The sequence below is a fragment of the Salvia splendens genome, chromosome 16 (assembly GCF_004379255.2).
Source record: "Salvia splendens isolate huo1 chromosome 16, SspV2, whole genome shotgun sequence".
NCBI classification, from domain to species: Eukaryota; Viridiplantae; Streptophyta; class Magnoliopsida; order Lamiales; family Lamiaceae; genus Salvia; species Salvia splendens.
The window spans coordinates 1,543,921-1,600,542 of record NC_056047.1 but is presented as its reverse complement, the minus strand read 5'-3'; the positions used below and the strand labels follow the sequence as shown (position 1 = coordinate 1,600,542).

At 38.5% G+C, this 56,622-nt stretch overlaps 6 protein-coding genes, 2 long non-coding RNA genes and 2 pseudogenes across 16 annotated transcripts in view; 3 read left to right on the top strand and 7 right to left on the bottom strand.

Annotated features, from left to right (window-relative positions):
• Positions 1 to 4,155: 4,155 nt before the first annotated feature.
• Positions 4,156 to 7,555, bottom strand: LOC121770524 (protein indeterminate-domain 11-like). The gene is made up of 3 exons (XM_042167238.1): positions 6,697 to 7,555; positions 6,192 to 6,591; positions 4,156 to 5,202 (listed from the first exon to the last, which is right to left on the bottom strand). The coding sequence occupies exons 1-3, from the start codon at positions 6,866 to 6,868 to the stop codon at positions 4,341 to 4,343; spliced, it is 1,434 nt and encodes a 477-aa protein (XP_042023172.1). The 5' UTR covers positions 6,869 to 7,555; the 3' UTR covers positions 4,156 to 4,340.
• Positions 7,556 to 9,110: 1,555 nt separating this feature from the next.
• LOC121772507 lies at positions 9,111 to 12,010 on the bottom strand. 6 transcript variants are annotated; one of them, XR_006044355.1, is made up of 7 exons: positions 11,772 to 12,010; positions 11,139 to 11,226; positions 10,678 to 10,977; positions 10,087 to 10,177; positions 9,908 to 10,001; positions 9,744 to 9,792; positions 9,111 to 9,602 (listed from the first exon to the last, which is right to left on the bottom strand). It is a non-coding gene; the product is annotated as an uncharacterized LOC121772507 (long non-coding RNA). The 6 variants fall into 6 exon arrangements; XR_006044351.1 differs by having other exon boundaries at positions 11,094 to 11,226; positions 11,752 to 12,009; XR_006044352.1 differs by having other exon boundaries at positions 11,752 to 12,009.
• Positions 12,011 to 13,550: 1,540 nt separating this feature from the next.
• LOC121770927 lies at positions 13,551 to 16,149 on the top strand (annotated as a pseudogene).
• Positions 16,150 to 17,914: 1,765 nt separating this feature from the next.
• On the top strand, positions 17,915 to 20,801 carry LOC121769827 (heterogeneous nuclear ribonucleoprotein 1-like). Of its 2 annotated transcripts, XM_042166589.1 has the most exons (7): positions 17,915 to 18,102; positions 18,238 to 18,409; positions 18,607 to 18,647; positions 19,172 to 19,335; positions 19,446 to 19,554; positions 19,648 to 19,817; positions 19,895 to 20,801. In XM_042166589.1, exons 2-7 carry the CDS (start codon positions 18,255 to 18,257, stop codon positions 20,510 to 20,512), a joined length of 1,257 nt encoding a protein of 418 aa, XP_042022523.1. In that variant the 5' UTR covers positions 17,915 to 18,102; positions 18,238 to 18,254; the 3' UTR covers positions 20,513 to 20,801. The 2 variants fall into 2 exon arrangements, with proteins under 2 accessions (XP_042022523.1, XP_042022524.1); XM_042166590.1 differs by having other exon boundaries at positions 17,915 to 18,409.
• A 1,175-nt stretch (positions 20,802 to 21,976) lies between these two features.
• Positions 21,977 to 26,348, top strand: LOC121772248 (5'-nucleotidase SurE-like). 2 transcript variants are annotated; one of them, XR_006044303.1, is made up of 11 exons: positions 21,977 to 22,449; positions 22,846 to 22,940; positions 23,039 to 23,106; positions 23,188 to 23,231; positions 23,313 to 23,390; positions 23,471 to 23,624; positions 25,131 to 25,283; positions 25,368 to 25,478; positions 25,682 to 25,747; positions 25,860 to 26,031; positions 26,106 to 26,348. XR_006044303.1 is itself a non-coding variant. In XM_042169271.1 (10 exons), exons 1-10 carry the CDS (start codon positions 22,214 to 22,216, stop codon positions 25,950 to 25,952), a joined length of 1,098 nt encoding a protein of 365 aa, XP_042025205.1. In that variant the 5' UTR covers positions 21,977 to 22,213; the 3' UTR covers positions 25,953 to 26,104. The 2 variants fall into 2 exon arrangements, 1 of the variants encoding a protein (XP_042025205.1); XM_042169271.1 differs by lacking the exon at positions 26,106 to 26,348 and having other exon boundaries at positions 25,860 to 26,104.
• Positions 26,349 to 26,742: 394 nt separating this feature from the next.
• On the bottom strand, positions 26,743 to 29,595 carry LOC121770877 (putative late blight resistance protein homolog R1B-16). The gene has a single exon (XM_042167663.1). The coding sequence runs from the start codon at positions 29,489 to 29,491 to the stop codon at positions 26,918 to 26,920; it is 2,574 nt and encodes an 857-aa protein (XP_042023597.1). The 5' UTR covers positions 29,492 to 29,595; the 3' UTR covers positions 26,743 to 26,917.
• Positions 29,596 to 31,634: 2,039 nt separating this feature from the next.
• LOC121771143 lies at positions 31,635 to 33,334 on the bottom strand (annotated as a pseudogene).
• A 2,392-nt stretch (positions 33,335 to 35,726) lies between these two features.
• LOC121771147 lies at positions 35,727 to 38,065 on the bottom strand. Its single transcript, XM_042167934.1, has 3 exons — positions 37,957 to 38,065; positions 37,629 to 37,866; positions 35,727 to 35,863 (listed from the first exon to the last, which is right to left on the bottom strand). The coding sequence occupies exons 1-3, from the start codon at positions 38,053 to 38,055 to the stop codon at positions 35,832 to 35,834; spliced, it is 369 nt and encodes a 122-aa protein (XP_042023868.1). The 5' UTR covers positions 38,056 to 38,065; the 3' UTR covers positions 35,727 to 35,831.
• Positions 38,066 to 45,874: 7,809 nt separating this feature from the next.
• Positions 45,875 to 49,175, bottom strand: LOC121771341 (putative disease resistance protein RGA3). Its single transcript, XM_042168123.1, has one exon. The coding sequence runs from the start codon at positions 49,046 to 49,048 to the stop codon at positions 46,169 to 46,171; it is 2,880 nt and encodes a 959-aa protein (XP_042024057.1). The 5' UTR covers positions 49,049 to 49,175; the 3' UTR covers positions 45,875 to 46,168.
• A 5,636-nt stretch (positions 49,176 to 54,811) lies between these two features.
• Positions 54,812 to 56,622, bottom strand: part of LOC121771344 — a 3,869-nt gene continuing 2,058 nt past the window's right edge. Inside the window, exons 3-4 of one of the 2 annotated variants that reach the window (XR_006043999.1) lie at positions 56,512 to 56,622; positions 54,812 to 54,847 (exon numbers count right to left, since the gene is read on the bottom strand). The exon at positions 56,512 to 56,622 is cut by the window's right edge and continues 288 nt beyond it. This is a non-coding gene — a long non-coding RNA (uncharacterized LOC121771344). Of the gene's footprint in view, positions 54,848 to 56,481 lie in introns of those variants that run through there. The other variant, XR_006043998.1, reaches the window with a different exon arrangement.

Genomic DNA, 56,622 nt, shown 5'->3' with positions numbered 1-56,622 from the left:
ATTAGAAAATAAATGTAAAATGTATGTTAAGTTGTTATACTAGATTTTTATAGAGTGTTGTTTCTATGTTAAGTAAATGGAGATAAAGTATTAATAATAGACGATGAAAATATGTGGCATTATTCATTTTTCAATTAATTGTAGAATACTGTGGGAAATCAAACATATCATGCTTACAACTGATAAGTAATACTAGAATAATTAATTACAAATTTACTAGTATCTAAATATATATCATTAAATTTATTATGAATGGCTATAAAAAAATGGTTGTATATGCTACTGAATAATATAGTGACAATACAATGGGCCTAGGGCATGTCACTTTCATTCTAGCTAAGCTTGCTCCCACCTACTGCATTTTGCATGTGAACCATTTTATTCTTTTTCTTTTTTTGACTATGAAACCTACAAGTATTAATTTCATAACTAATTTAGCATTGCCCCATTATTAATTGATATTATTTAGATATTTCTCCTCTAATCAATATATATTAGGAGTTCGTTACACCATGATCACAGAGATATCAGATAAGTGATGAGTTATTATTGATCCTTTAGACGAAATCAACCTTTTACTAATAGAAAGTGTTTGGATGATTATTTAAAAAATTAAATAACATTTTTACACTATTAATATAAATGGACAATTTCTTAAAATCTTACAAAATTTATTAAAATTCAAACTGTTTTCTAACTTTAAAAATTAATTAAAATAACATCATGAAATTTGGATTTATTCTCAATTGTATTAAAACAAAAAAATACAGTCGGCCTATTATGTTTTTCGACCAAATTATGACTACGTAAGACTATTAAAAAATGAGGTACAAACTAGGACATCTTATTGGGAGTGTATAAACTATTAAGTATGTATGGTACTATTTAATAGTAATATCATGGACAAATAGACAATGAAATAATTTATTTGGGTTTGACAAATTTTTTATTTTCTAGTTAGGCCAAAAGTAAATAAATTTGTGCCCTCGACCAACTTCACGACAACTAACGGTCTGATGTTTTAATTCACGTAATTTACTCTACTTGACTAGCTTCAAATGTTTAAATATAAAATCTACAAATAATTAATTGTATATTTTTTAACTACATTTTTAAACTTATGGACTTTGAATAATTCTTCATTTGATAAATATGCTAGTCAAACTCGTCGACTGTAAAACTATTTCTTTTTATCTTTTATACTCCTATTCAATTCGATATGCCTTAGAGCACCCGCAACGCTGTGCCGTTGCGGTGCCTATGCCGTTCCGGAGGAACGGTTCCGCGGCGGCACGCGTTGCAGCCTCCGTGTCGTCGCGGTTCCGTGCCTATGCCGTTCCGGGTTCCGTTGCGTCGGCACACGGCACGACACGTTCCGCCACTCGCTGAGGTGACGTGGCGGGCTCTCAGCGCACGCGTGATGCCCACTCGCTGACCCGCGAGTGGGCTTCGTCACGGTGACGCAATAATTCTTTTTTTTTAAAAAAAAATCGAATTTAATTAAAAAAAAATTTGCAACGGTAATATGACCGTTTATTTTTATCCGTTTTTTATTTTTTTATTTATTTTTTTAAATTTATTTACTCTATAAATACTCCTATTTCATACTCATTTCACTCACAAACACACATCTATTCCTCTCAAATCCTATCTATTTCCACCCCAATTTTCATCTCAAATCAACTCTGTTTTTCTTCTCCCAAATTTAATCAAACTAATGGATCCTTTTGAACAAATGCGTCAAATATTGGAACAATCACTTGAAGAAGATCGACGACGGGAGGCGGAAGAAGTCGCGCCTCCCCAACGACGCTCCCGTACGTACATCCATCGTAACCGGGAGGAAGCCGCCTCAAGGTTAGTACGCGACTACTTATGCGATAACCCGGTTTAGGGAGATACGTACTTCCGTCGCCGTTTCGCATGGGGAAACCGTTATTTCTCCACATCGCGAATACTTTGGCAGCCCGGGAAGAGTTCTTCCAGGAAGGGTTCGACGCGGTCGGCCGTCCCAGCCACACGACGCTGCAGAAATGTACTGCAGCAATCCGCCAGCTTGCGACTGGACAAACGGCCGACATGTTCGACGAATACCTCCACATCGGAGACAGCACTGGGCGAATGTGCTTGCTCAAATTCTGCAAAGGCGTCCGGGCATCCTTCACCGACGAATTTCTCCGGAGGCCAAGCACGACCGATTGTCAGTTCCTGCTCAACCTTCACGAAACAGTGCACGGATTCCCCGGGATGCTCGGCAGTGTCGATTGCATGCACTGGCAATGGAAGGGGTCCTACACGAGCGGCCACAAAGGCACCCACCCAACCGTTATACTCGAGGCTGTTGCCGACTACCGCCTTTGGATCTGGCACGCGTACTTCGGGATCCCTGGGTCGAACAACGACGTAAACGTGCTCCAACAGTCCGACCTCTTGACCGAAGTTTTGGATGGTAAAGCGTCGGCCATCAACTTCGTCGCCAACAATCGGCTTTATAAAATGGGGTACTATCTCGCCGATGGCATCTACCCGAAGTGGCCTACCTTCGTGAAGACGTGCAGTGGGTCTGCGAACCCAAAGCAGGCTCTTTTTGCGCAGAAGCAGGAGGCTGCTAGCAAGGATGTGGAGAGGGCGTTCGGGGTTCTCCAAGCGCGCTTCAACATCATCAAAGCCCCGGCTCGTACGTGGTTCATGGAGAACATGGTCGACATCATGTATACGTGCATAATCTTGCACAACATGATTGTCCAAGACGAAGTACCCGAGGCGGGAAATTGGTTCGACCCCGAATCCCCCGGAAGCTCAACCGCAAGTAGTCCGCCTCGAAGTGGAGCGCATCCGTCTATACAAGAACGATTATCTATTCGTGCAAGGACACGCGACTCTAGCGCCCACACCCAACTCCAACAGGATCTAATTGAGCACATTTGGGCAAACTTTGGCGGATGAAATTATTAAAATTGTGTACTTTTATTTTTTTAGGATTTTAATTGTGTGCTTTTTAATTTTTTTAAGTTTAAGTTGTAACTTTGTTTTAATGTTGTGTATTTTTTAATAAAGTGTGTTTGTTTTTTATTAAAGTGTGTTTTTTTTAATTGAATTGAGTTGGAAATAAAAATAAAAAATGAAATTGAATGAATAGTAATTTAAGGAACGGTTAAGGAACGGAGGGTTGCATGTTCCGTTCATTAGTTAAGGAATGGAGTAAAAAAGTACAGTGGGGCCCGCAAATAGCAGTTTAAGAAACGGTTTAGGAACGGTATAGGAACAGCGTTGTGGATGGCCCTTATGTAATCGACATAAAAATCAAGATTTTTTTATTATTTTTTTAATTTGAGGAAGGACAAGAAAGGGCAATCTTGGGATTGACTCCCAATTGAACCCAAAATCCGAGTCAAATTATATTTCTCTCTCATCTCTCTCTGCAATCTCTTACAGTAATAAAATGTTTTCAACTTTCACATTTCAAGAATCTTTTACTCTCACCAAAGAATCCTATGCTTTTGTAATGCAAATAATCTCTCTCTCTCTCTCTCTCTCTCTCTCTCTCTCTCTCTCTCTCTCTCTCTCTCACACACACACACACACACACACACGCAATGTAGGTTCATATATATATATGCACAACATGTTGACCATCTTTAGATTTCATATATACATCTAATGTTTCACATTTTGACCTCTTTTACAAGACAAGGTACAAATGGATATGCATGTAGTACCATTTAATTAATCAGATAGTATTTGACATAATCAATACTACTGATTTGAATTATATACTACCTGTATGGAGTACTATATGTATAGTACTAGTACATTTTTTTTGTTTGATATCACTAATATTCTTGCAATTACAATATTTTTATTTTCACTTAACTCTATACACATAAATAGGTATGTCACCACCCCAAAAATGGGTTGATTCTCTTTGACAGACATACTATATCATTGAAGTTTTCCAATTTCATAAAATCAATTTAGGGAGGAGTGCAAGAAAAGATGGACTCATTCATGTCATGTATATATGGTCCAAAGCATTCAATTTTAATCATATGCACACTTCAATACCATATATTCTACCCATAAATGCTTACACAAATCAGCATTCAATACATTCCACACACAATAAATTTGAACTGGCAAATCCCCATTCTCTAATTCACTTCAATTAATGCTTTTGCAATAGTATATATATTAATTGATCAAAAGTAGTTGTGAGTCTTGAGACATAATATCATTTAGGATTTACCTTTTTTATTTGGAGAGTAATAAACTAAAGAAACCATACATACATTGAACAATATTCAAGACTCTAATTTTATCTCACCCCCTACACCTAAGCTCTAACCTTGCCAAGATCTTTGAGTTTGGGTTTGATGCTCCACACAAGAAGTAGTAGTGATGCAATTACTCAAACCTGCAAAGCTTAGAATGTCGCTCTGAGACAAGGGCCTCAGCCCTAGAAAATCCCTCGTCATCCCATCGTCGTGGTTTCCGCCGTTAGAGGCTCCAAACTGATTGAGGGTCGCATCAAAATCCAAACTTTCGTCGACCCTCTTCGACGAAGAGGATGACGAGGCGTTATTGTTCAAGATCCCAGCAAATGACAGATCTTCGTCTTCAAAGGCTGATTCTTGATGGTCGAATCCGGAGGCGCTGATCATCATCATATCGTGGAGCATGGAATGGGAATTTGGAGGAGAAGCAGCTTTATTATTGCTGAATGGAGCCATGCCATTGATGAACTGGTGGTGGTCACGTGAGGCCAGCTTTAGGCCGAAACCAGCTGTTGTTGGGGTTTCCCCAGCAGCGTGGTGGGCCCCGCTGCTTTTGGAGCCCATCTCTGTTGCTTTCTGCAACAATGCAGTGGCTGAGATGTGTGGAGTTGGAAGGTGGTGGTGGTGGAAGGGGGTGGGGCCCATGCTGGTGTTAGGGTTAGGGTTAGGGTTTGGGTTATGGTGAGTTTGGGGGTTTTCTTGAAAATCTTGGAATTGGGGTGGTAGCCAAGGTGGCCTTAGGGTGAAGGCTTGGTGCTCTTTCTTGATTGGGAATGGGAGTTGGGATTGGATCTGTTGGAGGTTTATGTGGTGGGAGAGTGAGTTTGGAGCATTTTGGAGGGATGGGATGATTGTGGTGGTGATGGATTTGGCACTTTCTTCTGCTAGAGCATCACAGAAGGCTCTGTGTGTGATGAAGCTGTCTCTCCTGGTGAAAGAAATGGTTGCATGTGAGGTTTAATAATCAAAGGGTAAAAGGAAAACACACTTCACACAGTGAAAAATGAGACTGGCTAGTTTGTTTTTTAAGGGTTGTCATGTGACTGTATGACTGTTTTCTGACACTATTGACAGAGATTTGGGGATTGGGATTTATATAATAATGTATGGTGTGATTAAATAAAAAAATGTGCCTGTGTATGTGTTTTCTGACTAATTGACAGTGATTTGGGGATTAGGATGCTATATTATGTGTGATTAAATGAATAAACAATCAAGCATGTCCTCATCAAATTGACTTGCTCAAGTTTGAATTTGAAAAAAAAAACATCTATGGATTGATTAATTAGACCACCAAAAACAAGCAAATCAAATCACAGAAAATTCAAGAAAAAAGATTCCATCCCCACATTTTAGACCACTAGACAGTTCAAGAATGCACAATCAAGAAACTAAAGATCAAATTTGAACAAAAAACTAAATATTAATCAGCTTCATTTCTTTAGAAGATTATTTCATCCACACAAAACACCTAGGAAATGATTTTAGACCACAAAACACTTATAAAATGAACAATCAAGAAACTAAAGAGCAAATATCATCTAACTTCATTTTTCACTAACATGATTAATTAACTTCATTAATCAAATCATAGAAAATTCAAGAAAAAAAAGGATTCCATTCCATCGACCCCCACATTTTTTAGATCACAAAACACTTCAAGACATCAAGAAACTAAAGATCAAATTGGAACCGAAATCCAATATTAATCAACTTCATTCCTTTAGTTCAAGAATTGGAACTAATTAAAGAAAAAAATTATTTTCATCCCTCAATTCATCCCCACAAAACACTTCAAAAAATGAACAATCAAGAAACTAAAGAACAAATTTGCCAAAATCCAACTAATTAACTCCATTTTTCACCAAGATTGATTAAACCAATCTTAAACTTGATTATAATTAGCACTAATCATACCTTGAAAAAAGGGTGCCACAGTCACATCTGTATTCCCTAGTGCCACATGTTTTGGAGTGAGCTTTCCAGTCTGATTGAACAGCATACTTCTTTGAGCACTTCTCACATTTCCATTTCTTCTCACCATGCTTTCTGAAAAAGTGTTTCTTGATTCCTGTGAGATCTCCCAAAGCCCTCGATGGATCGTGGTGGACGCAGCTTGCCTCGGGGCAGACATAGACCTTTTTCCTCATCACATCCTTGCTGCTTCTCTGCTTCAGCTTCCATGGCAGATTGTGCCCTCTTCGATGCAGCTGCAGATTCTGGTCCCTCTGAAACCCTTTGCTGCAGATTTCACACACGAATCTGTTCGTCGCCATGAGAGTTCTCGGAGAGAGAGATATCACTTCTGAATCAGGGTCTGTGGGAGAAGAAAAAATGAAATCAAGATTTGATTTTTTATGCTGAATTTGTTGTGTTTTTTGGAGATTTGATGAAATGGGTTGTGGAAAGATTTGATTTTTACCTGGATGGCCTGGCTGGCTTCTCTTTTTCTTTGGCGGCGGAGGTGGGGTGGTTTGTGCTGGGAAATACGGCGGAGGGTACATTTCGCCGCCGGTGGAGGAGGCGCTGGCGTCGGTGGAGGCGGTGGTGAGGTTGGAGATGTTCTCTTCTTGGATGGCTGAGATTTTAATCATGGTTTGTTTTCAGCTGTGGCAACTTGAATTTTTTGGTGATGAGAGAGAGGGAAAAAAATTAATCTTGCATCATGGGAAGTGGGACGAGGACATAGATCTTTAACTAAGTTGTTGTTGTTGGGAATAAGACAGGAATTTTTTAGATCTGGAGACAAAAAAAATACACTGACCTATTTTAGAAAGGCTAAATTAAAGTAGGTGAAAAAAATTTGGACAAACTGAGTGTTTTTAAGCCTCTTTTTTGGGGTTCTTGAATGAAAGATTGAAACTCTCTCTCTCACAAAGCTTCAAAACTGCCTTCTTCTTCATGTTTGGCTTCACCCCACCAGACAACTTTTTGGTTGAAGGTTTGGCAATGGGGTTTTTCTTGCTTTTGATTTCTTGCTAAAATCAAGAAAATCCAATTATAGGCATGCATGTAAGAACAAAAGAAGAGAGAGAGAGAGAGGGTCTTCTTCTTCTTCTACAAACTCTCTTTTTGTGTGTGTTTTTATGAGAGAGAAAACACAGAGATGGTGTGGATGAGAAAGAAAGGATCACCTCAAAAAAATACACATCTCCTACGGCTAACTCTGACGTGCACTTTCTGTCTAATTTTGTTCTCTTCTCCAAAGCCTAAACCCCATCAAAATCTAATCTTTTTTACACCACACTGATTCTTGCTTTTACATGATTCAAATTTTCAAAAACAAGGAAATGAAAATGATAAATTCACTTTTTCTATTTTCACTCATATTGTAAAAAAGTGACTCAAAAGAGAGCCCACCATGATTATAAAAAGAGTTCAATTTGTAGGCAAAGATGGAGACTTTCATCTTGTATAATTGTAAAAAATCATTTTCTTGAAAATAGATCCCTTTCATGCTTTACATAGTTTTATACAATTCTACATGATTGAGTCATTGATTAATCTATTTGGATATAAAACTCATGCCTTAAAAAGGGTTATAATTATTCCCACTAGCCACTACTTCTTGACAAAGTATACACGTTTCTTCATGCTATTTATAATTCACAATTGTCCCATTATTAATTACTTATCCTAAAAATAGATTTTCTTCAAAAAACACTTTAAATATGAGACACTATTTCTTAATTTATATGTTGAAAATAATGAGCTATTTATAATAGGACTAAGGAAGTATTTTATTACTCTGTACGATGTGAATCGAGCTCAAGAAAAAATCGAAATGTCACTAGAATATAGAGATAATTAGATATTTAAAGTTTGGTTTCTAGAATTTAATAGGTAAGTCAAAATCAAATTATTAGTATGAATTTGGTCCTACTTGTACAGCTACTACAAAAGCTTTGGACATATGTCACATAACAATACATATCTATCTAAATTGCTTTTTCTCTGTATTAAAATAAAATAGGCAGTTACATGGAGTATATATACATTGTAAATGACATAAAAATAATACATTAAAATTGGCATCTTTCTAGTTGTTCATGTACAAATTTAATAATCTTGGATTTTGATATACATAGTAAATATAAATTTGTTTTGTCAGTATCCTGTTTTATTCTTGTTTTTTAAATGGGATATTGCTGAACCCAAGTATCAACATGTTGTTCAAATTCCAGCTCATTCTCTAAACCATTTGTGTAACTATAAGTAGCAATTGTGATATACTTTATCTATAGTAGCATTATCAATACTTTGATTTTATGAGTTGCTATTATTTGTATGTGAAAGAATAATTAGCTTTCTACTATAGGGAGATAAATCAACCAATAATTTGCTAACACTCAAAATACCAAAATTCTTTTCTTTCAATAATTCCCATTTTTTATTGATAGATCTGTAGTTATTTTCAGTGGGGGAATCAGGAAAATAATTGAGGGGTGCTCCACTTTTTTCACTCGAGGGATTATTATAAAAGAATTCACAGAATTTGTTGGTTTCGAGGATTGGATAAATAATAATTTAATAAAAATATCTGATTAAAGTTATCAAAATTATAGAAATTTATAAAAGTCAATGAAGTAAGGAGGAGGTGGGGGCAAAAACTGCAAAGGGTCATAGGCATAATAATTGATTGAGAAATTTGTGGACCTAAAATAAGAGAGAAAATAAATAATGCTCAATGTCAATAATAACAAATTTCCGTTAAAAGATTGATTTGCATGAGTTGTAATTAATTTTTGGAAGGGACACATACATACAAAAGACAAAAATAACAGGACACGAGAAAATAAAATTCACATGTATAAAAATGTATAGTATATATATCTGTTTCTTGCATAATGCAAATCATGCTTTATGGATATTTTATTTTTATAATTATGTCACATCACATTCAAGATCATTCAAATCCAAATTCTTTAAATGCTGGACTAATTTAATTTGCATTTAAAGTTTGGTGTAACTAATGAATCAAGAAGTGAAAAGGGCGGTGGCAAAATGTCAAATTATTCCTTCCAACTAAACTAAGGAGTTTTGAATCTTCAAAAACTAATGATTTTCTAACAAGAATCTGCAACTGACTAAAATGATGAAGAAATTGGTAAATTTTCTTCTTTTTTTTCAGCAAAAATGGCTATGTGTGACAAAGGGATTCATGAAACAAAATGGCTTCATATTGAATGATGAAACTTGAGAGAGGCTATAGAGTTACTCGAACACGAAGATCATCATCGTAGCTCAGTTGGATGTCGAGGCATTCTGTCTCCTTCGACTTCACGCGATCTTTTTTTATTTTGTCGTGATCCATCAGGTGCATCATACCTTCAGATAAGTGGAAAAAAAATTAACGAGCACGGTTGAGACAAGAACCGGAATCATATCAATGGAATGATTTGAACTATGAAAACTATTCTGCAGTGAGATTTATTTTATTGTTGAACCAATAGTAATTAGTAAGCATACCGGTTAACAGAGTTATTTTTGGTCGGATTTCCCTAACTTCGTCCAGCGCCTGAGATGTTTTAGAAGTATTTATCAGATGAATAGTAGGCTTGAATGAATTTGTATCAGTAGTAAGAGAGTTCACTTAAAAAGGGACTGCATATTGTAGTGAATAAATGACTTACTCTTGGAAGTCTGAAATGAGTTGAAGAAGATCGATCTGGTCTTTGGCCATCCTTGTGTGAAAAAGATGAACGATTCGAGGACCTCACTATCACCCTGTGGTTGCACTGGAATTACTTCCAATGTATGTGACGGAACGCCTAAACTTACCAAAAGTAGAAAATGCACCGCACGTTCTTACCTTGAGATCACATACTGAAAATGGTTCTTCTTGTATTATGTTATGTAACGCCACTTTAATCGACCAAATAATAACAAGTTGTCTTCATTACCTGAAATCACATCAATGCAACTAAGACGTCTAGTTGGGATGCACTCGGATAGCTATAGATGATGTACACAACAGACCTTACACACACATGTATTGGGAAGATGTAGCAAAAGGCATAAAAATGGAAGGAAATTCTCAAGAAACACGGTTACACGGACCAACACAACACACGGTTAAGGGTCAATGAATAGCAGACAGACATGCTAGTCATTGACCCTTAACTAGCTGATCACTAACCACCAACAAATTTTGCAAGGCATTCTATCATAAAGGCTATTCTAGTGTAGTTGTTTTTTCCATGATGATTGAACTAATTGATTATGGAACCACTGGAAAATTTGAAGCAAGAAAAAAAAAATCGATAATAAGGTGTTACTTATTGGCCTCAAAATAGTTACTGGAACATTAGCATTTCACCTACAATGACCAGACATGTGCAGACATAAGAAACGAGAAACCATTGTTCACTACGGGTCAGAGTAGAGAGAATCTATAACATACTTGCCAGCGAACAAGGAGGCTTGTGTTGAGTCTCCTATTTTTGCTACCCAGCTCTGTAGCCTCTGAGAAAACCTAAGAAGTTGCATACTGAAATCCTTAAACACATAGCCACAAAATCAGCTGAAACAATTATGTAGCTTCATGGATGTAATGGAAGACTTTTGCTTATTGGACATGTCTTGATAGGATTAGTGAGGCAGCTCACACGTTGAATCCCTTTCCTAGTCCCGGTTTCATTAAAGTGAGTTCAGATTGTTCACCGGAGGCTAAACCTGCACTCCATCGAATCAGGTATAGAACCTGTACGATTGGCAGAGGGAACATCAATTTAGACCAAGCATTAAGCAACACATCCGTACACACGTCTTGTTATTGTGATCACTCAAACCGAACAGCTATCACAATTTTATCCATACATGTGAAAATGCATAGGTTATTAGAACATGCATATGGCAATTCACCAGCTACTTTCTGCTCATCATGGCATTCGGTCTCTTAACTACGATGCAGAGAGGTCCTCCATTGTATTGCACTTATGTAGTAATAGATCTGTTTGCAACAATTAATAGAAACTTGAACATCATAATTCAAACAGTTTTAATAAATCAAGCCAACTAAGCTAATTACATATCACGAATGGTCAATTAACATCTTTACAACTGATAAAATAGAGAAGCTCTAAAGCATGAGCAATGATTCACCTCTTTCATTGTTTTCTCATAACATACAAACTCACTTTCACAAATCATAGATAAGCCTCAAAACACTCACAACAAATCGAGCTCTACCCTTATTAGATCAATCAACATTATTATACAGTGATCACTCCTAAATGCAACATGAGAAAGAGGGAAAACAAGACGTTCAAAACAGGAAACTGATTTGCTTTGATCTCCACTAAAAACCCGCATTTCTGCTATCGTCGAAAACTTTTTCGATAAATTTAAAACCGATACTCACAAAACCAACCAAAAGTGACAATTTTTACGAAAATTACTTTCACGCAACAATTAAAGCACCAAATTAAAATCAGAAACAAAATCCTCTTAGAAATTAGTAACGGGATGAAATTACTGATTGGAACGAAGCGAAACTTGGACGATGCGGGTCAAGCGAGATGAGCTGTTTACTGGATTGGCAAATTGTCCCTTCCTGGAGAGGGAAAACGGGTCAATCGGAGCCGTAGAGAGGTACGTACAACTCCAAAGCAGATATGTACAACCATCTTTCTCTGTTGTGTTACTGAAAGATACTCAGCTGCGGAGAAGAGGAGAGAGGCGACTAGAGTGACTTTTTTCAGATTAGTCCCTAAAGTTTTGTTAATTACAGATTTCTACACTCTAAGCTCTAATTGCAGTGCGATGTATATTAGTCAACTATTTCAATTTAATTTGGTATTATTACCCTATTAAGAAATAATCAATACTTGATTAAAATTAGAGCCAAAATTAAAGTAAAAAGAACACACTTGTTAACGATAGAGTGGTTAATGTCTAAATAAAGTTTTAAGTTCGAGTCTAAAGTCATACGTGCTCAACAAATGCATTTAGATTAATAGTTATAGTATCAAACTGAAAATAATATCCCTATTTTCATTTGTTTAATAGGTTAATAAATTGAGTGAACTACAAAAATGGTCCTGGATTATGAGTTTATCTCGCTAATAGTCCTTGGACTTTAAAAATATCGTCAGACATCCCTGAACTAAGGGTTTATCTCGAAATTGATCCTTTTGCCATTTTTTAAGAGAAAATACCCTTTTGAGGGTTTGGGCAATTTTATCTTTTTACACTTTTAATATTTTAAATCTGATATTATTTCTGTGATGTATTAATTCTGATATTATTTCAAAATTATCATTATTATTTCATGTTGTCATCCTTCACTTTGTTTCTTTATTTCAATATTAGATTTAATTTTATAAAATTAAATTTAAAATTTAGATTTTTAAATATCAATAAATTTTAAATAATTAAAATTATTAATTCATGGACACTATAAATATTGATTAAAACTATTAATTTTTGTTATTTAATATAGTATTCAGTTGAATCGAAGAAGTACAGAAAAATAATATTAATCATGATAGAAAAACTAGAGCTATTCTATTTTGCCTTTGTTCGGTTGTTATAATAGATTGTAATTATATATTATGAGGTTGACTAAAAATTTGATACTACTAAAAATTTTATATATAAGTATTTTGCTTAAATTTTGTAGTTAATTTTGATTGTTTACAAATAAATAAACGAAAATTATATTAGTCTTACATTGGATGCATATTTATTTCAGAATAATCGTTTTATATGATCTATTTATGATTAAAACTATTAAATATTGATTAAAACTAAGTTGGTGTCGACATACCTTATTGATTAAATATTAGACACTATCAAATATTGATTAAAACTAGTATTAATTTTTGTTATTTAATAATTTTTAATAATTAATAAAAATTTATTGATATTTAAAAATCTAAATTTAAAATTTAATTTTATAAAATTAAATCTAATATTGAAATAAAGAAACAATGTGAAGGATGACAAAAGGGAAGAAGAATGATAAGTTTGAAATAATATCAGATTTACTACTTCACTAAAATAATATCAAATTTAAAATGTTAAAAGTATAAAAAGACTAAATTGGCCAAACCCTCAAAAGGGTATTTTCGTATCAAAAAATGGCAAAAGGACTAATTTCGAGATAAACTCTTAGTCTATGGATGTCTGGCGATATTTTTAAAGTCTAGGAGCTATGGGCGAGATAAACCCATAATTCAGGGACCATTGTCTGTAAAATATATACGTATCTAATGCTGTGAGATAGAACTATATATAAACTTGCACTGCTCATTGTAGAATTCAGTTGAAAAAATGGCATATTATCTAAAGTTTTGGCTGATAATTTGCTGCATCTCACTTCTTCAAATTCAGTATCTGATAATTTGTTGTATTGATACTCAAAGAGATGATGATCAACCCTACAGAACTGCATATCACTTCCAACCTCCCAAGAATTGGATGAATGGTAGCAACTATTACAATCACACTACTTTATTCATCATTTTATAAAATTTGCATTTCTTTAACTTTTGCCTAATCTTCTTCATCTTTTTTGGAACATGCCTTGTATTGACATCTTTGGAATCTCAGATCCTAATGGTGAGTTGCACAACTATATTGCAATAGTCATTTAAAATATACTAAATCACGAACTTTTAATCTTATTTGTGAACAAAACGACATCTTTTGATAATTTTCAAAACAACGTTATTTCTCATCAAAATAATTGTCTTTTAATTTCTTTTTGACATGAAAAGACGTTGTTTGAGCACCAGAAGATGTCGTTTTGTACACAAATGATACGATTGAGAAAAATGGTAACTTTGTGATTTAATATTCGGTTTTCAACCCTTATGCAAGGCCAATGATATACAAAGGAATCTACCACTTATTCTAACCAATACAACCCCACAGGAGCAGTGCCAGGAAACATAGTTTGGGCACACTCCACATTTAGGGATCTCATCAACTGGACACCTCACCCCCCGGCTCTCTCCCGGGACACCCCACACGACACCAACGGGTGCTGGTCAGGCTCAGCCACGCTCCTCCCCAATGGCGAACCGGTCCTTGTCTACACAGGTGTCAACACACACAACCAACAAGTACAAAATCTTGCAATCCCAAAAAATCCCTCTGATCCAAACCTCATAGAGTGGTTCAAGCCACCGTACAATCCTGTCATCGCGCCAAAGCAGCAGAACATGATCAACGCCACCTCGTTCAAGGACCCCACCACGGCCTAGCTGGGCCGTGATGGGCTCTGGAGGTTGATAGTTGGCAACAAAATTGGCCAAAATGGGAGAATGCTTATGTTTATGAGTAGGGATTTTGTGCACTGGTTTCAAAGTAGGCAGCCATTGTACGCAAGGAGGGATACCGGCATGTGGGAGTGCCCGGATTTCTACCCTGTCTCAACTGGAGGCGAGGGTGGGGTCGAGACAGCCGCGGTCGGGAGAGGGGTGAAGCATGTGCTGAAAGCTAGCATGAATGATGGATTCTTTGACACTTATGCTATTGGGAGTTATGATGTTGGGAGGGATGTGTGTGTTCCGGAGAGAGGCTCGTTGAGGCTCGACTCGGAGATGAGATATGATCATGGGAAGTTCTATGCTTCAAAGACCTTCTTTGATAGCTCAATGAAGAGGAGGGTCTTGTGGGGTTGGATCAATGAATCTACAGATGCTGCCACTGAAACCAGCAAGGGCTGGTCTGGCCTTCAGGTTGATTCTTGATTAGTATAAGTTATTTTAAGTTTTATTTCACATATGCAAGTGTGTTTTCAAATGGTCTAGTTTCCACATTTTAGGCAATTCCTAGGAAGATTTGGCTTCACAAATCAGGAAAGCAATTGGTGCAATGGCCAGTTAAGGAAATTGAAAAGTTGAGAGAAGGGAGAGTGATATGTCCCACCAAAGAGCTAAAAGGAGGATCAGTTCTTGAAATATCAGGAGTGACAGCTTCTCAGTTAAACTCTATCTCTTTCTCATACAATCATATACACATACAAAGAGTGAGAAATGGTGTTTTTCTTGTAGGCTGATGTGGAGAGTTCATTTGAGATCCCTACATTGGAGAAGGCAGAGGAGATTGACCCAAGCTTGACTGATCCACAAGCAATTTGTAGCTATGGAGCAAGCAAAGGTGGGGTGGGACCATTTGGTCTATTGGTGTTGGCATCAAAGGATTTGCAAGAATACACAGCAGTTTACTTTAGAGTGTTCAGAGCTAAAACTAGATATGTTGTGATCATGTGCAGTGACCAAAGAAGGTGCTATCTATATTACTTTATGAACATTGCATCAAGATTTTTGAGTTATGTTTTAATTCATTTTGATTCGATTAATAGGTCTTCGTTGAGCCTAGATTACGATAAGCCCACGTATGGAGCTTTCGTTGATGTGGACCCTGTGAAGGAGAAATTGTCTCTAAGAACTTTGGTGAGTTCTGTCCCGATAGGCTAGTCTTTTGGGGAAGAAATCTTGAATATTGATTGAATTTTTGTAACTTTGTTTTGCAGATTGATCATTCGATTGTGGAGAGTTTTGGTGGCGACGGAAAAGCTTGCATCACAGCTAGAGTTTATCCTTCCGTCGCCATTGATGGAGGAGCACATTTGTTTGCCTTCAACAACGGGACATACGACATCAAGATCTCAAAATTGGCTGCTTGGAGCATGAAGGCAGCTCAGGTCAATTGATAGAATAACAAGCAAAGATGATGATGTAAACAAATGAAATTTCTTGTTGTTCAACTACATATGCCATTCCTTCACTATTTTTTATGAGAGTGAACTACGTCAAAAGTCACTAATTTTTCAATTTGTGACACTACAGGTCCCTAATAAAAAAAAGCATCAGAGGACTCTAACGTTAAATATAATCACGAATCATATTTTTTCGGATCAAAATACCCTTAGGCCCTAAAAATGCATTTTTGTCACTCCATTATATTGTTGACATGTGATTTCTGCCACATTTTTGTTAGCAACTTCTTATGTAATTTTCTAATAAATTCTAGTACTTTATACGTAATTAAAATTTTGTCATTATTTACATTTTCTAAATTTTTTACAATATAGTACATAAAATGAGACCCTTTCTTCCTTATAAAACACACTTTCAGGTATTTTTCGATGTTTTCTATTTCCACTAATTTTTATTTGTTTTTTACCTTGATTTATCGATCGATTATATTTATTATGATAGTATCCCAATTTTGCAGTATTAATTTATAAAATTACATTGTCTTAATTTCAGATACTATTATTAATAAAAAAAATCTACAAGGATTAAATAGCTAATGTCACATGCTTGAATATTTTCAAAATATTACTCATGTTTTAATTTCATCATGAATGACAAGAAACTATGCAAATTTATATATAAAGATTGAATATTCGTATCATGTTAAAAATTTCAGTTTGAGCTAAATTATAATTCTTAATAAAATATTAATAAATATAAAATCGTCTTAAAGTTAGGCTTACATTAACAAATTAATTCGATGATATATAATGAAAAAATATTTTAAATGTCATTGTTTCAAGAAAATAATATTGTATCATTTAATTAAATATAAAATATTTTTTATTCTGTGTATTATTGATTCATATTTTATTTCATAAATAACTTCACTTTTCCATATTTTTGTTTTTTCTCAATGAATTTCTTATATGATATACCTAGTATATTGTTACCACTAACTAGAAAAAGAGGAATATAAGAATTTTTTTTTGTATACAAATATTAACGAAACTTTAATCACGTATGAAGTATCAGAACTTATTAGGATATCACATAAGAAGTTGCTGCCATAGATGTGACAGAATTCATATATCAGCGAATTTAGGGATTGCCAAAAATGCCCTTCAAGCCATTTGGACATTTTCGTCCGAAAAGTGGCTAAAAACATGATTCGTAATTATATTTAACGTTAGAGTTATCTGACATTTTTTTTGTTAGGGACCTACAGTGTCACAAACCGAATAGTTAGGGACTTTTGATGTAGTTCAATCTTTTTATGCCATCCAAAAATGAATAATCTTAGCATGTGCATTCTTGTAGATGAATCAATAAGATTGTCATGGTATGAAATGATAAGTTAAATCAATTTTAATGTGTCGTACTGTTTCATATTCTTTTTAACTATGTATGTCAATATGGTCTGTTCACCGAGTTTAGGATAGGTGAACCATGAACTTATATGTTCAATAATATATTATACAGTACTACATTACTAAAGTTGGGAGCTATTCGAACTGAAATTTTATAAGATCAAAAAATTCTAACCATGACCTTATATGATCGATAATATATTACTATACATTACTTGAGTTGGGAGTTATTCAAACTAAAATTTTATAAGATCAGAAATTATTTCTAACCATGACGTATGCGCTCGACAACTATTGTTAAATTACATTATTTTTCAATTGATTTTTTTAAACTGCAAACAAATTAAGATTTTAACCTCAATTTATAATTTTTTTTGGTAATTTACTGTTTTATATATTCAATAGTAGTATGATTTCATGAGAGAAAAAATGAGAGATGGGCCAAAAAAAGAGAGATGGAAATAACTGTCCTAACAAAAATCACCCAATAAGAAAGCCCAATAAAATCTACGCTTACTATAAAATGGAGAAAAAAGAATTAACGGAAAAAAAATTTATTCTCTGTAAAATCAGGACGGGAAAAAAATTGAATTCCGTAGAAAGAAGAGAAAGAAAGCAGTTAGGGTTTCAACAACCCCCAAAATTTTCACGAAAACGAGTAAACGACACCGCAGCTGGAACTCCTTCTCCATCTCGATCTTCTGCAGCTTCAACGATTAGTAAATTTCTAGCTAGCTTTCGAGTTAGGTAATTTGTTCAGGTCTTTGTTTAGGTTTCCTCAAAAAAGAGGCAAAATGTAAAAACGGGTGAAGAAATTACGGAAGAAAAAAAATGCTCTCTATTTATTTGCAGGTGTTTTTAAATTCTTCTCCTTTTGTATAGGTAGGAAATAGAACAGAATGGATTACGGTGTGCCCGACCAAAACGTCGCCGTTTACGGCGAAGATGAGCCGCAGTATGAAGGGCATTACCGCGCAGACGAGGGGAACTACGGTTCAATTGATAACATAGATGATAGTGCAGGGATAAAGCACGATTCTTCGTCGTCTGCAGGGTTAGTTTGTGTTAGCTTAGCATTGTGTCCGTGTTAGGTGTCGAAACATGTTAGAAAATTGAAAATGCTTTGATTAGTTTGGTATTGTTGCTGTATTATGAGGGGTGAGATCGAGGGTTTGGGTGAGATCCCCAAGAAAAAAAATAAAGAGGATGTGAAGAAATTGTAGTAACTGTTGGTTTTTTTTGTTGTGATAGAAAACTTTTCGTCGGTGGCATTGCTTGGGAGACTTCTGAAGGTTAGAATGCGTATCTGCTTATCTCCATTTTGTTTTACGTGTTTAAGGATTTTAAGTTTCATTATTAGAGAGAGTGTGTGCTTGTTAATGCATTGTTGTTAATGAACAGGATCAATGGACATGTATTAAATTCTTCAGTTAATTCGGTGGTTCATTAAAGGTCTTCTTTTATTGTACTGCAAGTAGGCTAGTAGCTCATACACATGTTTAGATCTTTGTATATTGGGAATACTATGTTCACTGTTATGCTAGTGGTTCTGCTACCATGCTAATTAGATGTAGATGCACAATAGCAAGAATTCAAAGTTCAGAAATGGCACATAGCACTCAGGTTATACCCACCACTTCCGGTGAGGTCATTATGTTCTTGTTACTTACTCATGCTTGGATTTTTATTGTGGTGGGCAAAGCAGTCTTTCTATTAACTGGTGTTGTTGGATTTGCTAATTTCAAATGCGTAATGTCTCAAGTAGAATCCCAGAAGACTATTTATGCTTATATATTTTGGGTACTATCCTTTGCAGAGTCTTTCAACAGGTATTTTAGCAAGTATGGGGAAATTACAGATTCTGTGATAATGTTGGACAAAATCTCAGGAAGACCTCGTGGTTTTGGGTTTGTAACTTTTGCCGATCCAGAAGTTGCAGACAAGGTTTTACAGGAAGAACATATCATTGATGGTAGAGCGGTAAGAATTTCTTTTTAATTAGACTGAGAAATTATATTTTTATTGCATATTAGTATTTGTTTTCATGGAAAACAGTCACCGTGTGACTTACTTTTGCACTTACAAAACAGGTTGAGGTAAAAAGAACGGTCCCTAGAGAGGGTGGCATGCAAGGTAGAGGAGGAGTGTCAAAGACAAGGAAAATATTTGTGGGTGGCCTTCCATTGTCATTAACTGAAGGTAATTCTTGCATGGCATAATTTCTTCTTGTTCTTTCTGTAGAATGTCAAACTTATGTTTAAATATCTGATAATACTGTATTGTATTTTGTAGATGATTTGAGGGATTATTTCTCTTCCTATGGTAACATTGTTGAGCACCAAATTATGCTGGACCACAAAACTAATCGGTCAAGGGGCTTTGGATTTGTAACCTTTGAAAGCGAAGACTCTGTTGAAAAAATATTCTCTGATGGTCGTATGCATGAACTTGGTGGAAAGCAAGTGAGTCTTATAATCTCCTGTATTATTGCACTTATGGTATGGTAAGGTGACTGATAATCTTATATTAATAATGACAGGTTGAAATAAAGAGGGCTGAGCCAAAGAGATCAGGATTCGATAATTCAAATGAAGGTCGGTTTCATCGTGGAAGTAGCAGTTCTAGATCTTCTGGCAATTTTGGTGGTGGTTCAGAAGGTTTTGGCGGTGGCTATGGTGGAAAAATGGGCAGAGGAGGCTATGGTGGTTATGGAAGCTATGGCGGCTATGGTGGTTACGGAAACTACCCTGGAAATTACGCCGGTGGAGCTTCAGGATTTTACGCAGCAGCAGCTGCAGGGTATGGTGGATATGGCTATGGTTACGGATTTGGTGGACCAATGTACGGTGGTGGTGCATATGCAAGTGGTGGCTATGGGGCTCCCGTTGGTTACGGGGGAGCTGCTGGATACGGTGTAGGTAAAGGCTATGGTGGCGGCCCAGGTGGTGGATACGATGGCGGTAAAGGCTTTGGAGGCAGCAGCAGCGGCAATGGAGGGTATGGTGGCTCTGTGAAAGGCTATGGAGGCGGTGCTGGTGGAGGCAGTGGCAGTGCAGGCGCAGGTGGTGGAGGAGCGAGTGCTGGTGGATACGGAGGTGGCAAAGGATATGGCAATGGCAACGGCACAAGCGGCCGGTTCCACCCCTACCGGAAATGAGCCATGCTGGACTTCTAGAGGTAGATGTCTCGATTTTTCGAAGTGTAGGACTGATCTGCTAAGAAATTTTTTATGTCTATCGTTTTAAATGAGTAGTGTTTTTCTTTATAGTCAAATTATGGTTCCACTCTATGCTTGTAATTCTGATCCTCGGATAATTATTCAGCACATTGTAAAAGCTTGTCATCTTTACAAGATTTTTTTTGAAAGAGAGGATCAATAATGATTCTCTATGTGGTGACTTGAATGTTCGACTTATTCGTTAGAGTGGAAACGTCTTTTTGACTAAGTTCGCGCTTCATGTTATTTTATGATTATTGTTGTGCTTAACATAAATTATTTCTTTGTTTTAGTATACACTCTTTCAAAAGATAAGCATAAAAACCAATCTTGATTAAGAATCATCCATAGAGAGAGCGAAGCAACCTTATACTTTGTGAAATTAAGAACCAAATCATTATTATGTGTTACAAAAGTCAGAGACATAGCCATACTATTAGTATATAAAATTTCTAAATTAAACATCACTAGCAGTATAAAATTTGATTATGATCAAAATTGGCATATTGATTGATGATTATATAAATATCCCAACAAAACATCATGAAATAGACACCTAATGGGTCTCCGCCACGTGGTTTGCTGCAGTAGAATCATCCTATGACGGCCTCACGCGCTGTCTTTAGCGGTCGTATTCACGCTCCAGTCAAAAAGTTTTGTTCACTAGAGATTCGGGACGTGGGACCCACCGGACGCCACCGTCAAATTTAAACAATTTGTTTTCTCATTATTTTATTTAGAGGATAATATTTTTTAATTGTATGTATTAAAATAAAATGGCTCGAGGAAAAAACAAGTAGTAGTATTAATTTTTTTTACAACAAATAGTTTTTTATTCTTATTTTGACGGTTACAACTTGCAATGTTTATGTCATGTACTCTTTACAATTTTTGAGCGTTACATGATAAGAATGAAACTTACACATGCTAAATAAATATACTATGTTATCATGTAGGTATGTATAGTAGTTTGTGAATTAATATTAATGTGTAGTGATTTATTGTCTATTTAAATGGTCGTTTTCCTTTATATTGTTTATTTACTTCAATAAATAAGTAATTGAATGTATAATCCGCAACATTTAAGAGAGTAATTAATAGTCTATTGAATCTCAAACGCTTCATCATACATTTTTGCTGCAACATGATTTTGCTCCCTTTAGAACTATATTGTTTCAATATCTCATTTATTGTTGTACGAAATAAACCGTACACTAAATATTATACAGTAGTTTTTTTAATTTTAATATGTAAAAAATACTATCGCATAATAGAACTAGGGAAAATTATAATTGAATAGTACTTGGTACTTAAATTATTCAAAACCGACAAAGGAAAATAAAATCACCGGTAATTAAAATCCCAACTACAAGCTCAAGCGACTGCTCACCACGCGCCAATGGCAGCCCTCAATTTCCCCCTCTCTCTCTCTAAAACTCCCAAAATTACCACCGGTTGAATCGCGCCCTCTCTCTCCCAACCTTACCTCATAATAGCCCCTCTCCCTTTCTCTCTACAGTAGCTTTGATTTTCCAAATCCCCCCATTCACTAATCCACCCCTTTTTACCATCTCCTCATCATCACAAATTCCAGTCAGATTCCACTTCCTTTTTCGCTTTCCCCCCTATTTCACTCCCAAAATGAACAACCTCCTCCCCCCCGGCCTCGTTTCCAATCTCCAGGATGCTCTCGCGAATCGCAAGCCGGGCGAAGACGACGATTCCGCCCTCCCCTCGCTCTCGGAGGACGAGGATAACTCGAAGCCCGTGATTTTTATCACTAATAGCGATGGGATTGAATCCCCCGGGCTCTCTTTTCTGGTCAATGCGCTCGTTGAGGAAGGCGCTTACAATGTCAACGTCATCGTCCCTCAATCGTAATTATCCTTTTCCTTTTCCTTTCCCCCGTTTTTTTCATATTCAATTTTATTGTAATATATTGATTTTGCGTAGTTATTTAATATTTTGATGCATTTTATGTCTCAGTGCGCCGTCAATTTGTATGTATCCCTTTTTCTATAGATCGTTTAATAGCTTATGATTATGGTTTTGAGCTGAAATTGATTTCGGAAAATGGTTTTTATTTCAGTATTGGCTTTGTGGAAGGGTGTTTTTCTAATGTTTATTTGTCAATATTGTCATTTGATTGAATGCATCTTTGCGTTTTCCATTGATATTTGGGGGTGAAATACTGAATATTTTTGTTTGATTTTTTTTTGCTATGTTGATTTTTTTTGGAGTTTTTGCTGATTTTCATAAGAGGGCAAATGTAGGGATAAATCGACATCAGGGCATTCGGTGTCGCTCAAGGAGACTATTGAGGTGGCTTCAGTGCAGGTTAAGGGAGCCACGGCATATGAAATTTCTGGTACGGCTTTGGTTCGATTTGTTTTAATGTTGTTTAAGGTTGAATTTTATGGGGGTGTGTAGTATTGAAGCAACCGTTGTGCTGTATGCCACTTTCAGGAACTCCGGTGGATTGTGTATCGCTAGCGTTATCCGGTGCACTGTTTTCATGGACAAAGCCTCTTTTGGTATTCATCCTGCCTTAAGTCCGTAGGTTAATTTAGGTGTTGCTTGTCTATTAAAGATGTCATCTTGTTTCTTTCGTGTAGGTTGTAAGTGGTATCAACAAGGGTTCGAGCTTTGGACACCACATGTAAGTTGGTGCCTTTATGCTTATGTGTTGTTGCATTGATATTTGTAAGAACTGTATTGTAAGGACAATATGTTGATCTAGGTATTATTCGAGCGTTGTTGCTGGAGCTAGGGAAGCCCTGGTTTATGGCGTGCCGTCCATCTCAATATCGCTTAACTGGTTTGTTCTTATTCTTGCAAGTATTTTTTTAATGTTACGCTCCCACTGTGTGTGGTTGATTTGATGGCAAACTATTGCAGGCAGAAGGATGTAAGTCAGGAGAGTGACTTCAAAGATGCTGTGACTGTTTGCTTACCGATAATAAAGGCAGCCATGAGAGATATAGAGAAGGGGGTATTCCCAAAAGGTTTCTCGTTGGATTTGGAACTTCCGACGTCACCCTCTGCAAACAAGGTTCGGTATTAGTATCTTATTCACACTGATAAAAGTTTCAGTTTTTGGATGTGTATGATACATGGTACTGAAATGTTAATTTTTCATGTTAATCTGTAGAAAGAACTAACTAAAAGACCTCCCCTTTTTTTACTTTATAAGCCTCATATTTATGTTTTTTTCACTAATTTCATGCTCGTGGCTTCTCAATTTTTACGGTTAGGCCTTCTTATCTCTGTATCATGCGTCCTGTAAAAGTACTGTTTGAATTTCTTACAAGGATTATTGTAATAGTACTTGTGCTAGTTATTCTCTTTCATTTTATAGGTGACACGAACTGGGATGATAGATCTTGCTGAATTTCTATTCTCTTTGAAATGCTAGATAAACGGTTGCCATACTTGGTTATATTAGCATTGTTTGGTTAATTGTTTCTTTCATAAAATATAAAGCTTGCTTGGGATTTGGATGAAGTATTACTGAAATGGTAGCGAAAGTATTACTGTTCTTAATGCTGTCTTTGTTTCTTGATATTTGATGTTGAACGATTTGGTTCATTGTGTGAAACTATCGTAATCACATTAGCGCTTTATAGTTTATAATTGCGTCCCATTCAGTGTTGTCAAAATGTCGTTCGGGTCGCTCGGGTCGCCTGGGTCGAGACCATCACCGCCCCAACATGGGTGGGTCGATCGAGATACAGGGTCGCCGCTGGGTCGAGTGGGTCGCATGGGTCGAGTGAGTCGCCTGGGTCGCCCTAAACACATGCTATCTCTGATTTTCTCAAATCTCTCACATGTTTTCTTACTCTCTCAATCACAATTCTCTATATATATGCATGCACTACATCAAACTTTTCAAACCTACTTTCTACACTTTAGAATTCGGCCTCTTCACTCCTAAACAAATAAACAATTCAAAGATCTGTTGCCGCCACCCTTCATATATTCTCTTGTTTTGATATTTTCAGACAATGGTTTCAATTATTTATTGTGTTATGACTTATGAATTGTTTTGATATTTTGATCATTTCTATTTTCCATTTTATCTCTATTCACATGAATTGCGTCTACATTTATATTATTTGATATATTATAAACATTAGAGCAATATATTTATTTTATTTAATATTAAAAGGCAAAAAAATTAACCTAGCTTTGTGGGTCTCTCGACCCCGTCGACTCGTCGACCCGCTACCAGAATTTTCACCCCATTGACCCGGTGCGCCCCGCGACCCTAACAACACTGGTCCCATTGAAGCACATGATTGTTGTGGGGAACTAATTTACACTATCCTTTTCGCCACTCCAAACTGTTTGAGGTTGTAAGATATCCCCCTATTGTAAAAACCTTGGACCTGAAAAAGAATCGCTATTTCGCAGCTCATGTGAATAGTCAATGGTGGTTCACGGATTCTGATTTCTCTTTGCACTACTTTGATAATAATGTTCTGTTTTATAGTGAAAACTGATTGAATATTTTGTTTGGGTGCAAAACGTATGGCATCGTTGCTATATAATTCCACAGGGAGTCAAAGTTACCAAGAGAAGCCACTGGAGGTCCAACCTTAACTGGCAAGCCATTTCAAACACCCGAGCCCAGGCTGCTACACGTTTCACCGGCGGTCAGCCAGCCATGGGACTGAATATTGCCCAACTCAGCCGTGACGCATCTGCTGCTGTGGGTAGTCTATATATCGCCAACATGTTGTTTATCTTTTACTTGTGCTCGATGTGACAGTTACTTTGATGCTTTAATCCCCAGGGTGCTGCTCGTCGTCTGACAACTCAGAAAAAGGATATTGAGGTTGTGGAATCGGTTGGTTCATCACCGAAAGCTCACTTCAAAAAGACAGTCAAGTACTTCCGTGCAGAGGTAAAATTTCCTATGTTTCGAATTAGATAGTGTGGCAGTGTCGTTATGTCTTTCCTATTATCTCTAATCATTTTCCGTCAAGGTGATTACTACTCATTTTCTTTGCCTCTACTCAAAATCTATATCGGGTTTGAGACAAAAAATTCACCGAGCACTGTTCTCTTGACTAGCTTGATGAATGACTCGACTATTTTATTGTTCAGATGCTCCCCAAGGACAACAAGGAAGAGGGCGAGGATCTGGATTTCAAGGCCGTTGAGAATGGCTTTGTAAGTCTCTTTTATTGCTAAATCTGCGTCTGGCAAACGACAACATCTCTTTTCCACAGTGATTGAAAATCGGATTATTGGGAGTTAACGATTTCTGCATATCTCGAAACAGGTTTCACTCACTCCTTCCTACGCCTCCGTGGATTCAGAGGCCGATGCTGAAGCTCTGAACTGGATAAAGTCTGCAGTTCTAGAGGGACAATAGGAGGAAGACTAGACGAAGAGGCGAGCTGTCGGAACTTATTTGTACATTTGAAGCCTCGGGCCTTAATCGTCTGTCACATGTATTTTTCTAATACCATGTGGCTGTATTTATTTATTTATTTATTTATTTATTTTTCCTTCATTTCTTCTGCAGCAACTAGTTTATTTCCCATATTTTGTGAGGCAAACGCTTCAGCTGCTAGCTTTTTTTTTCTCTACCAGTTTCTTACTACTCAAAAATGGATCATAGGTTGGTTTTTTGGTTCTTGATTTTATGTTTTTTTTGTGTATCCTCAAATTCTGGTTTTTGAGGTTGGTGTATTGGTTTGTGGTATAAACTCTCTGTTTTAACAGAAAAAATAGGGTTTTTTTGATGATGAAATTTTCTTGCATTTTAGTTTTGAGCGATATGATGGTTTAGCATTAGTTGTTTGCTACAATTGGAAATCTGCTTATATATTTGTAATTATGAAAAATTGGAGAATTGTGAAGTGGGAATGATGATACAACTTAATTGTGTGTATATTTGTAGTAGCTAATTCGTTACGTGGGGGTAAAGTATATGATTATTGGGGTCAATGTTATGAAATATTGGAAAAATAGATTTGACTTGGAAGGATTGCACATTAGAAAGTAGTTGGGTCTTACATTCTCCTATCTCTGTTGAATTACTGGATTTAATTGCAATTTGGCTTTTTTAAAGGACTATTAAAGGAGATAGAGGAGAATACAGGGGCAAAAAAAGGGGGAGTCGGAATTCAAACAAATTTTAAATAACTTTAAAATCTGAATAATTGAAAAATCTTATCAACAATAAATGAAATCCCAAAACCACATTAGTAATAGTGTGTAGATGCAATTATGAGATTGTCTATCATATGGATGTCATGAGCAACATGAAAAACAAAAAACTTTGATTGTTATTGACAATCAAAGGGATCTTACTATCAAGCTCTGCAGCTTGTCTTAGTAAGCAGTAAGTTGAAAGGATAGTTGTTCTTGTCCCTGCAATTCCTCTTGTTCCTCTATCATTCTCTTCGCGCTCTTCACCGCTGATTTGCTGCACGTACTCAACACCACAGATTTCAGTGTCGGAATTTCACCAACTTCTGCAGGGAACTCCTTCAAATCTTTCAAGTAATAAAGTAAAAGGTGCTCGAGACATGGGAAGTGAGAGCTTTCCATCGTCCAACATTCCAAATTAGTTTCGGTTAGTGACAAATATTTGAGACTCGGGAACTGGCCTTCAACTGTCTCCCATTTTCTTGTTGTGAAAACTCCACGATACAGCTTGAGCTTTTGAAGAAGGGGTAATGTACTTACCTTCTCCATGATGTCTTCCATTCTACCCATGGGCATTCTCAGGCTCAGGCTCTTAAGAGAGTGCGGAAAGTTGACCTTTCGCAACAAACCACATACTGGTAACCAAGAGCAGCTAAGAGATTCAAGCTTTTGCAGATGTTTTAAATTATCAAGACACTCAATTCTCATACCATTGTCAAAATAAAGTCCCAATTTTTTGATGTTGGGAATTCTATGAAGCATCATCTCATCACACTTGAAATTAATTACTCCTTTCAAGGTCTGTAGATTCTCCATGATCACAATGTTGTCACTCGGAGGAGGAGGAGGAGGAGCTGGGAGATGCCATCCTTCATTCCTGACCTTAACATGCCTCAGTTGAGACATGTTCCAAATGTCAACAGGTGCATTAACTATTTTTTGAGAAGAAGAAACAATTAATGTCTGCAGACTCCAGAGGAGATTCATGGAAGAAGGAACTTGGCTAGAGTCCCCGTCAAAATGAACGGCAACAAGTCTCAAATTAACCAACTCAAACACTCTTCTGAGGGAATACTCAGTGATGTAACCATCACCGCATAATCTCAATGTCCTCACCAATTTTAAATTGGGCAACAGTCGAACTCTTTCACGATCACTTATACATGTACGGGCATATGGTCTAGATTTCATGGCATCAACCACTTTCTCCTTTGAAGTACTTCCCATAATAGCTACACGTCGTTGGGTACAAGTGCCTTGAGGACTATGCTGCCCGATCACATCATAAAACCTCTCCTTTTCAGCTTCTTTCAAGCAAAGGTCTCTCAACAAATCATGGATTTTGCACTGCTTCATGTTTCCAGTTTTCCCAAGCTCATGAACAAGTATTAGATTTCTATCAACTAGTTCATCCATGTACTCTTTCGCAATTGTTTCCAAGCTCTTGCCACGTATTGGCTTTATAAACCCTTCAGAAACCCATAGCTCGATGACTCTTGATACTCGAATTTTACTATCCTCCTCAAACATTCCCAGATATAGAAAGCATGGCTTAAGATAAACTGGCAAATGGTTGTAGCTCAACTTCAGTATTTTTAAGCAATGCTTATCATTCTCCAAATTCACTAATGAACTCATGCTTCTCCTAATAGATTTCCAACATTCTTTTGTTTGTTCCATTTTTTCCAAAAGACCTCCCATCACAACAATTGATAATGGAAGTCCTCTGCAACTCTTCACAATTTTCTTCCCAATTTTCTCCAATTCCAATGGGCAACTTTTCCCACCAAACACAATTTTGCAAAACAAATTCCAACTACTTTCCTCATTCAAAAATCTCATTCCATGGCCATAACTGTTATCCAATTGAGATCCCAAATTCGATAGCCTAGTTGTCACCATTATTCGACTACCATTACTATTGTCAGGTAAATAGCGTTGTATCACGTCCCATGCCTCAATACTCCACATATCATCCAACACAACTAGATACCTTCTATATGTTAAACATTTGTGGAGTGCTACTCCTATTTCATCTTCTTCACTCATTTGACTCGACCCTTGTTTATTGGCTTGGGATAGAATTTCACGAAGAAGTTCTTTCGTGTTATATTGTTGAGAAATGGTAACCCAAGCACATATATCAAAATGGTGACTAACAGATGGATGTGCATAAACATTTTTGGCAAGAGTGGTCTTACCAATTCCTCCCATCCCTGTGATTGGGATGACTTCGCGTCTGTGTTCTCCATAAACGAGCTTCTCCATGAGTTGAATCTTGACATGATCAAACCCCACCATGGCTGTGCTTTTCACCCCAAAGGGAGAAGATGACTTGGTAGATGAAGATGAAGATGAAGATGCTGCAGAGACTTGTGTCTGCTGATCTTTGATCTCCATCACTTCTTTCTTGATCAAATACATATTCTCTATCACCTTCACCAGAGTTTCATACAAGTCTGCAGAAGTTGATGAACCAGCTGATGCTGAGGCAGCAGGAACAAGTTGATCAACTATGCGCAATTCGATGGCATCTTCAGCTGCATAAGCTGCATCAGCGATACACATCTCCAAGGGATCTGCTTCATCGCCGTCAGCATAAGGAGACTTGTAACTTTCAAGAAATTCCTGCAAAAACATAACAATTTCAGTGAGAGATTCAACTTGTTTTTTGTCCATAGAAATCGGAGGGGAAGGATGGTGCTCGATCTGATGGATGGTCTGCATAACAGAAACCAGAGCTGCATAAGCCGCCATTGATAATTAGATAGTAAAATCTTTTTTTTGAGAATGTAGAAAGAAAACGAAGGAAGAATATGTGAAAATGAATGGACATCACTTTGATCAATTATTGCCACTAGCTAATAAACTATTACTACTACTATTAAAAATTGTTTGGTGCATGCTACAATAATCACACCTTTTTTTAAAGTTATGGCTTTTGAACTTTTCATTTAATAAATTAATATTGCGCACTTTGGCCACACCAAGTATTGACACGTTGTTTCGGCCAATGTTATAATAAATTGCTTGATTATTTAATGATCTCAGTTTTATTATCATTTAATTAATTGAATTGAATTTGTTATGTGTTAAATACGATTCAGTTTTTACCAAGTAATATTAATTGTAATGATTCTAGTGATAGCAATATTAATAAATAAAGAGCTAATATTGATGAAAATGCGCATGGCTTGATAGAGGTGCTTTATAATCAAAACACACTCTTAGTGGATAACGCAAAACTAATCTAATGTATTAGATTAAGATTTGGACGCCCAAGATCTAGTCTTACAAGCTCTATTACTCTTGTGTAAAATGTTCATTATGGAGGTAAATCATCCTTTTAAAATTATTTTATCGTACTTCCTCTTGTCATAAAAATAGACGATCTTAGACATTTTAGTCCGTCCCATAATAACTATTTTTAATTTTGATAACTTTTTTTCTCTAATAAGATGAGCTTTATTCTTCATTTTTCAAATATTTACAATTACTTTTTTTCTAGATCACTCTTACTCCATCTATTATGTATCAAAATCTGTGGCACATCAAAATTGTTTATTATTATGGGACAAATAGAGTACGAAATAACAAACTCCCGTAATGTTTTTATTAGTAAAGCCCATATCTGTTGGGCCGAGATATCTAATCCAAAAGCATGGCATTACAGTGACCCAACCAAAGCTCAAATATTTGAAAAGCCCATGCTTTTATTTCAAGAAGACCTACATACTATCTTCATCCTAACCCAATTAAAATGATAAGAGTACAATTGTAAAATGTTGTCATGTGCAAGTGTAAGTGTAATTTGTAATAATGTCATGTGGGCGTAGACTTAATTATATGATTCTTGGGTTCAAAGTTATGAAATATTGGAAAATTAGATTTGACTTTTAAGGATTTAAATTAGAAAGTAGTTGGCTCTTACACTTTCCTATCTTTCCAATTAAAGAAATTAAATGCAATTTGTCTTTTAAAGGAGTGATAAAGGGAAAAGAGAATATAGGAAAAAAGGGGGAAATGAAACAAATTTGAATTACATAATGATAGTAGTAGAAAATAAAATGTGGTCAGTTGCCTCTAAAATTACTAAAAAGAAATGGACTTGCGGTGTATGTTTAGAGATGTCAGAAAAAAGGAATGCTAGTTTATTTTGGATATTTCCCTTATGAAAACTTTATTTTAGAGCTTTGTTTATTTTTGTATGTCATACTTTGTGGTAAACATATATTTGCATGAATATAATTTAATGGTAAGCATCCAAATTTAAGTGAGTTGCTACACTTTAGACTTCACTATAATTTTAAAGAAAAAATCTTTTATTTGTTTCTAGTTTAATGGTTCATATTTTCTATAGATGTTCCATATTCAATTATTTAAGATTAACTTATACGGATTGCCAGAAAGTGAATTGACTCTAAACTTCATATATTTAATCCAAGACTAATCAATCCTACATAAATATTCCAAGATTAAATAGCAAACCTAACACGCTCTGATTAAATTACAATACCATAATTTTGTTACACGACAAGGCCGAGAGTCATAAATCAAGACTAATAATAATCCCGAAATTAAATATCAGACTCAATCTATTCAATCCAATAATATCCACGAGACCACGAAACATAATCATACCTAATTAATTAAACCGATTATCAACATAAACTATGTTTTTATGCATACTTATCATTTATTAAAGCACATCAAAATAGGTTGTGATACATGCAGAATTAATTCCTAATACCGAATCGTCGAACCAACACAAAGTTCATTTTAAGACCGTTTTAGTTCATTGTTTCTAGAATAAACTAAACCGATCCAAAAATGAACTAGAACGAACTAATAATGAAGGGTTCGATGGTTCGGTACTAGAAATTGTTTTCAACATCGATCATAATCCCATCAAAATATGCATAAAAAAAGAGTCGATTATTGAAAACATAAATATACATAATTCATGACCAAATCATAGAACAATAAAACAAGTTTATAAATTTTCTGAGCTTCAATTCTGATCATGGCAGATCCGCCATCCGATATCCCGGAAGCGGCGGCAGGTACGACACCGGCCGTACCAACGCGGAGGCCGGCTCCGGCGGAGGCACGAACGTCTCCATGATAGTCGATATGTTCCTGATATGGTTGGGGTAGAGCGGCCCGATGCCCGAATCAACCCCACCAATGCCTTGCTCTTGCCAAACAGCAGCAGCATTATTTGCAGAAACCCCAAATTCATACCCTCTCGCCACCTCCGGCATCAAAGCTTCCATCACGGCCGCATCGTGATCGTAGCCGCCGCCGTAGGCGAATCCGAACAATGCGGCGGCGCTGTGATCTTGTCTCATGGCTTGATTGAATGGGATTGGCCATGGGTGGAGCTCGGAAGGTGAGGGATCGAGTGGAATTGGGGCTGAGTGATGGTGAATTAGGGCTAAATTGGGGTGGTAGCTCGCCAATTGGTCGATTGGGAAGGCTTGCTCGATTTGGGAATTAGGGTTTGTTTGCTCGATTTGGGGATTTGGGGGGGGTGGAATTGGGATTTTGGGGGTTTGAGTTAGCGAGTACCATGTTGTGATGGGTCATGATTTTTTTCTTGACGCTCGAGTTCCAGAAATTCTTCACCTCGTTGTCTGTTCTTCCCGGAAGATACCTCGCTATTTGAGCCCATCTACACCAAAAAAGATTTGAATTTTTTTTGTTTCATTTCAAATTCAACAATGCAGATCAAGCTTCATTATATTTCTATCTCCCCAATTTTAAACATTTTTCTCAAAATCATAATTTGAAAACACAAACTTTGAAACAAGGTTGATTTTTATCTCACTTGACATATATTTCGATGACAAAATAATGAGTCAAACTTGCGAGATCAACAACTCATACAAATAACATTTGTAATTTTTTGTTTGTTTTCAAATTAAATCAAGGGTCTCTAAAAAAATTTGATTTACATCCCATCTCACATATTCCGATGACTGAACCCAAGAATCCGGGTCTCATCCCGTCATCAGAACATGTCAGGTCTGACATAAATCAAACTTTTCACAAATTCCAAGAGAAAAAAAAAATAACAATTCAAGAGAATTTATCCCAAAAAACACTCTTTTTAAGTTTAAGAACACAAAAATAAGATTAAATAAGACAACGGAGATGATGAAGACCTGTTTCCCAAGAATCGATGGAGCTCGATAATGAGAGCAGCTTCTTGTGGAGTGAAATTGCCTCTCTTGAGATCAGGCCTCAGGTAGTTGATCCATCTCAGCCTGCAGCTTTTTCCACATCTTTGCAATCCTACACACACACAAAAACACACATGAAATCATCTAAACTAAACCCTAAGAGAGAGGGAAAGAGGAAAAGAGAGAGACCTGCGAGTCTAGGAACAGTGCTCCAGCAGCCATGGCCATAGGTGGAGATGTAGTTGGTGAGTTTCTCATCTTCCTCAGGAGACCAAAGCCCTCTCTTCACCTTCTGTTTATTGCAGCAATTGTGATGCGACATGATTATATCTATGTTACCTTAATTTCTCCGAACTACAACTGCTGCTGCTGCTGAGTTCAGACAGCTTTCTGCATCAGTTGAGTGCAGAGGGAATATTAGTGGAGAGAAATGAGAGAGAGAGAGAGAGAATTGAGAGTGAAAAGCAGGCGTTGAAGATGATTTATAGTGAGGGTTTTAGAGGTCTTTCTTCTTTTGTGCCAAGAGAGTAATGGAATTCCAATTTAATGAAGGAGAATAGATTCATTCTAATTGAGGGAGTGACGCATAATGATTGTGCGTCGTTCTTAATGAAACGCACAACCATTATGCGTCGTTAATTAATGACGCATAATAATTATGCGTCGCTTAACGACGCATAAGAGTTGTGCGTCGCTCATGAACGACGCACATTGGTTATGCGTCGTTAAGGCGGCTTTTATCTGCCTCCACCCACACGCAGATCACAGAACGCACCTTCATACACTTTCAATTCCTCTATCTCGGCGATTTCCGGCGTTTTCTGGCGATTTCCGGCGATTTCTCCATAAGATCCGGTAATTTGTTAATCAATTTAGCTACATTCATCATTATTCATGTTTATTGTGCTTTCATTTGTTAGTTTTACCCAATTTATACAAATTAGGGCTTGTAGGAAAATGTCCATAATTGTCGTTGGTTTATATGTTTTTGATGCAGAAATCATGCAAGTATTTGTGAGTTTGTATTGGGGTGGTAGAGTAGTTCAACTACCACATATGGGTATTGGTTATGACCCACCTCGTGCGAGGAGCTCCATTATATTAAATTCAGGTGTTTCCTATTATGAGTTGGTAGCAATGATTTGTGATGCGATGGGAATAGATATGAACCAACACACAATTGAATTATTATGGAGACAATGTATAGTCTATGGTTCCGGTATGAGTTATACATGTTCTGTGATTCGCAATGATGATAGTGTAATGTTTATGTTCAACAATGCTCAAAATTCAAGTGGGTGTATTGAATTATTTGTCGAGTATTCACCTGTGAGGAGTGAAGAAATCCCACCAGTTGTTGATTATGGTATTGGAGCATCTGCGAGGTTTGAACAAATGAGTTTTGAGTGTGGTATTGGATCATCTGCGAGGGTGGACCAAATGAATGAGCAGAGAGATGTTGTAGATGTTGTAGATGTTGCTGATGTTGGTGTTGGATTGAATGATGAGGTAGATGATGCAGATGATCTTGATGAGCCAAGGCCACTATCCGAGACAGAGCCAGACCCCGATCTCAGTGATGGTGATGGTGCTGATGATGTCGGTGCTAGTTCTGATGATGAGATAGTACAATGTAAACCTGTTATGCAAGGTGAACAACCACTTCCGGAATACAATCCTAATGGGTTTAGATTCTTTCGTGAATTACCAAGTCGTCCTTCTGGAGTATCGGATGATGTGGGTGGTAATGAACACAGCCTTTTGTATTGGAATGAGAATGAGCCGCATCGGATTGTGTTGGGAACAAAATTTGATTCCAAGCTACATGTGAAAACTGCTATAACTATGTGGAGTTTATGGAATGAAAAACAGTTTAAGGTTGTCGAGAGCAAATTAAGAAGGTGGCATGCTGTATGCAAATTTCCAGCAGGAACGACAGTCACAGGGGCAGGCATCATCAGCACCACCGACGCTGAAAAGGCGAGGGAATGTAAGTGGGAGGTTTCAGTTACACAAAGGTCGCATGACGATATGTGGGAAGTTAGGAAGTGGAAGAATCGACATACCTGTATAGGCCATCGTGCTAATAGAGATCATGCTAACTTTTCAGCCCCAATGATAGCTCTGTTGATTCGACATCATGTGCGACAATGTGCCGATTTCAAGGTCTTCTCAATAATAGCTGATATTCAAGACAGATTTGGTGTGTTAATCAGTTATAAGAAGGCGTGGTATGCAAAGAGAAAGGCTATAGAGTTTGTATACGGTGGATGGGAGGAGTCGTTTAGGCAGTTGCCAAGCTACATGTTTGAACTCCAGTCACAGAATATGGGCACAATTGTTGAGTGGAAGCATAACGATGTGTTGAGTCAGAGGCGTACAATGGTGTTCAACTATGTTTTCTGGGCATTTGGGCCTGCAATACATGCGTTCCAGAAGGCCGCACCGATGTTAACAGTGGACGGGACTCACCTTCGAGGAAGATTTAAAGGTAAGTTGCTTGTTGCTTGTGGTTTTGATGCTAACAAGACATGCTTGCCTATTGCATATGCTGTGGTGGATGAAGAAACCAATGACAGTTGGTCGTGGTTTTTGGATCATATCAGAACTCATGTAGTGAAATACGAGAGGGAGGTGTGCATTATATCAGACAGGCATAAAGGACTCTTGAATGCAATGGAGTCTGAAATCATGACTAGGGCCCCGCAGATACACCACAAATTTTGTTTGCTTCATGTGAGGGCAAATGTGTTGAAGAAGCACAAGGGCCCCAATGTGAAGGCCATTATATGGAAGTTGGGGGTCAGTTCTCAGGAACGTAAATTTGCCAGAAGACGTCGAGCACTATATGATGTCAACAGTGGTGCGGTTCGAATGCTGAATAGGATTACAAAAGAATGTTGGTCACTGTGCTACGATGGTGGACTTAGGTGGGGGGTGGCCACCACAAACATGTCGGAGTGCTACAATAACGTCTTGAGGGGTGTGAGAGAGTTGCCGATTAGAGCCTTGGTTGATTTGACATTTTGGAGGACGGTAAAATGGTGGGCGGAGAAGAAGACAACAATAGAACACACCGAAGGTGAATTAACCCCATGGGCGAGGGACAGACTTGCTAAGAATGACTCAAAGGGGCGAAAACATTACATCACTGTCATTGACCGAGATCTAGGGAAGTACCATGTCCGAACTCGAGGAAGAATCGTACAAGGAGTGTCAAAGGGCAACAATGTTCAAATAGTCAGGTATTTGGAATCGAGTTGCAGTTGTGGTAAGTGGCAGATGTGGAGAATCCCTTGTTCGCATGCTTGTGCGGTTGCTAGAGACAGAGGTCATGTTATGATTGACCTCATAGATGAGAAGTACTACCTAGGTACATGGAGATCACAGTACTATAGTGCAGTTTCATTTGATGCACCAAGACATGAAGAGTATTGGGTTGCACCTTCATGGAAATTGTGCATCACCCCTCAGCAGTTGATTCCTAGAACGCGTGGCCGAGTTAGAAGAAGGAGGATACTTAATCAAATGGATGTCCAGGAGGAGGATGAACCGAGAGCTCCCCGTCATTGCAGAAATTGCGGGATAGAGGGGCATGACCGAAGAAATTGCTCAGCCGGTGCCGTTCAGTAAAGTCATGGTAGCCATTTGCATCTGAACTTGTGTATTTGAGATGTTATGTATGTATCAACATTTGTGAGATGTTGTCGACATTTATGATGTGTTTTATTATGTCTAGACTAAAAATTTTGTAACATTATGTGTTTCAAAAATCCACACACAACCCGGAAAAAATGTTCAAAAATGTGAATTCAGTGCAGAAACGAAATTCACTTGGTGACGCATAAGCATTATGCGTCACCAATAAACGACGCATAACACTTATGCGTTACCAAAGAACGACGCATAACTATTATGCGTTACCAAGTAACGACGCATAAGAGTTATGCGTCACCAAGTAAAGACGCATAATAGTTATGCGTCACAAAACCAATTTCGTTCAGCACTGTTTAGTCCAGAAACTTCGCCCGGTCGGGCGATTTACGTGCCTAAAACGCCCGATCGGGTGATTTTATGTTTCAAAATTTTATATTTGTTTCATAATACGGTTTATATTTGGTATTCGTTTATATTTGTAACCGAATTTCAATAGAGCTTGATCCTATTTTTCATCACATAAAAAATGTTCAAAAATCAACTGACGACCACAACCTGTTTCAATAGACACAAATACTGACATATGACCGAAATCTATCTAGATGGAGGCGTGAACTTTGTCGGAGCCTTCCCTTTGTTCTTCCTTGTTGAGAAGCCCCTGAATACATTCTGCATAGCCCGGCCAATCGTACTTGATGATCGTGAGGATCCCGCGGTCGGTGGTCGGAATATTACTTCGTCATGTTCCTCCCCGCCCTCTTCTTCCGGACCCTCGTCTTCCTGACCCTCTTCTTCCCCTCCCTCTTCTTCCGGACCCTCTTCTTCCCCCACACGATCCATAAATTGATAATTCTGAAAGTACGTGTCACGTCCTTGTTGAGATGCATCCCAATCAGACACACCTCCAAAGAATGAATCACATGACGCGCGTGCTCCCCATTGCGAGGGCTCAATGCTTGCACCACTCAACTGAGACCATCCTGGGGGATCGTACTCCGGACTCAAGGGCTCTGGTACCGCATACTCAGGTTGCGGTTGCTGCTGCTGCGCCAACCTATGCTGTCGTGTAATCCCGTGCCCACCCGTCCGGACACCCGGCAGTCCATGACGAAGAGAAGTTGGTGGGCGTGGCGGCACGACCACATTTTGCCGTTGAGAAGATGGATACTCCATCGCATCAGCATGGTTCATCGCACGAAGTGCCGAAGCAGCCATGTCTCGAATCTGCCTGAACCGAGGGTCTGTGTCATGCTCAGAGGTCAAATGCCATATCCCCTGAAGGGTCTCAACCTAGATAACAAAAATACAAATGACATCATACCACGTGGAGCAATACAAACTTTAAACTAAAAAGTTTTTATATACAAAAACATCACATACCGCCAATAAATTAGAAGAGGCTGCCTCGTTCATCCCGTCAGTTGACTGTGTCCCAGGTTGAACTAGGTACGACACGGTGATCCTATTGTACCACGCCATATAACCCGGATTAATGTGACCATCTAGTGTCGCCGTTGCGTGGTCAAAAGTTGCTTGGAACCTGTCGTGGCGCAAGTCCCATTCATCAATGAAGAACTTATGTACCTTAGCCCAATCAGCGCCCTTCCTCCCACGGCGATGACTTTTACTCAAATGGCCGGAGCTATGTAGCATCCTATCACAGTACTGAGGAATACGCTGGTAGCGGTTAAATTGTCGACAAACGCGTCCAGCCTCGTGTGCCTCGACAAATGACCAGCACACCAAATAAGTATCGCACAAGTAGGATGCAGTCGAATCAATGCAGTACTCAGGGAGGATACAGTCTGCATAGGGTGTCCACAGAAACTACAAACAAATAAAATAAAAAACACAATTAATTTCATACTATAGTAAGTAAATTCATTAATTAAGACAACACAAATAAATTTCACCTGGCCAGGACGGATCAGTGATAACTGATCACGATAATGAGCTACTGAATGTCGGGGCGCATTTCCAATTTCAGTAACTCCGTGCCACCTATACATAATATTAATGTCAAAAGTTATCAACAAAACACATAATTATGTGAGTTAATTTAAACAAAAACATTACTTGGCTCCGCACGGGGTATACGGCGTGTGCATAGGCGATATCAAGAAGGCTGGCCTCAATGTAGGCATTCTTTCCCAGCCCACAGCTGCAAGAGAACCATAGGTCCACCCACATCTCTTCTCTGTCTGCCTACAGAAGCCTCGCACAAATAATGATACAGGTATGCTAACGCAGCACTACCCCAACTGATATTAGCCACATCTTCCGGATCGTCTAAGGCATTTAACCACATAAAGGGGACCTTGCACCCTGTGGTGTCCGGTAAAATAAGCCCCCCTAACAGGATCAGAGCATGTATGCGTGCTCTTTGAATGTATGCATACACAGGCAGCCCATCACCCAACGGCATCGTCGCTTGGTGGATCAGAGACGTCATCAACAAACCACCGTGCTTCGTTTCGGTTTCTGAGTCAGGTATCCATCCCAACAAATCTCTACACTTGCTGGACCAATCTTCAAATCCAACAGGGTAGTCACGGCCAGTGAAAGCACTACCGTCTGCTCTCAAACCCCACAGGCTTTGCACATCCTGTAAGGTAACAGTAACTTCCCCAACTGGAAGGTGGAAACAGTGTGTCTCAGGCCTCCAGCGCTCGATCAAGGCAGTTATTAGCTCATTGTCCATCCTCATCGGTCTTCCACATTCAACCACGCCTCTGAACCCCCATACACCTAGCCAATACATCACATTTTCATGTATAGGCAATGCCCACACCTTACTCTCCGTCCTACGACTTCTCAACACATTTGTTGTGCCATTCGCCAACAACGAGCTTGAAATGTGTTCACTCTGATGAAACAGTAGTGATGGATCCTCAGGTCCATAGCATAACTGTTGTTCGGAACTTGCAGATGCCATCTACTTCAAAACATTCACCCATGCTTCAAATTTTTTTCGTAACAACTCAACAATCAACAAGCTAACTAAATTGCAACTTAGGGGCACAATATATGCATAAAATCGCCCACCAAAAGGGGCACAATTACAAAAACTTAATCAATTGCTTCTACCCATTCAATTATATGCATATGAAATACCCAAATTACGGAAAATCGACCAACAAATCCAACAATTTCATCATAAACCCTAATTTTGCTAAATTAAATCCATATGAAATACACAAATTACGGAAAGTCGTCCAAAAATTCCATCAATTTCATCATAACCCATAATTTCATCATAATCGCTACTTATATGCAACAAAACAACACAAAAATACCAAAAATCCATCAATTTAATCAAAAACCCTACTTTTACTAAATAACGGAAAACCTGCCCAAATTAAACATTAAAGGATGTATTTAGCCAAATTGAAGAACAATTACCGGAAAATGGTTGCAAAATGGTGGTAATTCGCCGGATTTTGCTCGGATTCGTCGGAAATCGCCTGCCTCGCCTGCTTCGCCTCTTGCGTCGCGTTTCTGCCTGATTCTGCCTTCTGCCCGTTTTAAAACTCAACCAACGACGCATAAGTATTATGCGTCGATAAATAAAGACGCATAATTGTTATGCGTCGCTATTAAACGACGCATAAGTGTTATGCGTCTCTAATAAACGACGCACAATGGTTATGCGTCATTAATCAACGACGCACAATGATTATGCGTCATTAACTAACGACGCACAATGATTATGCGTCGTTTAATAGCGACGCATAAGGATTATGCGTCTTTTTGTTAGTGACGCATAAGAGTTATGCGTCACTCCCTGAGGTGGAATACGACTAATGCTCTTCATTAAAATGGAATTCCATTAAAATCCTTTACCAAAAAAAGAATTGATCCGAGGGTTTTATGGCTGTGAATTGGCTTATAGTCCACGAGTCACCCATGCAATTTTTCTCTACTCCCACCTGTTACCTTCTTCTTCAAATCTATAAACATATACATACATATATAAGTGTGTGTGGGTGTGGGTAACTTACCTAACTAATTTTTCATAATCCTCACCCATACTACCCATACTAAGTTAGAATGTACATAATTAGAGATACCAGGTATCTCTGTCCACTAAAAATAGATATAGTGGACAAGGCACATAGTTTAGTAAAAAGGGGTTTATAGTATTATGTGTCGAGAAACGGGAGTGAGTCTAATCAGCTTAAAGATAGTGTTAGTGGTTATTAAGAATTGTACGTATTGTAACTGAAGAGTGTGAGTCGACAATAGATCTCACCTTAAAAATAGTATTAGTAATAACTAAAAAAAGTCTACTATAGTGGAAGAGTGTGAGACGAGAATAGATCTCACCTAAATGATAATTAATACTATAAATGAAAAAAACCATTTTTTAGAGGGATTAAAATGATAAATTATCTACCTTTTGAGACTAATAGAGTATGTGTATTGTGTGTGTGATTTAGATTTTGAAATTGGAAAAATACATTAAAAAGATGTGAATGTGTGTGCGCGCGCACACACGCTTACAATTGTATTGTTTGTCGGGAGACGAGAGTGAGTCTAATCAGCTTAAAGATAGCGTAAGTAATTATTAAAAATTATATAAAGAGTGTGAGTCGATAATAGATCTCACCTTAATTATAGTATTAGTAATTATTAAAAAAAGTACTATATTATAGTCTAAGAGTGTGAGTCGAGAATATATCCCATTTTACTAATAATTACTTTAAATGAAAAGTGTCCATTTTGATAGATGGACTAAAATGATAAATTTATATGTTTTGAGGACTAATATGTTTATGTGTATTGGGGGTGTAATTTAATTTTTAAAAACAGAAACTAACATTAAACGATGTGAGTGTGCACACACTCACCACTTAAATCGAGGGATGGGAAGGGATCTTTGAGGGAAAAATTGGTTGGTTTATGAAATAAGCAAACTACATTTATTAGACAGATCTATTCCAGATATTTTGAAATGCCACTTTTATTTACCAATATCACATATAGGAAATACAAGAAAACTAAGCTCGTTAAACGTAGAAATGATTTAGTTCAAACACGATAAATATACATAGGTATATTAGGGGTAATATAACAACTAGTACTATCTTTTTACTGTAAGAACTAAAATATTGCATAGCAAAATTAACTTTTTTTGGAAAAATAAATTTCATTTAGCAAAGATGATGCATCCACAATATCTATTCACAACTCAAGGGTTTTAAATTGTTAGAACAAATAAAAAAAACTTGAGTGGCGTAAAAACTATTTCGCCCATTCACAATTAATATAATATCTCATTTTTCATTATGAATCTCATTTTCCATTATGGTATCTTCACAACTAAAAGTCTTATATGTTTTTTGCATTTTGGGTAAGTGGGCCAACACCCCAATCCCCACCAAATCAATTAATACACTTATATAGAAGTGAGACTCGTATTCACGCTTATTTCCACTCATTTTTCTTTACATTGATTTCTTAAAATTCACACATAGTCAAACGGGACACTGTATCATTAATATATAGAGCATTTTTTTAATAGTAAGAACTAAACATGGGATGCATTACAATGAAAATTAACTGCATTTCATAAAAAAAGAAATTTTTGCCGCTCATGAAATCTAAACTCTAGTGTTACATTCACCCAACAAAGAAGATGCATCAATTGTATATTTTTTCGATCTAATGTTTAAAATGATTCTCCATTCTCGCAATTTTTATTTGAATCTCTCCCTACACGTACGTACATACGTGCATGCGTTAATTGTCCGAAGGAATAAAACCTATTTGGGTATGGGGTACTTTGCAATCTAAAACTATGTAAATGCAAGAACTCGTAAGATTGAAATTTAATTTTATTGGCTCCAATTTTAAAATCATAATCATTCCTTGTACAGCCACATTGACATAAACAAGCTACGATATACAAAAACAAAGATTAAAATTAATTTGGTACTATCCCAAAAACTAGCCTGAAAATAAGTAATGGTAATTTCTTACAAAATGAATAAGTATGTCTATGATGTACAAGGTGGTCCATAGATGTATTCTCCCTCCAAATATAGCTTCAGTTCTACTTGTCACTTTCTTGGTTTTAAGGTTTTAACTGTGACTGTCCTTTTTTATTGTGATTACTGCAGGAAATTACAAAATAAGAAGAGGAAGACAAAGAAAAAGAAAGAAAACCCCTTTGATGAGCAATTTTTTAAGCATGGGCATTTTGTGGTCCATTTATGCAAATTTTAGCAATTAATTATTTTGGCATGTATTCATCATTTCAATTTGCAGTATAATTAACATTGCCATTTTGATTTATTCATCACAAAATTCAATTTTGAAATTTTCCCATCAATTTATACATTCCTTAAAAGAGCTTATATGAGTATGTATTTGTGTGTGTATGTACGTGTATCGGTGTATGTTTCTTTTATGTAGTACAAAATACTCATGTCCAAAACAATGTCGAGCTACCGGTACAAATGAATCAATTTAGAATATTAACAACAACAAAAGTAATGATACCAATGAAACAACAAAGTAAGCGTTCTATCTAAATCGCACAGAATTTAAAATAAATAGAAGCAACGAGTAGCATACATCAAGGCATTATCCATCAATCCTCATCCTTTCGAAAATAGTGGTCTCGCTGCAGCTTTAAACCAAGTCAAATGTTCCGATAATAATTCCTAAACAATCACTGGGCGTCGCATATCCAAGCATAAATTATAGATCACATATATTGATCGTCGCACACTCGCATACCCAAACAAAGTATTGCGGACTATATATATGGAATTGGTTAGAAAATGGTCTAAACAAGAACCAATTTATTTATATTTCCTCTTCTGGTATGGATTTTGCAATAGTGAAAAAAAACAGTACACTACACTAAGAATTAAGGTCTTAAATTCTTGAAAGGGATAAATATATTGATTAGGGATAAGTACCACATTAAACTCGGCTTTTTCCTTAAAGGTTTCACACTAACAAGGAATATTCAACATCAAGAATAATGCCAATTGAAATCTATAATGATGATTAATGATTATGGTGGCATGTTTCTTATTTAAAATTTTGTTAGCCAGGGTGATTTTTGGTCCTAATTCTCATTGAACTCAATTTTGCTTCTTTAATTTGGATTTTAAGTGGTAGAAAAGAGAGACATTTTATAGCTAGAAATACGTGTCATTAATAATTGGATGAATGAGATAATATTTATCCTTAATTTTATGTTAGACTTTCATGTAGGAATTTTTTTTTAAAAATTCTACCTCCATTACTAATAGTACATTATCAATATAACATACTACTATGTGTTTATCATAATGTGTTTATCATGTGATTTAAGGGATAGAAGCTGAAAATTTCAAAATAAATTAAGACAAAGGTAATGAAATTTCTATCATTTATGAATCGTGGTCATAATTTGAATTATGCAATGTTTATAGAGCCAGAATCTAGTATAGGAAAAAACATATAAATTTGAGATTGTCCTTAAAAAGTTAATACTCTTTTCCTTTAATTCAATTATATTGGCGATCATTGAGTATTTTACAAAAAATTGAGAATGGAATAGTATGTCCATTTTATAATAAACTAATACTAGAGTTGATGAAAGAATTATTAAGCAATGCACTAGCAAATAAATTAGAAAAGCATAATTATTTATGAAAATATGCCTTATATATTTGGAGCATACGAAAAGGAAAAACAAGCATAAACCGTAATAACGAATTTCCTTGACATGAAAGTTGGATAATTTACTTTTCTTGAAATAATACTTGTTCACCATTAAATATTTTATTTTAGTATATATTGTGATATTCATCATAAAATATTTCATTTCTATTTTTACTATTTATGACAGATGAGCTTCAATTTCTACTTTCTCATTGTACTTAGATTCACTCTAAAATTCATACGTAAAAATGAGATTCGTATTTCGCATGTCCTTTTTCACCTATATTCAACTAATTTTTAAAAATTAAGTCTAACAAAATATTTAATGGTGGACGAAAGGAAAGTAAGGTCCAATAAATGTCATGACATGTATAATAATTAAACAAGGTTGACTTTTTATTTTGAAGGGAAGATTTAAGCCATGCAACAAATTATTGCCTTGAGATGAATCCATTTCTCTAAATGAGCAAGAAATGTCAAAATAAAAGGTCCAAATTACAAAACACAAATGGAAATTAAATAGAGAGGCACTCAATAGTCCTTGGCTCCAATTTCCAAAACTGGCCCTCATTTTTTTGGATTTAAGAAGAGAAAGAATGATTGTGTTGTTAATGATACATCAATTTTGCAATCATAATTTTTACATGTTAACTTAGATGGAATTTTTGTGGTCCTTCCAAAGAATTGAATGAGGCTTCTTAAAAAGTGAAGTATCTAAGCAGCAACTATTTCTTTTTTTTATGGAATCATAACGAATATGTAACATGCAAAATTTTGATTGGTTTCAAAAGTATGTTTCGATATTAAACGAAATTTTTGTTACTAAATGGATAGGGGGTATTATTGAATTTTAAAGTAGGAGTTGGACTGAAAATATAAAGTTTAGAAGGCTATTGGCCCAAACTTGGAATCAAGCCCATTTGAGACATTTGTGATAACGTGAGTGTTAGTATGTATTTATTTTTATAAAAAAAGCTCTCATCGTTTAGTGAAGTTGTTAGTTATGCGTTGCGTTTCTTCTCTTTTTCCATTAGTTCTTCTTCTTCGACACAAAGCAGGAATGGATCATTTTATATGGGTATTCAAGCAATCAAATTTAACTACATGCAGTGGCAGATGCAGAAAATATTATTGATAGGGGCTTCATTAGCTAATCACTTAGTCTCAACGAAAATAACTGACTTTCCTTCTTGGTTTGTTCCAACAAAAATCCTTTATTATGAAAAATATTTCTATGAAAAATATTTTAAGAACACATGTCAATATTTCTACGTGACTTCTTACAAGGAAGTTTTATGGACTACAATAATATTGTTAAATTATTATATAAAACTTTTTTCAAAATGTGGAGTCTTCTTCTTCAACAAAAACTATGACCGCCATTATTTCTTTATTTCACATCTCTAAAAACATTTTATATCTATATTTGATTCAGCCCCTTTTTACCTTCAAATTTCGATGATTTACTCTTCTACAATATTAATTTGGGAAGGGCTAAAGGGAGTTTTTGAAATTTAAGAAAAAAGAAGTTAAAAGTAGAAAAGAACAAAAATAAAATTTTTGGGAAGGGCCTCTCCCTCTTACTGTGTCGGCCAATGAGTACATGTATTGGGAGTTTAAGAGAGAAGATACACAGTTTTGAGTTGGCCATCAGTTTAAGTAGAGCTCTATTATAAAAATATTACTGATTTACACGATTGGAAGGATCACGTCATACAAAACAAAACCTAAACCTTGGAGAACACATAACGATCACTCAAGGCCGGACCTCATTAAAACCTCCATGGCCAAAAAACCCAAAGGGAAAAATGCCATGAAGGAAAAGAGTACCCGTCTAATAAAAATTTATGATTAAAGCATAACATACATATGATAATCCCAAATTCAATCTCAAAAAAGGTAAACAAACAGAAAAGCATAAATATTTGCATTAGTCCTCTGGGTAAAGTCGAAGTTTGGGATTATGTTGGGATATGGATCTCCAAGCTGAACCTTCCTTGCCCTCTCCGTATGTTTTTACTAGCTCTGTTGAACCATTGATATCCAACAACTGCAGGTGGCCATGCGGCAGCTTCTTCAAACTCTCACAATCCCTGATACTCAATTTTGTGTGACGTGGCATGATGGAGAAGATGGCCGCATATTCTTCTTCTTCCTCCGTTATGTCCTCCCACTCCTCCCATTTGGAACATCTACTAAATTGAGACATGGAGACTTTATGCAGGAGGCGATGCGGCAGTTTCTTCAAACTCTCACAATTCCTGATACTCAATGTTGTGAGACATGGCATGATGGAGATGGCCGCAGATTCTTCTTCCTCCTCCCTTATGTCCTCCCACTCCTCCCATTTGGAGCAATAATAAAATTTCAGCTCCTTGAGTTTAGGAAATGCAACAACAACATCATCGCATGAAGATTCTATTCCTAAAAACTCCCTTCCCACAAACATCAATTCATCTAAATGTAAAAACTCTAGAATTTCCAAGAAAGGTAGTTTCCCCATCGCAGGCAATGATGACACCTCACTCAACACAAACAGAAAAATCTCTTTTATATAGTTGAAGGATGATGACATCAAATGCGGAAGCCTGGAGCCCTCATATCCCCCGATTGCCAATCTCTTCAAGTTGTGATGAGGCACGAGAGCTTCTGCTACCTCCATCCACATTGATGGTAATGATGATGATGATTGCTCCATTTCATTCATCTTAACACTGAAATATATATTGAGTGATTCTAGTTTTTGAAGGCCTGTCTGTAACTCTGCTTGTCGAGCATCCTCAACCAATTCCTCCATTTCACTCATACTACTCCAGTAGATTTCCAAGTCTAGATATTCGGTGGTAAGATGACGGTATAATTTTTTCAGAGAACCCAACTTGTTGTATTCACTTCCAACTTTAATTTTGCGCAGTTGCAGTGTGCTGAGATTACTTAAGTCACCTAATGCTTCAGGCACACAGTTGATACTAGTGCCTTCTATCTTCAAGATTTGCAGTTCAACCAAACTACAAATGCTCTCTGGTAACTCCTTCATTCTAGAATTCTGACTTAAGTCAAGTTCTCTTAACTTCACCAAATTCCCAATTTCTTGTGGAATCATTTCTAGAAAGCACCTTTCTAAGGAAAGAGATCGCAATTCAATCAAACTACACACGCTCCCTAGTAACTCCTCCATTATAAAATTCTGACTTAAGTCAAGTCGTCTTAATTGATTCAAATTTCCAATTTCTCGTGGTATCACTGTTAGGTAGCAATTCGATAAGAGAAGAGTTTGCAAGAAATAAAGCCTGCATATGATTTCAAGGCCATCCTTGGACAATGCAACACCACGAACCTCCAACCATCTCAAGTGAATTAACATTTCTATTCCTACTGGAATACATCTGTAAATGCTCATCACCCTAAGACTTTTTATGCAATTACAAACTTGAAAACTTCTGTCTCTTTCATCTACTGGTGGTTCATAGTCCCACGGAAGACTCCGATATTCTTGGACATGAGAAACCAATGAAGAGTCACAAGCTTGACAACTTCTCTCTTTGTCATCATTCTTCCTAAGAAACATAGCAAAATCATGTACTATATCATGCATTTTACACCTTTCTATCTGCTCCCCCGACTTACTTTTCTGAATGTCCTGAATCAAACAACGCATTGCTAAATTTCTCAAGTTCTCTCGCCCTTTGAGTTCCAGTGCTCCATTTCCACTATCAGAGCCTAGATAACCTTGCGCCATCCACTCTTCTACCAGAGTCTCCGCATGAATTTGGTGATCTTTAGGATAGACGGCACAATATGAAAAACAACGCTTAAGAGCCGGGGACAAATCATTGTAGCTTAAAACCAAATGAGGAAAAAGCTCTACTTTTGCATTCTCCAATTCCCATATTTCATTCTTCTCTACATGTTCCCACCCTTCCAAATCCTTGAACTGCAAAAGTGTTCCCAAAACAATTGCAGCAAGAGGCAATCCATTGCACTTTCTAGCTATTTTTTTGCCGAACACCTCGAATTTTCCACATTCTTCATCACTCTTTCCAAGAAGAGATGTGTCACACAATAAAGACCAACATTCTTCTTCGCTAAGCTTATTTGGGTGATACATATCATCGTTTAAGGTACCGACCATCTTAGCTACCGTTTCCTTTCTCGTTGTCACCAGAATTTTACTGCCTGCTGCACCACATTGGAGACTGATTTTCAGAGGATCCCACTTGGTGTTGTCTTCTGTCCAAACATCATCCAGCACAAGAAGAAACTTTTTTCCCGAAATGGATGCCTCTAGCTTTTCTAATACCAGTGCCAATTGGTTGGAATTCGGAGGAATCTCTTGTATTCCCACTTTGTTAACAATTCCAATTGCGATCCCAGCCACGTCAAATGGGTCAGAAACACAAATCCATATTCTTAATTCAAAACAATCCTTCACTCGTTCATCATTATAAACAAGTTTGGCAAGAGTTGTTTTCCCAAGTCCCCCGGTTCCAACAATAGACAAAACTTGGGTATGACCACCATTAAGCATTAGTTTGCTCACTATGTCTTCTTTTTTGTTATGTATATCCACCCCGTGAACTTTCGTCAAGTCAACAAAAGGTGTGGATTGCACTCGCCAAGGTGTGGGCACGGGATCAGTTGTAGGCGGAGCGATGACAAAATCAAATTTCTTTCTCTCCTCGTAAATCTGTTCAAGCATAGCTTTCACATTTTCAATTTTCTTGGCAATATCACGACGGACTGAAACTTTCTTGAAACCTAAACAAGAAGATCTGATGAAGGAGCATCCTATCTTTTGCTTAGGTTCCATCTTGATGGGGTGCGTACTAAACAAGCCCGACAGCAATGACGGCCCATCAGCCCAAAGCCCAAGGAAGAGTATGAGTTCGGCATTACCAAAGAGTTCGGCCTCAGCCTACAGCTCGGTAAAAGCCGACCAATCAAGCTCTGCGAGTTCGGCATTACCAAAGAGTTCGGCCTCAGCCTACAGCTCGGTAAAAGCCAACCAAGCTCTACTCTCAGATCGGCAACCAAAGCAGTTCGGTCTCAGTTTTCGACCGAACAAGGAGTTAGTGGACCCATGCAGGATTTCCACAACTTCCAACACACCCACTACCACGTGGCGTCAACTCAGGCCACGATCTTAGGCCATGACCTACACGACCTCCACGACCTAGAGTGATGATGTAAGCCACGATCTTAGTTCAATGTATAAATAGAACTTAGATCTGATAGAAAGGGGTTAGAAGCTCTCTAGAGATAAAAGACCATATAGCAAATAGCAAGTTTGTATTTGTAAGCTGTAGAAAACAGATCAAGCAATACAACTCTGCCCCCTTTTCTTCCCGTGGACGTAGATTTACCTCAGTAAATCGAACCACGTAAATTCTCTGTGTCGTGATCTGTATTTTCCTGCATTTACTAACATCAGAAATTCGCGGATCCATCACTGGCGCCGTCTGTGGGAACCAGAGAACCAAATTTGTGATAAAGCGAATTTTTGACCATTTTTTCAACCCAAAAAATGCATACCAGATCGCAGAGTACCCGTATTCCTGCCCGTGAGAACCAGGAGGAAGCCAATCCACCCCATAGGTCTGGAAAACAGCCTAGGGATAAATCCACCACCAGTTCTCATGGCGGAGGAACAAGCCGCTCGAAAGGTCCACACACCGAGTCTTCCCAGCAGCCTGATTTGAATGAGGCTGTCAAGCTGTTCTTGGCTGAGAAGCAGGATGAGTTCTTAGCCTTCCTGCAAAAGAGCCAACAGCCGAAGACGAAAACGGTAGATTCTCCTTCCTCATCCAGACATGAAAGTCACTACCGCAGTAGTGCCGTGTCTTCCAGGAAGAAGAATCCTCAACCCCGACACATTCCTGTTCCTCCTCGGTACCGGAATCACAGGAGATCTCCATCTCCTCCATACCGAAGAGATGTCGGGTTCGCCATGTACGGAGCATTGAAGACTCCGTTCTCGGACGATATCACCCGAACTCCCCTTCCACAGAACTACCGAACTCCGTCGATAACCTATGACGGACTCGTGGATCCTCATGACTTCCTGGGACGCTATCAGTATAATATGGCGAACCAAGGTCTCAATGAGGTCCATGTGTGCAAGCTGTTCCCCGAGCTGCTCATCGGGAACGCCAGAAGGTGGTTCGACAGCCTTCCTCAAGGCAGCATTAGATCCTACCGAGATCTAATGGATGCTTTCCACAGGAGGTTCTTTCAGAAAGCGGAAGCCCGAAGCACTTCGGCTCAGCTGCTTTCTATACGTCAAGGTCGCGACGAAAAGATCAGCGACTTCCTGACGAGATTCCATAAGGAATGCCTACAAGTAGATAATCTCAATGATCTACTTGTCATTTCGGCATTCCAAAATGGAATCCTGCCCGGAGCTCTCTACAGAAAGCTCGTGGAATGCAGTCCGCAAACAGCTCAAGAGATGTGGGACATTGCGGACCAGTTCTCCCGAGCCGATGAGGCAGACCGTCGAAAACGGTCTTTAGACAGCTCATCTAGAGGAGACGAAAAGAAGCCCGATCATAGCGATCAGAGGCTTCCTCGCCGAACACCTTCCCCACCAAAGGAGGGATAGCGGTCATACGAGGTGATCGAAAAAGAGCAAGTGTGTTCGCAGATTGCGCTTAAAAGTGCCGAGCAATCAGTTCGGCACCATCAAGCATAGCAATCACAGCAGCCGGAGTCAGAAGCAGGCGAAATGACCGAAGTCACACCGGAGCCGAACTCAATGGTGTACGGCATTGAAGCCGTGATTCCGGTTTAGATCGGCATACCCAGTCCCCGAACTCAATTTCTCCTCAGAAATGAATGGTGACGGACTGAGAGCCGAACTAGATCTTGCCGAAGAAAGAAGAGAATTGGCCTGCATAAAAGCAGCCAAGTACAAGGAGCAAGTAGCCCGGTATTACAACCAAAGGGTGAAGAAGCTGCAATTTCAAGTGGGAGATCTCGTCTTGAGAAACAACGAAGTAAGCCGAGCAGAAAAGCTGGGCGAGCTCGAACCCACAGGGGAAGGTCCATATCGGGTGTCAGAAGTCCTCGGCAAATGGTCTTACAAATTGACTCACGTGTCAGGAGCACAAGTACCCCGAACATGGTACGTTTCCAACCTCAAAAAGTTTCATTTGTAAGAGACAGTCCGGTCAGTCAGTCTTGAGTTCTGTTCGGTCAATGTGCTTTCTTTGGTTTGCTTGATCTTTGTTTGTCTCTGTGCGTTTTGTCTATATGCGTTTTGTCTGTCTATGTGCGTGTCGTCTCTTACAAATGTTACTGAGGTATCTTGTTCTTCGAAGGCTGATCCCCTTCTTAGAACATATACAAGCCAACGATTGTGAGTCAAAGCTTCTAAAGAGGATACAAGACCACAATTCAGCTTAAACAAGCAGTTCGTCCGAAACGAGCTGCAACAAGCCAACGATTGTGCGTCAAAGCTTCTAAAGAGGATACAAGACCACAATTCAGCTTAAACAAGCAGTTCGTCCGAAACGAGCTGCAACAAGCCAACGATTGTGCGTCAAAGCTTCTAAAGAGGATACAAGACCACAATTCAGCTTAAACAAGCAGTTCGTCCGAAACGAGCTGCAACAAGCCAACGATTGTGCGTCAAAGCTTCTAAAGAGGATACAAGACCACAATTCAGCTTAAACAAGCAGTTCGTCCGAAACGAGCTGCAACAAGCCAAAGATTGTGTGTCAAAGCTTCTAAAGAGGATACAAGACCACAATTCTGCTTAAAAATCAAGCACTTCGTCTGAAACGAACTGCAACAAAAGTCCGATTCTCGCGATAAAACTTGCCTGAATTAGGATAAGGGAAAGTCCAATCCATGCGATAAAACTCGCCGAATTAGGACGACCAAGTTCGGTCAAAGCAGTTTACCTCATAAGACCGAGGACGACCATGTCTAGTCAAAGAGGTTTACTGCATAAGACCACTTCGGTTAACTGGGAAAGTCCGATCCACGCGATAAAACTCGCCGAATTAGGACAAGGGAAAGTTCGATCCCGGCGACAAAAATCGCCAAATTAGAACACAGACCAAAGACGAGTCCGGTCAAAAGATGTTTATTTCATCAGACCAAAGACGAGTCCGGTCAAAGATGTTTATTTCATCAGACCAAAGACGAGTCCGGTCAAAGATGTTTATTTCATCAGACCAAAGACGAGTCCGGTCAAAGATGTTTATTTCATCAGACCAAAGACGAGTCCGGTCAAAGATGTTTATTTCATCAGACCAAAGACGAGTCCGGTCAAAGATGTTTATTTCATCAGACCCAAGACGAGTCCGGTCAAAGATGTTTATTTCATCAGACCAAAGACGAGTCCGGTCAAAGATGTTTATTTCATCAGACCAAGGACCAAGTCCGGTCAAAGAAGTTTACTTCATAAGACCGAGGACAAGTACGATGAAATTTTTCGCTAAGCTGTAAATACAGTGTTAGAAGCGAAAACAAAATTTCATTTTTCAAATCTTGTTCGGCACACAACTCCGCTACCCTACGAGATGGCGTTACGCTATTACAAAGGACTATTCTACTGTCCAGGGTTGCTAAAGTTGAGCCATCTATTCACAAAATCCTCGTGAAGCTGAGTTCGGGCGTTCCAGGCAGCCGCAGAATAAGCAGGTCGACGAGATGCTCTAATCGACCTGCCACCTCTTCTCTGAGCCCGGGAAGCCCTAGCACCTCGGCGGCGAAGAGTCTCTTCACGAAGCATTTGCCGATCTTGCTCATTCATAACCACAGCTCCTCTGCGAACTTCAGTCCGTCCTCGACTTGACGTCTCCGGTTGTCCCTGAGTTCGTTGCTGACTTGGAGTAGGGTTTTGAGCAAGTGAATCAGAGGTTTGAGCTGGAGTACTAGCATCTGTTGGCGGGAAATGCCGGAGGAATCTCTCAATTGAGGGACGCCGGGCAAGAACTATGTCGTACCGAGAGGCCCAGCGCCGCAATGATGTCACGACTTGTTGGCAAGCCGAGCTCTCCAGCGCATTGTTCCTCCGGAGTACATTATATTCCTCCCACAGTTCGTCAACTCGACTCTGAACATCTGATATGGTCATTCCCCCACGCACACGGATGTAATCCTCGTACGCAGTCCTCTCAGCAATGGTCGTGTTCAGCTCGGCCTCCAGATCATTCTTATCGGACTCTAAGTCCTTATTATCGGCCTCCAGCTTCACTAAACGAGCCAGAAGCTCGTCATTCTTCGTCTGATCGGCTATAGCTCTTTTCTCAGCTTCGTCTAAAGCCGAAGAGTACAGCCGTTTCCAGTGAAGTATCTCCATCTCCTTGAGTACAAAGCAGCTACGTCAGTTCGGCATTTCAGCTTACCGAGCAGGTAGTAAACCACAACAGGAGTAAGAGAGTACGAAAGGCTAAACGAAGACACAAGAGCAGAAAGAAGAATTTTTTCATTCATAAGAAAAAATTTTTTCTATACAAGGAGGGCTTCAAGGCCATTTTACATAAAGGAAGAAACTAAACTAAGAGAAGGGAGACGAAATCATACTTCGCTAGCCTCGTCTCCGCCTTCTCGGTGAGGTTCAGCTTCCTTCTCCTTATCTGCTTCAGCTTCAGCCTCTGCCTCCTTGCTCTCCCCAGCCTGTTCGGCGCCACCGTAGCCGATCTGCTGCGCCTCCTGATCGGCCTGCTTATCGCCGGCCTCCAGCTCCAGCGGCTCGGCCTCACCCTCTCCGTTGTAAGTCGAAGCGGGTGAAACGGGTCCCACGGAGGCAAAGATAGCCTCCAGGTTCTCGTCCCGATCAGCTCGACAACTCCGGACTCGGTCTGCAGAAAGCAGGACCGAGGATGAAGCGAGCTCCTCAAGGAGCGGCAGATTCTGAAGCCGAGCTGCTATCTCTCGGCTGTACAGAGGCAGCACGACGTCGGCCCCCTGCTCGCCCTTATCGGCAATTAGCCTTACCAGACTACCGACAAAAGCCGAGAACTGGCTGCTCAAAAAGAGTTTCTCCGTGTAAACACGGAGAGCCTCCCCCTGGGCAACCACGGCGGCAGCACCACTCCGTTTCGTCTGCTCTCGCTGGATGACGAGCTGGTTTTTGGCAAACTGAGCTTCATCCTGGGCCGAAATCCTAGCAGCTCTGGCTTTCTCAAAGTTTGCCTCAGCCTGCTCGGCCCGGTGACAAGCAGCCGCCAATTTCCTCTGCATCTCAGCATAGTCGTTGGACGCTTTGGAGAGTTCGACTGCGACGAGCTTGGAGAGCATATCGTTCCTCTGAAAATGGATAAGGAAAAAAGTCAACAGAGGGCACCAAAAATACAGGACAGAAGCCAAGCCAAAGAATCAAGAAGACAATTCACCTCGGCGAAGTCCGTGGGCCATAAAAATGGCTCACAGATATGCTCCGAAGGAGGCGCCAAGACCACGTCTTTCTCTGGCGCTCTCGGGGGCTTCTGGGTCTTCCCCTTCCTACTTGCCGAAATCGACTCCGGCTTCTTTGGACCCGAAGAGGTCTTTTGCCTCTTCGGATTCTTCTCGGCATCAGGCGCCGAGCTGGTAGCCTTCTCTCTCTCCGGCTCCTTGGACTCCGAAGATTTTCGGGTAGCCTTGTTCAGCATGTACACTGCCAAAAAGCAAGAAAGCAAGGTTAGTTTTCTTCGTTAAAGCAGTAGAGCATAAAGATAAAGAGAAATCCTCACCCTCGGCCTCTTCGTCCGAAGACGAGATGTCGAACACGACGTCGCCCTTGACGAGCTCAGACTCCGTGTATTGTTTCCTAACTATGGGAATCTTGTTGAGCTCGCCATCGAGCTCGTCCAACGGTTCAGGCCGAGGATGACGGATAACGGACTTCGGCCCTCTCCAGGGAAAACTAGGAGCCGCGGTCCTATTATAAAAAAAGAAGCGATTTTGCCATTTCGGCCATTTGGTTTTACAAAAGGCCCTAAAAGGCTGTAAAGGGACCAAGTAAAACCAAGATCCCTTCCTTTTAAACTGGAAAAAATTAAGGATTGCCCTCAGAGACAGATCCTTATCTAGCCTACGCAGTTCGGCAGCAAAAGCCGATAAGTGCCTCCAAGAGTTCGGAGTCACCTGACCTAAAGGGAGTTGAAAAAAATCTAGCAACTCTACAAAGGCAAGGGGAAGGGGGAAACGAAGCCCGCATTCTAAGCTGGCTTCGTAGACGGTGGCGTAACCTTCCGGCGGCGAGTCCGCCCTATAAAGGTCGTCGGGAATCGCAACCTTCCCCCCAGGAAAAGAGTATTTTTCGTGAAGGGATATCACAGTATCCTTACTCAAGATACTGTGAAAATACTCTACGGTCTTCTCCCCGGATTCTTTCCGGCTAGAAGACCCCTTACCCCCTTCACCACCGCTACCAGACTCAGACGAAGAAGAAGCAGACATGGTCCTTACTCTTTGCAAAATCTGAGGAAATTTTTGAAAGCGGAAGAAAATCTTTTTCGCAAAGGAGATAGAGTGCAGAAGAAGCAGTCGCAAAAGTGCTTCAATGATGAAGAAGGGAGGTATTTATCAGATTCGGCGAAGATTTCAAAATCGTCGCACCGTTTCGAATCCCACCTTTTCAGGATTCAACGGCCGGATTTTACTGTCGCATTTAATGCAGCCACATGCAAGGCACGTCCCCTGACGTCAGCCTCCCCCGTACCTTTATCCAGAATGCCGAAGTGACTCGCTTCGCCGAAGTGATTCACTTCGTCTTTCGGGGGGGTAGTGATGGGGTGCGTACTAAACAAGCCCGACAGCAATGACGGCCCATCAGCCCAAAGCCCAAGGAAGAGTATGAGTTCGGCATTACCAAAGAGTTCGGCCTCAGCCTACAGCTCGGTAAAAGCCGACCAATCAAGCTCTGCGAGTTCGGCATTACCAAAGAGTTCGGCCTCAGCCTACAGCTCGGTAAAAGCCAACCAAGCTCTACTCTCAGATCGGCAACCAAAGCAGTTCGGTCTCAGTTTTCGACCGAACAAGGAGTTAGTGGACCCATGCAGGATTTCCACAACTTCCAACACACCCACTACCACGTGGCGTCAACTCAGGCCACGATCTTAGGCCATGACCTACACGACCTCCACGACCTAGAGTGATGATGTAAGCCACGATCTTAGTTCAATGTATAAATAGAACTTAGATCTGATAGAAAGGGGTTAGAAGCTCTCTAGAGATAAAAGACCATATAGCAAATAGCAAGTTTGTATTTGTAAGCTGTAGAAAACAGATCAAGCAATACAACTCTGCCCCCTTTTCTTCCCGTGGACGTAGATTTACCTCAGTAAATCGAACCACGTAAATTCTCTGTGTCGTGATCTGTATTTTCCTGCATTTACTAACATCAGAAATTCGCGGATCCATCACATCTTATCTTTGAGAAGAGAATAG

Coding starts and splice junctions, on each gene's coding strand:
- LOC121771341 (XM_042168123.1), bottom strand. CDS start 49,048: ATGGAACCTAAGCAAAAGATAGGATGCTCCTTCATCAGATCTTCTTGT.
- LOC121770877 (XM_042167663.1), bottom strand. CDS start 29,491: ATGGCGGCTTATGCAGCTCTGGTTTCTGTTATGCAGACCATCCATCAG.
- LOC121770524 (XM_042167238.1), bottom strand. CDS start 6,868: ATGATTAAAATCTCAGCCATCCAAGAAGAGAACATCTCCAACCTCACC. Junction 6,592..6,696: donor AAGCCAGCCAGGCCATCCAG/GTAAAAATCAAA, acceptor CTTCTCCCACAG/ACCCTGATTCAGAAGTGATA. Junction 5,203..6,191: donor TGTGGCACCCTTTTTTCAAG/GTATGATTAGTG, acceptor TTCTTTCACCAG/GAGAGACAGCTTCATCACAC.
- LOC121771147 (XM_042167934.1), bottom strand. CDS start 38,055: ATGGCGTGGTACAATAGGATCACCGTGTCGTACCTAGTTCAACCTGGG. Junction 37,867..37,956: donor CCTCTTCTAATTTATTGGCG/GTATGTGATGTT, acceptor TTTGTTATCTAG/GTTGAGACCCTTCAGGGGAT. Junction 35,864..37,628: donor GATTACACGACAGCATAGGT/TGGCGCAGCAGC, acceptor ACATGTTTGTGG/TGGCCACCCCCCACCTAAGT.
- LOC121769827 (XM_042166589.1), top strand. CDS start 18,255: ATGGATTACGGTGTGCCCGACCAAAACGTCGCCGTTTACGGCGAAGAT. Junction 18,410..18,606: donor GATTCTTCGTCGTCTGCAGG/GTTAGTTTGTGT, acceptor TTGTTGTGATAG/AAAACTTTTCGTCGGTGGCA. Junction 18,648..19,171: donor TGCTTGGGAGACTTCTGAAG/GTTAGAATGCGT, acceptor TATCCTTTGCAG/AGTCTTTCAACAGGTATTTT.
- LOC121772248 (XM_042169271.1), top strand. CDS start 22,214: ATGAACAACCTCCTCCCCCCCGGCCTCGTTTCCAATCTCCAGGATGCT. Junction 22,941..23,038: donor CACGGCATATGAAATTTCTG/GTACGGCTTTGG, acceptor TGCCACTTTCAG/GAACTCCGGTGGATTGTGTA. Junction 23,391..23,470: donor ATCTCAATATCGCTTAACTG/GTTTGTTCTTAT, acceptor AAACTATTGCAG/GCAGAAGGATGTAAGTCAGG.